We start from the raw sequence: 72,089 nt of genomic DNA, 5'->3' as shown, positions 1-72,089 counted from the left end.
TGGGCCAGCTATCTAAGAAGGAAAACCAGAGCTTAACAATTCCAGCTTCATTCTGCCCTTGCTCCCCGCTTATGACTAATAAGACTGACCAAACGAGCTTTCTTCAGATGCCCAAAGAAGTCACTTGGGGTTGCCTCAGTTGAGTGACAAGGAATGTGTGCATTTGGAAGTGGCTGAACACATTTGCCAAGATGCTTGTCCTCTGACCCCATGAGGCTTGACTGAGGTAATGGGAGAGCTAAGTTGGCTATATTTAAACAGCCAAAAAATCTGAAGAGATGGAATTTGTCTGGACATCACTGGAAAGTAAACTGAGCTTGTTGTGAAATCTCCAAAGATGTGTTTTCTCTTTATCTGAGAGGAGGGGTGAGGGTTATGAGCAAGTTCCACTGGGACGGAACAAAAAGTGCACGGAGTCTGGAGCTCAGCCAGACTCCAGCTCTGCCACTCATGGTGGTGCCACGTCGGACCCTGTCCGCCCTCACTGTGAAGCAGGATGTTGGTGACTGCCTTGCAAGGCACGTGCAGAGGGCCTAGTGTGCTGCCCAGCACTTGGTAGGTGTCAGCCATTGTCCGTTCTACCTCCCTTCACCCGCATGTTCTGGGGTTGTCCACAAAGTCTAAAGACTCCAACCACCAGGGATTTTAAGAGAGTGGATTGGCTAATGTAAATATTTAGAAGTGTTAATCTTTCAAAGTTTCTCTGTAGCAAGCCTGATATTGAATACTGCTCTTTCATTTGAAAGTGTTTTTTGAGCACCTACTGTGGCCCAGTCACTGGAGATTCAACAATGAGTGAGAAAGCCCCTCTTGTCTAACTGGAAACCAGAAGATAACCTGTAAAGGCCCAGGGACAGGACTGTCTGGTTGCCACGAGGGCAGGGTAGGTTATGCAGGTGGTCTCAGTGATGAGGGGCATCCCTAGTGTTGGGCATCCCCAACACTCTTCACCTCCTTGTATCTTGGAAGTTATCTGCCTAACCAGTGGGACATGGTAGAAATGATGGTCTATGACTTCTGAGGCTTTGTTATAAAAGACAGCCTCACATTTCTGTCTCACTTGTTCTAGGGGAGACTGCTGCCACATCTTAAGGACACTCAAGCAGCTTTAGGAATTTCTCATGGAGGGGAACTGAGATCTCTTGCCAAGAACCAGCATCAGCTCACCAGCTAAGTCACCTTGAGAGTGGGTCCTCCAGCCCTGGCCAAGCCTTCAGATGAGTCCTGCTGACATCCTGACTGCTGTCTTATTAGAGACCTTAAGTCAGAGTGACACAGTTGTGCTGCTCCTGGATTCCTGGATAAGACATTCTGAGAATAATAAAAGTTTATTGTTGTTTTAAGCTGCTAAGTTTTGGGGAATCTGTTCCACATCAGTAGATAATGAATACATCAGCCATCTATACCTATTCAAGGATCTGATTAGCCAGTCTATTAGCAGGAATATAGAAAGGCATATTTTTTAATGGAGGAAAAGGTTCTTGGGGAGAAGGAAGGAAACAATATTTATTGAATACCTACAACGTGGTAGGTATTGTTAACCTATGTTATCTTATTTAACCTTTATATCAACCCTGTAGAATTGTGCAGAGGGTACTTGCTTACCAGCTTGGAGGTAGTCTGCTGCAAAAATATAATGACAGGACCTATAAAAAAGATTTGTTTGCCTCACACTTTTGCAGGAAATTTGTTTCCTATCAATTGAGCCTCACAGGGCAGAAATTTCTTCTGGGGAAAAATATTGACTGGGAATCAGCTGTGAAATACAATCAACCCACTAATTGAGAAATGTATATATCCAGCCCTGTGGCTCATTCTGTAGGGACATACCTGAGAAGTACTAACCAATATTACCTTCAGGGAGGCAGAGACAACACTGAGTAGAATCAGAAAGCAAAATGAGAAAGTACTGACACAGTTCAAGTGCTCCATTATATGATTATTTGGCTTTCCTTAACAAGAGCCTCTCATTTGTCAGGTTGTACCCACGAAGAACATGAAATATATGATTTCTGTTCTCTGGGAACTAAGGGATGGTTAGATATGCAAAAATGATGTAGGTTGCATTATTTGGAAAACTCCCATGATGGGGTGGAACCTGTAGCTTGGCTTGCCCAGTCTTCCTTCTAGGGTACCTTACTTTACCCAATAGCCTGAAAAGTTAAAATAAAAATTTTCAGCTTCCCTTGCAGCTAGGCTCTAGAAGAAAACCAGGTTTTTTTTCAGTTAGAGGTATTTAGGAAAAATTTTGGAGAAGGCAATGGCACCCCACTCCAGTACTCTTGCCTGGAAAATCCCATGGACGCAGGAGCCTGGTAGGCTGCAGTCCATGGGGTCGCTAAGAGTCGGACACAACTGAGCGACTTAACTTTCACTTTTCACTTTCATGCATCGGAGAAGGAAATGGCAACCCACTCCAGTGTTCTTGCCTGGAGAATCCCAGGGACGGGAGAGCCTGGTGGGCTTCCGTCTATGGGGTTACACAGAGTTGGACACGACTGAAGCGACTTAGCAATTTAGCAGCAGGAAAAATTTAGAATGTAGGAGTGTAGCAGTCTTTAACTGTTTTCTGATGAAAGTTAGGTCATGAACATATGATGTTTTCTGCCACTCAGGGAGTTCAGCCGCCAGCTTTGTGGGGTTTGAGAAGCAGTAGGTGTAGGTGTAGTGACTCTGTGATTCTGGCATCCTGATTTTTGGAATACAGTGGTGGGTTCTTGAATTCAAGTTTCAGTGGTGGTCTCAGAGGTAAATCAGTTTTGTAGTGTCCAGGAATAATTTCTGGCCCAACCTAGAGAGCTTCCTCCTACAACTCTGCCTCAAATTTTGTAAGCCCTAAATAAATACATATGTTAAATCCCTTTTTGCTTACAATGACTATAGGGTTTTCTGTTTCATGTAGTGAACCCTGACTGATAAATGCTGTAAGAAAAAACTCAGTGTTCAGAGTTAGAGCAGGGGATAGAAGGGAAGGGGAAATAAGAAAGGAATTTTTGGAAGAGGTAATTTTTTTAGCATAAAGAAATAAGGATTTCAGACAGGCCAGAGGAGAGATGAGGGCACCCGGGTGGAAGTGAGTAAAAGAGCCCATTTCTCCTTCTGTCAAGCTTGTACCTATCACTTTCCACCCTTCAGCAGGGTGGGTTATGTTTTTCAGTAAGGCCTAGGTTTGAATGGGAGAAGGAAATGGCAACCCACTCCAGTGTTCTTGCCTGGAGAAGCCTGTGGACGGAGGCTGGAAGGCTGTTGTCCATGGGGTCGCACAGAATTGGACATGACTGAAGCGACTTAGCGGCGGCAGCAGCAGGTTTGAATGAACAGTTTCTTGGAGTTTCTGTTTGCTATCACTGGAAAGTGTGTTGTTTCAATATAGGATTTAATTCCCGAAACACAGACTCTCATGGAGCCCCCTCATGGATCCTGTAAAGACAAATACATCTGGAGAAGGTAATGCTTTTCCTTTCCTGCTGCCTTCCTTCATCACCCCCCTGGAAACTGCAGGCTGCTGTCCGGGCTAAGCTCCCAATCACCAGCTTCCCCCAGGGAGGATAAAACGGAGGGACCAGGTGTTCTCTGACATGGCAAATCAGAAGAAAAATCACTGTACTGGGAGCGAGGAGACCTGGGATCTAAATTTAGCTCTGCTGCTTACTGGATGTTTAACCTTGGGCAGGTTTAATTAATAACCATATCTTTACTATCTTGTGAATCTGCCCACTTCATTCCATTTAAAAGGCTGCAACTTTATCACTTCTCCTGTTACACCTCCTGATATCTGTGCCTGCTCCTCAATCCATTCTCCTAGATTCATCCAGCATGATCTTGTAAGAATGTAAATAGGGTCATATCCTCTTCTGACTCTTCGATGCTTCCCAGTGCCCCCAGGTTGCCAAAACTCCTGGGAAGGACCTTAAGTCTGGTTTGGTCTCAGTGACCCTCTTTACCCTTCTCTCCAGAAAAGGCTGTATTTTGAGATGAACTAGAGCCAGTGGTTCCTAAACGGGGGTATTCATACTGAGGGGTACATAAGACAGGCCACTGGGATGTGGCTAGAAAATACTAGAACTTCTATGTGTTTTTTTTTAAGGATTTACACAAAATAGACAGTTAATTAATGACACCTGCACAGAGACTTCAGTTTATAAAGAAAGATTGAATAAGATAAGCCCACATAAATTCCAAGAAAGGGATGGGACTATTGTTTCCTCAGTTCTGATTATAAACTCATTATCAGCCACATTAGGAAGTAAAGGCAATAGCAACCTAATTAGCCAAGATGAGAATTAGGCCAAAAAAGGGTCAAAATTATGAAGTTGACTTTATAAAGGATTTACATTCACTGTCATTAAAAATTACCCTCACCTAAGTGTGTTTGGTGCCTTGACATATTGGCTGCTATAAGTGAATGAATATAAATTATAATTAAACAACCATATTGGGGTGCCTGCTCAAAAATATTTTCTGGTATAATTGCATAGTAAAGAAATTCAGAGACCACTGAGTTACACATAAACTTAGGTCTAGATGCTCTAAGAATCTGCCCTAGATCCAATAAATGAACTCTGGCTTAATGAAATAATGTGAACTTCTTGATTATTGGTGATTTTATTGCATTTATAAAGTGGAGTTGTTACTGTGCAGTATATTCTCAGTGTATGCTAAAAAAGTAGACTTGAAAATTTGGAATATTTTATCTGCGAAATCATTTGATCTGGATATTGTCTGATACTCAAATTTAAAAAAAGGTAGACAGTATGTACTATTCAAAATTATGTCCCTGATAGGATGGGTTACGGTACCCTGCCCCCTGTGATGGTGGATTGCTTCCTGACATTAGGACCAATTGGATCTCACACACCTGTCCATCATTTAGAACCCAGCAAGCAATGCCCTTTTTGAACCACAGCCATTGTTGAAGTAATTTGTTTACCCCAGCCATCAGAAAACAGTCAATAAACTGCAGGGACTGACAAAGTGGCACTGTATAGGCAGCACAGGAAAATTGGAAAAGTGAATTGTAGGTGGTATGTGACCAGCAATAAATAATCAGCTTATTCCCATTGCAGCAATGTCTACAACCAGGAGAAAAATCTGACTAGTGGAAAATTTGAATCAGACCAAAGTGGGTCATTTAATTCTGTATGAATATCTTTGAGAGTGAATATGCTCTAATTCTCTAAGCAAGATGTCTCTCTACAATACCTGGTTTTGTTAAAACCATGTCTGCTGACACCTGGACTCTGAAATTACAGTTGGCTCTCCATACCGTGGCATCTGCATCCACAGATACAGAGAGCAGACTGCACTATTGCATTCTACATAAAGGACTTGAGCATCTGCAGATTTTGGTATCTATCCACTGGGGTCCAAAAACCAATCCCCTGCTTGTATGGAGGGACCACTGTATGTCATTAGTAATTTACTCTTCTGAGCTAAACATAGACCTCTTCAGGACCTTCTGTTGAAAAACAGGCAGCTCTGGAAAGAGCACAGTGAGCCAAACATACCTCAGTGTGACTTGGTCTAGTAAATGGTCCCCCCTCTGGGGACAGCCCTCAGACAGTATTAGAGCCCCGAGGACCCTGGGACGGGACCTAGGAGGAGGTGGGGGAGCTGCTAGGGAGGTTAGAGCCCCGAGGACCCTGGGACGGGATCTAGGAGGAGGTGGGGAGCTGCTAGGGAGGGAGGGGAGTAAAGGCAGAGAAGCAGAGTGCCAAAGGCCAGCTTTAAAGGTTTTGTTTGTAACCAAGAAAGAACCTGATTTTAACCCTTTAGTATTCTTGCCTGGAGAATTCCATGGATAGGCGAGGCAGGTGGGCTACAGTCATGGGATCACCAAGAGTTGGACGTGACTGAGCGACTAACGCTTTTACTTTTCACTTTTTCAGGTCAAAAATTGACTATTTCCAACACTGAGTTTATCATAATCCTCTGGACTTGGGTAGGAATCACTTCTTTCAGAATTAATTCAGTGTGATAGAACATGCAAGGAGGCCCAGTAAATTCTAACTTCTAGTTTTCAGTGCACTTGCCATTGGCTTGTTTGTTGATGGGCAATCCAGGCACATTCAGACTCTAGGCAATCACCCCATTTTCTTATCAATTATGGACAAATGAGAGACAGGAAGGGGAATTTCTAGGGAGAATGGAAAAATGGTCTTCAACACAAAATTGTTGTGTGATTAGGGGTTATCTGTCGAACTTCTTGCAGGATCCCATTTCTCATCGTTATTGTGGATGATTGAGCATGATATTGTGGCCATTCTGATGGCATCTTTCAGAAGATTTCATTTCTGATGTTCACTTGCCTGCTTGTTCAGCAAGCTGACATATCTGTTCAATACTGCACCCCCTCCCTGCAACACACACAACTGATGGATTTTAGTAGATGTAGTAGATTAGTAGTGAAAAAAATCAAAGTAGTTTGACAAAAATGTCCTCTTTTGATAGAATTTATTAGTCATTTGCTAACTAAATCGATCAGCTATTTTTATCTTGATTTTTCTTGTTTTTGTTTTTAGACATAACAAGTTCAGCTAACTAAAAAGACCAGGTGTCTAATCGACTTGGCTGGTTGTGCTGACAGTTATTTGATATGACATCAATTGACTCAACTGACGGGAATTTGAATGAGTTCAGTCAAAATGTTTGAATCCATCAGCGGGGAGTGTCAACCGATTTTTGCTCTGGAGAAAGCATTCAGAGTCTGCCTTTTTCAAGGAAGAAGTACAGGCTGTTTGGCCTCAAGAAACAAAAAATCAAGAGGAGAACTCTTTGAAAGACCCTGAGTGATTTTTTTTTTTTTTTTTAATGTCTTCTGATCTGTGTAAGGACCTGAGTTTCTCCAGGGAACAGAAATCTATGTGCCCCATTAGAGTTCCATGTTTTAAGTCTCTGGGGAGGCTGGTGGCAGCAGAAATGAATCTCCAGGGTAGATGCTTTCTATGTTACAGCAGAGACCTCACACTAACTCTGTCCTTAGGGTGTCCAGAGCCAGACCGTGGAGAAGCCACGTCTACTGTTAAAATGAGTGTTCAGTTTCCATGATCTGTTCTCCTCAGCCTGCCTCAAACTTCTTTTTCCACCCTCCTACTTCCTTTATCAGAGTGTCTAATGCCCTCATGCTGTCCCTCTCTAGGGCAAATAATAGCCTCTAATACCCCTCAGGAAAGAAAGTGAAGTCACTCAGTCATGTCCAACTCTTTGTGACCCCATGGACAGTAGCCTGCACCAGGCTCCTCCGTCTGTGGGATTTTCTAGGCAAGAGTACTGGAGTGGCTTGCCATTTCCTACTCCAGGGAATCTTCCCGACCCAAGGATCGAACCCAGGTATCCTGCATTGTATACAGATGCTTTACCGTTTAAGCCACCAGGGAAGTCCATACCCCTCAGGAAGGAGTGGCAAATCATTTCGGTCACTAACCCTCCCCGAGACAGATTACATTCCCTTCAGAGACTGGCACTTCAGTAGGACTGTGAGCCAGGCCTGTGCCAAGCACTTCACACGTGCTGCCTCGTTTCACGGTCCCAACAACCCCTGACTGTCACAGGCCTCATCCGTAGCTTTGCAGAGTTTATGAATTAAACGTCCTTGGCTGAAGTTTGGAGCTGAAGTTCTGGCAATTTTCTGGATGTGTTTGGCTTGCTCTAGGCAGTGAACTGACACTCCTGGAACAGGCCCCCGGATCCCAGAATGACGGAGACCCTTGGGCATCTTGTACGGCCACGCACACCCTCACCTAGAAAGAGTTGCTGCAGTGGCCAGTGACAAAGCTCTGACGATTCAGATCCTTCAGACAGCCCTACCAAAGTAGCAGCTTCTTTGATAAGACCAAAGGAAATGCCCCCGACTATGTCTGAGGAAGCACATGTCACGCACTTTAGTTCAGCAGGAAAGACTCAAGAGCTTGAGGGTCACCAACGCTGTGTCTCATCGAATTGAGACAGCCTGGGCCCTTTGCTGCAGTGCTGCAATTCTTGCACCTGGACAAATGTCTCCTTGAGCAACAAAATGCAAAGAAACTATATGGGACTAAAAATAACTGCATGCTTGTGCATTTGGGGCAAATTCTGGGCCAAAAGATACAAAAAAGACCAAAACAACAAGCCTTCCACTTCCGAAGAGCTGGGAGCAAAAACTGGGTGTCAGGAACAAAACCAGGTACTAAGCACACCCCCAGCACCATATACCACAAAGGGGTGGGCAAACCACTGAAGCCACCCCTGTAGCCCGACACGTGGACACACCCTTACCTTCACCCCATATAAAGAAGTTTGCCCACTCCCTCGGGAAGCCCACAAACAAGGGAACCTGTTACTTCCTCTTGCTCCCTGTTGCTGCAGCAGGGGCCCAAATGAAGCCTTGCCTGGATTTCTTGTGTGACCGCTAGTCAATTTCTATTGATTGAGGAAGGCCAAAAACCCTGGCTGATATCAATATTACAGATTTGGTGTTTGTTCCCCAAGCAGTGCTTACTAATGGGTCAGTCTGATCAATGCATTTGAGGGAAAACATCATGCAGACTTTTCCTCCAATGGCATTCATTCAGCAAACATCTGCTCAGTGGCACAGATGTCAGCCGGACTGGGGGCATCCTCTGGATCACTAGCCCATCGCACTAAGTACAGAAGAAAACTCTGCTGGAATTAACCAATGAGATCAAAGCATTTGTACCCAGACTCAGAAAACATTACTAAAGTGATCTGAGTGGTGAATTGGTCCAGGCTTGTCCCTTTCTGTGTGGCCACTGAGCAGTTCAAAGCATTACAAAATTTGCACACTGTCCTCTCTGGAGATTCAAGGTTGGGGTCAGTTGCCTGGCAAGGGGTTGGGGAAAGTCTCGTAAAGGAGGTGATGGTTCTGGTCAGTTTCTCTCGCCTGTCTTCTCTATTTTAGGTGACCCCGATGCTTCTATACAATGGACTTTGATGACTCCATGTTTTTTCCCACAACACCCACGTGTGGCATGTTAGGCCGACAGAGACTAAGGGTCTGTCCATTGTCACACAGCCAGCGAATGCCTGGTTCTGTACGATGGTGTGTGTTGGGGTGTACTCTCTCTTTTGCCTGTTCTATAAGATGACGTAGCAAGGTGCTGATACCCCTGGGCAGGACCAGCCAAATTTGTTGGAATAAAGGACAGCATAGTGATGAGGTGAAGAATGAGGCTTTGGAGCCAGATGACTGAGTTTGAATCTCAGCGTTCACCCCCTCTTCCCAGCATCATGACTTTGGCCATGAGTTCTCTCATGTGCAAAATGAAGGTTGTGGTTAATATTGGCCTGGAGTCAGCTTCATAGGCACACGACCAATGCGAGGGTATGTGCTTTTGAGCTTAAGAGGGCCTGGGCTTGAGGTTTGATGCTCTATAATTGCCATCTTGAAACTCTTCATAACTCACATACCTTAAGTTATTAAAAATCTTAAATTTGTGCTTTGTGAGTGAAGTCTGATAGGAGAGTGGGTCACGAGGTGGGGAGGCTTGGATCCTCAGCTCACACTCGGTGCTACCTCCCGCTGCCTCCTCTGGTCTCTCCTCACTGCTCCCCTGTCTCTGGGTGCCCATGGCCCTGCCCAGCTTCTCCCTCTTTGCCCCTCATCTGGGGACGGCTGCTGCCTTCTCTGCACAGGTGTGTCTAGGTGCCCAGATCCAGGGGTGGGAGGTCAGAGCTGGGTGGTGCCCCCAAGGCATCTTGGCCAAGTGAATCCTGGCCCAGAGGTGGCCATTGCCTTGAAGGGTCACTGTTCACAAAAGGCTGGGGTCGAGAGCTTGGCTCAACTCTGGGGCAGGTGTGTGCATCTGAGGGTTGGGGGATGGGAATCTGGTAGCCAGTGGGCCTTTATTTGTGTGCTGAGTGGCAGGGTGCGATCCCTGGTGTCTGGGAGAGTCTGCATTCACCTGGCTGGTGCAACATTATAGTATCAGATAAAAACACCATGACAGGCCAAGAAGGTGAGACAGCGAGAAAACCACTCCAAGGAAGAGCGGAAAAACTTTTATATTTGAGTAACTTTCATTTTAGATTTCTCCCGCTTTTTGGACAAGGGCCCCATAGTTTCATTTTGCATGAAGCCCCACAGGCTCTGTATCTGACCCTGCATCGCCCTGGGGCTGTGGGCAGGGTTTTGGATGAGCAAGCACCTGAAAGCTGGGCCAGTGGGGGCCAGTGGGGGCCAGTGGGGGCGTGCTCAGTGAGATCTTGTCCATTTCCAGCTGGAGGTGCTGACCAACACTCAGGTTCTGCTCCTTTGGAGCAGCAGGGCTGCAGTCAAGTTCCCCAGGGGCGACCTTCCACCCATCAAGCTCACAACAAAATAGAGAATGGTCTGCTCTCTTCCGAACTCCAGACATGCTTCTTTAAATCGGGCCAGGTATTGACAGGTAACTAGCTATGTTTGTAATAGACAGGGCAGGGCAGGGCAGGGCCAGGGCTGTGGCAGGCATCTCACTGAATCCAACTGGAAGGAGAGCAAGGGGATCGTCCTATGGTCACATCCACTGTGATTCAGCTCATTTCCATCATGATAATGAATTCAAGAACGAGCTTTTGAAATGAACTGTCGATCAGAAGGGAGGCAGTAATTGCATTGGTTATTAGCGATTACTCCTGGATGGGGGTTAGGGGTGTGAGCAATAGAATTAAATGAATTTCCTTTGAAAGTTCTGCTGTGCAAAGTAAGAGATATAAATGCTACATTATGTGTTTAAAATACCTCCAGGGTTTGGTTTATAGACTTGTTTATATTTATATATTTATTTGAATGTTTATGGCTTTCTCTGTGTCATTTTCACATTGGTATCTCCATACTCATTATGGTTTTATGACCGCTTTTTGGAAATCAGTGGCTGAACACACCAGCACATGATTTGATGAGAGAAGGAGATCCAGAAAACAAAAACAAGTTTAATATTGTAGTTGAGGGGAAGAGCCCTCCCTTGGGGTCAGAAAGTTAAAAATGAAGCTCGAGGTCTGTGCACGTTAGTTAGAATCTTGGAAAGTTACTGCTTAGTAGGCAGCTGTCCATGCTCAGTCACTTCAGTTGTGTCCAACTCTTTGCAGCCCTATGGACCATTGCAACCCTATGGAGCCCACCAGGCTCCTCTGTTCATGAGATTTATCAGGCAAGAATACTGGATTGGGTTGCCATGCCCTCCTTCAAGGGGCCTTCCCGACTCAGGGATCAAACCCAAGTCTTCTGCCTTACAGGTGGATTCTTTACTGCTGAGCCACTGAGGAAGCCCAGTAGACAGCCTAGAGATAGTCAAATTCCAGCCCTCCAAAAGTTGGGGAGACAGAGGCCTTGAGAGGTTGAGGGACTGATCAGGGCTCTTGAAGCTCATTGTCCAGAAATCAGGATGAGGGCCTGGCTCTTCTGATGTCCAGAGCTCCTCCAGACCCACCCTCCTTCCCTTCCTGTACACAGAGTGACTTTCCCATTGGGCATAGCAGGCACAGCCCACAATACTTTTAAGGGTCCACAAAAATGCTTTAATTTCTTTAAAAATCATAAGTAAAAGTGCATATAATTCAGCCAGGATTATATTTATCTCAGTACCAGTTCAGTTCAGTTCAGTTGCTCATCTCAGTACCAACGCAGTCACAAAATACAATTTTTAATTTTTTTTATGGAAGAAGGGACTTATGAAAGTCAAGTGCCTAGGGCCCCCCACAAGTCATCATTTTGCCCTGCTGATACAAACCAACCAAGACAGCCATAGGAGAAATTCAGGGTGGGGGACCCAGTCTTCCACTTTGGCCCCTCCTCATGGTGATGAGGCTCTGCTCCCTCCCCATCATGCTCCTTTTAAGTAAGCCCTTTTGTCTCAAATGTCTTTTTGCCTCTCTGCAGAAAGGTCATTTCAAACAGGGAAGAGAGGCTCTGAATTACACATTAGGATGGGCAACGAGTGATAGAAATAAGCTACATGGGCAAATCTACATGCGTGTGCCGTCAGTTGCTCGGCCATGTCTGACTCTTTGTGACTCCCATGGATTTTAACCTGCTAGGCTCCTCTGTCCGTGGAATTCTCCAAGTGAGAATACCGGAGCGGGTATTCTCATTTCCTGGGCTTCCCAGGTGGCGCTAGTGTTAAGGAACCCACCTGCCAATGGAAGAGACATAAGGGGTGCAGGTTCTATCCCTGGGAAGGGAAGATCCCTTGGAGGAGGGCATGGCAACCCACTCCAGTATTCTTGTCTGGAGAATCCCATGGACAGAGGAGCCTGGTGTGTTACAGTCCATAGGGTCACAAAGAGTTGGATGTGACTGAAGTGACTCAGCCCATACGTATGCCATTTGCTACCCCATCTTCCTGATCCAGGGATGGAACCCACATCTCTTGTGTCTCCTGCACTGGCAGGTGGATTCTTTACCACTCTGCCAGCTGGAAAGCCTGGGCAAATCCACACTGAGCAGCAAACCTCTGCTGACTCAGTTCTGACCAGAAGACCTTAAAGGTCTCTATGGTATGTTTGAGTCACAGCTGCTGTGTGAATGCATGGGTGCCCATATATAGAAGGTTCCACGTCGTAAAATGCAAGGTGTGTTGCATATCTTTGGGTGGGTGTGCATTGGTTGGCCTGCACCTCCTCAAACCTGACCAACCTTCAAGGTTCTCCCATCTCAGTAAGATAGACAGTCACTCACAGCAGTAGACTGAGTCTTTATGTCACCCCTAAATTAATGTTTTGAAACCTCACCCACAATGTGATGGAATTGAGAAGTGGGGCTTTGGGAGGTGATTCGGCCTCAAGGGTGGAGCCCTCATGTATGGGGTTAGTGCCCTTATCACTAACCTCAGAGGGTTCCCTAATCCCTTCTTCCATATGAGGACACACTGCAATGACTCTCTAGGAACCAGGAAGCCAGGTCTCACCACATCTCAAATCTACTGGCTCCTTCATCTTTGACTTTTAATGTCCAAAACTGTGAGGAATAGGGGCTTCCCTGGTAGCTCAGATGATGAAGTGTCTGCATGCAATGTGGGAGACCTGGGTTCGATCCCTGAGTCAGGAAGATCCCCTGGAGAAGGAAATGGCAATCCACTCCAGTACTCTTGCCTGGAAAATTCCATGAGGAGCCTGGTAGGCTACAGTCCATGGGATCTCAAAGAGTTGGACATGACTGGGCAACATATAGACCACCCAGTCTATGGCATTTTGTTATGGTGGCCCAAACAGACTGGGCCCAGAGGGACTCAGGTTCCACATTCTCTCATACTCCACACCCAGATGGACCATTATTCCTATTAGCGTCTCCTAAAAATCACATGTGCAATCAGCTTTTCTCATCACCTCATTGCTAGGTGGCCAAGCCTAGGGCATCATCATGTCCCTCCCGTGTTATGTGAACAGCCATCTGACCAGGACCTGTCTCTCTGCCTTCTACTTCAGTCCAGCCTGAGTCAGTCCAGTTGGTGGTCCTTCGGATATGTAGCTGGAAACCTACTCTTGCTCAAAATCCCCTGCGGACTGATCAGCTCACTCAGATACAAGTCAGAGGTATTTGCCTTCTAGGACTTGGACTCTGGCTACTTCTCTGACATCATCTTCTTCCTGTTGCCTCCTTCTTTGCCTTGAACACGTCAAACTCACGCCTACTCCAGGACACTTGCATGTGCCATTCCATCTGCTTAGAATACCCTTCCCTGGTTAGCCATGGCTCCTCAGAGATGCATCCTCCAGCCCCCTCTTTACTATAGCAGCCCCAGCAAAACTTTCCTCCACACGCTCACCACCTCCCACCACTCTAGTAACCCTCATTTTTTTTTTTTTTTTTGCTGTTTGTCCCTCCCACTGGGATGAAGTACTCCCCTCCCCAGGAAGGAACCATGTCTTTCTCATTATTGTATCTCTAGACTTATAAGAAATCACATTTCAAATAATACTTGTTGAATGAACGGAGCAAAGATTGGGACTGCAAAGTAATTTACTCTGTGAAAATGCCTGAACACCTGCTTGTATGGGCAGGTTTTCTATTTTTCATCCCAGATTTTGAACCAGGAATTTTGCTGCTTTTCCTGGTCTCAAGGGTGCCCCTGCCTAGTTTCATCCCTCACCCTTTTCAAATGCTGGGTAGCTGGCTTCCCTGTCCATCCTCTGTGGAGAGCATTTCTAAAATATAACTAGAGCCCGTACCTCCCCTGTGAGAAACCTTCCAAGGCTCCTGGCAGCCTCCAAGGGAATGGCGTGTCAGACCAGCATCCAGCCTCCTTGCCCACCACACCCATCTCACCCTCTTGGCTGAAGCCCTCCTGTGCTTTTTCAGTTCTTGAAACTGGCCCCAGTTTCAGGCCATAACTTTTTTACGCCATAAATTATCATGACACTATTATTGCTCAAAACAGTTCTTAAATTGACAGGGAAGGGAGAGGGAAAAGAAAAATATCATTTCCCCACCCCAATAAATTTCAGCTGGAACTATGGGGAGAGGAAGAAAGTGAGGAGCGCTGCTAGACGAGCTGATGGTGAAACAGAGGGGCAACGGGTAATTTTACCGACAAACATCTTGTTCACTAATTCAGCGGATAATGATGAAACACACTTTGTGAGCCAGACAGATGCTGGGGCCTGTGCTGGGTTGGGGCTGGGGGCAGAGGTGAGATGCTCATTTGATTGTGGAGGGGCAGATGGCAGGTAGGGAGTCATGCTACAGACAGATGAGTGCCTGGTGCAGGGAAGCAGGGATGCTGAGGGAGTCTAGAAAAGGGGCTTCCCACACCCGAGAACGGTGTGCTCTGAGCTAGTCTTCAATGGGGAGGAAGAGGTGGTAAGGCAAAGACATGGGCGATGGTCAGAGGGCAGCATAGGTTTCATCAGGATTGAGCGCTGAGTGGGTTCGGTCCAGAAACCCTGAAAGCACAGGGTGGTCGCAGCACAGGGTGGTCGCAACACAGATGGTTAGGTGGGCAGGGGAGAATTACAGGATCACCGGGAGCTGTGGGAGCTCTAAAGGGGTTTAGCACAGAAAGGGCTGGCCTTATACATAGCTTAGAAGTTCATGGAAACATGGACTTGGAGGCAAGGAGATGAGCCACGAGATAGTTCAGCAACTCACTTGAGAAACGAGGCACAGAAAGAAATCATGCAGGCAGCCACCTTGGAGATCTGTTTGAGGTTCAGGTGGGGTTGGTTGGCAGACAGCTTAAAGGCCATTCCTGGGGGACAGGGACACCAGGAGCTACTTGAGGAGGGCAGACTTCAGGAGGGGGTCGAGGGTCTGACCATAGAGGAGCTGGGCTGCCTGGCGAGGAGGGCAGGCGGCTGTGGTGGTTAGTTTAGTGCATCGGCTTGTCTGGGCTCCAGTCCCCAGTTACTCAATCAAACACTTATCGGGTGTTGGTGTGAAGGTGCTTTGTAGGTGCATTTAAGGTCCATAATCAGCTGATTATGTTGTTGTCATAATCTAATAACGACATAATATAAGTCATAATCAACTGACTTTAAGTATGATCTGGGTGGGCCTGATTCAAAAAGCCTTACAAGCTGAAGTTTTTCTGGGGAAAAAGAACCATTACCTGTGGATAGCAGCTTCACTGCAGGCTTGAGAGTCCCGTGCAGATTTTGGACTTGCCAAGTAGCCCTCACAATCCCATAGCAATAAGCCAGTTCCTTGCAATAAGTCTGTCCCTATCTATCTATCTAAGCTCCCCCGGGTTCTATTTTTCTGGCTGACCCAACTGATAACAGCTATGAGGGAACCAAACCCAGCATCTTGCCTGTAGAAGACCTCTTGTTCCCCTGCAGTCTTGTCACTCCCTAGGGAAGGTGCCTCTTCCTCTTCCTCCTTCATCAGGAGCCCCATGGAGAAGCCAGTAGCAAAGATGAGTCTGTCTGGGGAAGGGGAGTGCATCTCTATCCACCAATGTATGTGCCAAAGTACATGTCCCTACAATGCGAGGACTGATTCTTGCCTCTCAAGAGACCCAAATCAACCTAGCCCAGAGCATCTCACTTTATAAGTACTCCCTCTCTCTAGTTATGGAGAAGAAAATGGCAACCCACTCCAGTATTCTTGCCTGGAGAATCCCAGGGACGGGGGAGTCTTATGGGCTGCCGTCTATGGGGTCTCACAGAGTCCGACATGACTGAATCAACTTAGCAGCAGCCCCAGCTCTCTCGTTAACTTTTGGGCAATTCTCTGTGGGTTTATCACATCATGGGAGAATCCCCATCCTTGCTATCTTTTCCATAGCTTTTAATTCTCACAACTCTCTGTTTCCCTATAAGGGCTTGAAATATATCCACCAAATTTCTAATGAAGATCCTGCTCTATCTGCATATGTATCAATTAACCAAACTCAATCTCAGGAATCCTGGGGGTGAGATCAATTTTGTTCCAGATAGCTGTGCCAATTTCGACTGCTTCCAGTAGTATTTCAAACTCACTGAGAGCGCTTGGCAAGCCAAACATTTCCACATGGTTTACCCACATTAATTAATTTAGCCTCATGCTGCCATGAAGGGATAGGAGAGGGCAACTGGGTGCACAGGTGGAGTTTAAGGGAGGGCTGATAGGGGGAGGGTCCTTGTGAGCTGAGGAGGCCTCCTCCCCCCAACACCCCTTCCCTTCTACCCAACCCCGCACCTCCACCCATGATGATGTGTGGCTTTCTTTTTCTTGGATGTAATCTACACGGCTCAGCAAGAGGGCTTCCATGAAGCATGAGCAACGTGGGCCCCATGATCCCATTTCTGCACTGTCTTAAGGGTTGTCAGGGTGGCAAAGATCTTCTTAATGCATCTGCTAGGGGCAGCGGGCTCAGTATGATGCTGGCTCCCAAGGACTGAGTCAGGCAACTTGAAAAATGATGATGCCTGCAATGCCACCTGAGTGTGTGGGAGGGAGAGGGAAGGGCTGGGAGGGAGAGAAGACGCTGGAGGCTGCCATTGAGCACTTAGGTCCATCCAGGAAACGCCTGAGAATCTTCTTAGTTCTCATCCTCATAGTGACCCTGCTGGGTACTTACTACTATTTTCTTCTTGAAGAAGGGGAAACTGAGGCTTTGTTGTTAAAGCCTTTGCTGTTTTCTATATCTATGATGTCTCTCACATGGAGGGACGAATCCAATTGCAAAGCTTGAAAGAGCCTGTGAACTTGGTGGAAATTACCTGGTTTCTGGCATCAACATATGACTTCAGGTAATCACTCAATGCCTAGGTCCCTCAGTTTAGTTACTGGTTAAGGGAAAGATAGCGTAGAATGGAGGAAAAACTGTGGGGTGTGAAGTCAGCCTACTTTACATTCTAGGACCTTCTATGCCACAGCTTTTTAAAACTCTATAAAATGGGAATATAAATAACCTACCTTATAGGATTCCTGATTAACTGACATATTGCATATAAAGTGCTTAGTGCAGGGTCAGCCACATTGTTAAATGCTAAATAAGTGAAGTATCACTAATTTTTCACACAGACATTGTGGAGATCAGTTTTTAGCTCATTTTAAATTAGCTCCTGCTTTTTGTATAACATATGTTTGGTACTTCCACAGATATGCAAACACATTGAAAGGGTGTAAAGAATACTATTATTTTTATAATGCAAGGAAATAGCTTAAAAAGGTGGTTGAGGAAGTAGGTAAAATTATGGAAGGGATGGTTGAATACACGAGATGATCAGATTTTGGAGTGATTAATGCAGAAAAGTTTCATGGAAGAATAAATGTCTGGACAAGTTCTGGAAAGAGGAAAGGGTTATGTCTGGAAGAAAGGAGCATTTGTTTCTGGAGGGGTTAAAGGCTGACAGAGATGGGAGGACACTGTGTGTGTATGTGTGGATCTCTGTGTAGGTGTGTGTGTATGTGTGTGCATCTTTGTATAAAGAGTGTGTGTGTATGTGTGGATCTCTGTGTAGGTGTGTGTAGGTGTGTGTGTGTGTGTGTGTGTGTGTATGTGTGGCCTGGGGAAGGATGGCAGGTGGACACCTGGAAGGAGCCTGTTCTGACAGGTGTGACCGCTGCCAAGGGCAGTGGAGTCAGGGTGGTGGTGAGCCATGAAATCCATGTGCAGGAGTCTCACTTTGGTAGCAAGACTTGGGCTATAGAATTCTTGGCTTGTTTCCTGGAGTTCCAGAATTTAGAACTAGAAGACATCTGGTTCAGCCTCCAGCCTATCAGGCTAGTAAATATTAACTCACATTTTTACAAGGAAGAGACTCATAAGGTGCCAAGAGTTATGAGGGGCCTGGTGTCACAGACCCCACTCTCCCCGGTTCACCCATCTGTCCTGACTTCTTCTCTTGGCAGAAGTAATAACCCATCCAGGAGACAGAAGAGAGGAGGAGGGGAGGAATGGTATGGCAAGCGGGCCCTTGCAATCCTCACGATAAAATGAGGACCGAAGAAAGCTAGGTGGGCCCACCATGAAGCTGGTGCGGGAGACCCGAAGTACTGCTGTCCGATTGGAGGAGGACATGGGCTGTTTAAACGCTGCTTTCCCTTCACCCCAGGATCCCTTGAGTCTCATAGCTAATGCCCAACATTCTATGATATACCTTATATTTCAATCCCTCATTGCTATAGCAACACCCCTAAAGCTCTGCATCATTGAGTCCTCTAGCCCAGTACCCTGTGCTGGAGTCTGTACCATGGTGCTTCTCAAATCTCTGCTTACTCTGGTAGCAAATAATCTATGCCATCCTTCTGGCCCCACTGCCCTGACTGTTCTAAACCCTGTAGCCCTGCAGTCTATCCTACCAGCTTCCTCTGCTCTGGTATTCAAGGTCCTTCTTTAAATCACATTTTAAAAAAGTAAACAACACTGAGCATTCATCAGTTGAGGAGCTCCTGCGGTGCTTTTTTTTTGTCTTCTCCATTGGTCAGTCATAGTTCAGAAGATTTTTTATTGAAGGAGCTTAGGGGCGACAGTCTGGCTGGGAAGGGGCGGTGTTAAAATCCTCAAGTAGCATGTGCAGAACAAGCCCAGCATTCTTTAGCTCGAATACTAGAGAACAATAAAAATAGCAAACTTTTCTAAAACTTTTCTAAAACTCCTTTTGCCTAAGATTGAAGAAATGCCTGTGTGCTAAGTTGCTTCAGTCATGTCCGACTCTTTGCCACCCTACCAGGCTCCTCTGTCCGTAGGATTCTCCAGGCAACAATACTGGAGTGGGGATCTTCCTGACCCAGGGATTGAACCCACACCCCTTATGTCTCCTGCATTGCCAGGCAGATTCTTTACCACCAGGGCCACCTGGGAAGCCCTGAGGAAATGCCTAGTCACTGTATTTAAGAACATTATTCTTAGGGCTTTATTGTTAGTAATAGGATTATTATTTGGACTGGCTGAGGGGGTGGTGTAGGAGATGATGGAGAAGCTAAATGCTACGCACTGCCACCACACTGGCAGGGTGCCAACCAGTTCTTCCGTATCCACCCTGTTTGGTAAGTCATCACTGCCCACACATGCTTATTGAGCACTTGAAATATGGCTAGTCCAAATTGAGATATGTTGTAAATGTAAAATGTATACTGAATCTCAAAGACTTTGTACATAAGAATGTGATATTTTTCATTAATAATTTTTAATGTTGATTACATGTTGAAATGATACTACTTTAGATATATTAGGCTAAATTAAAATATGTTATTAAAATTAGAACTATTACTTTAAAAGATGTAATACACTAAAATTTTTAAAACTTTTTTTAGTAAAAAATTTTAAATGATGTATGTGACACACTCATTGGAAAGACTGATGCTGAAGCTGAAGCTCCAATAGTTTGGCCCCCTGATGCAAAGAACTGACATTGGAAAAGACCCTGATGCTGGGAAAGACTGAAGGCAGGAGGTGAAGCAGACAACAGAGGATGAGATGGTTGGATAGCATCACTGACGTGAGGGACATGAGTTTGAGCAAGCTCCGGGAGTTGGTGATGGACGGGGAAGCCTGGCGTGCTGCAGTCCATGGGGTTGCAAAGAGTCAGACACAACTGAGAGACTGAACTGACTGAATGTGACATACATCAGTGGCTCATGATTTGTTTCTATGGAACAATGCTGATTTAGAACCCTGGGTCTTTTATCGTTTGATGATACTGGTTCCAGAGGTACCCTTGGACTCTATCAGTTTGAAGAACGGATCTGGGAAGTATCTGATTTATTACCAACAGTCACTTGAAGGAAGGAATAGCTTCACCTTATTGCCTCCCTACTCTGTGCCTGTGTGTTGCCCCAGGAATGACACTCACAGGGATGCTAACGACCACAGAGGTTGAGATCTGGGGGTGCGAGGATCCAAGCCCAGCTCTGCTGGACCAGCCATCCACTGGGCCCCCTGCCCCTTACCAGTCCACGATGCTCTGTCTCCCTTTGTCAGAGAGAGCCGGATGGAGGAGGCCAGGGGTCAAGTGCTGCCCCCTTTCTGCTCTAAAATGCCTGTTTCTCTTGGCTGAGGGAGGCCTTCAGAGCTCTCAGGCACAATACTGCGCGTTTGGGCTGTAAAGCAGAGCCCTGGGGACTAGGTTCCACCTTCCAGTCTCTGGCCCAGGCTTGGTGGCTGTGGGAATCAACCTCCTGCATCTGCTTCTCAAAATGTGGCGTGGGGTGGGGTGCCCAGGTTCACGGGGAGCTGTGTTTATGGCGTTCTGCCTCCAGATGGAAAGGAAACTGGTTCCATTTGATATCCTGATGTGTGGTGTAGGCGACAGGACATCAGAATATTTAGACATGCAGACAGTTGGCTGAGTTTTTGTTTACTGTACAGGCATTTAGAGACAGATTGAGATGAGAAGGAGAGGAAAGATTGAAAGAGTATCTGGTGTGATCCTCTCATTTTACATGTCAAATAAATGGAAGCAGAAATGCTAAAGGTCTGTCCAACCTCGCCAGCAAGAAGGTGGAAACTGCCACACTGGGCCAGTGTCCCTTGGCCAGCAGCTTCCTTTCAAGATGTGGGAGAGGCATTGGTGCTGACCGTTCCTGACCCCAGTGATTCCACATACTCAATCACTGCCCCTGCCGGGGATGTAGAGACTCTGGAATCTGTTCCTGCAGGTCCCTGGCTGTTGCCAGCTGCTGCAAAGATTTCAGTCAGAGGCTTCTCATGGCCCCAAAGACTCTGCACCTTCCCCAGGTGTCCCAGGGCCTGAGACTGGAAGCTTGGGAATCTGTTGGCTCTCCCGACAGGCGGCAGGAGGACTAGTCTGGGTCACAGCTGTGAAGTCAGTGAAATGGCTTTGGCCCTCCCAGCTGCCTCCTGTGCGCGTGCCTTTTGGGGGATGTCTCCGTTGGTGGAGGGAAGCAGTCAGGTGAATAGCCTGCAGCCTTACTGCTCAAGTGCCTCCATGGCCCAGCAGCAGCACCTGTGAGCCTGTTAGAACTGTGGACCCCCAGCTCCTCTACAAACATGCTGAAGAACCAGCATTTCAGCAAGACTGCTGGGGAATTTGTATGCTCAGGACAGTTTGTGAAGCCCAGGCTTAGACTCTTAGTGACTTAATTCATTGCCGCACTCAGAGGGTACTTACATAACAAAAGGGTAAGGCGAGAGTGAACTGTTTGTTTCAAAAAGTATACCTCCATCGGTAGGTGAGAAGGGGGGAAGTAAAGACCTTAGTGTCATTGGTAATTAGGTCTGCACTTTTGTATAGGGAAGGTGGGGTGGGTTGGGGTGGTGTGGGGAGGGTAGAGGGTCATTTGAGAGCTTAGGCTCTGGAGCCTGATTGCTGAGGTTCAAATACTGACTCAGTGACTGTGTCAGCTAAGTGATCTTAGTCCCTAATGAGACCTTGGGCAATTTGCTCCAGTTTTCTCATCTGCAAAATGGGGATGATAGTATTACTATATTATCTATTCATTAGGAGGAAATGATTTAACTCTTGCAAGCCCTTAGAGCAGTACTTTAGCACACTGTACATGCTTGCTGTGCCGTGCTCAGTCGCTTCAGTTGTATCCGACTCTGCAACTCCATGGACTACAGCCCACCAGGCTCCTCTGTCCATGGAATTTTCCAGGCAAGAATACTGGAGTGGGTTGCCACCTCCTACTCCAGGGGATCTTCCCAACCCAGGGATCGAACCCGTGTCTCCTGCATTGGCAGGCGGATTCTTACCAGTGAGCACCTAGGAAGCCACCAAACGTGCTTAATTAAAGTCAATTTTTATTCTGATCATTTCCATGCCTGAAGCCAACCCTGACAGCTGGGTCAGAGATGTTCTGCCCACCAAGTATGACATTCCTATTTTAGGGACAACTGCTTGGATGACAAGTGAGTCATGATGTTCTGTACCCTTCCATTCTACAGGTCTGGACTTCAGGTCCCTGGGGTGCCAAGGCCTGGGGAAGAAGGGCCCCACTTGGCTTTCTGCAAGACAAACTCCACACACACACACACACACACACACGTGAACTGCCATTGCCATGTCCTGGGGCAGTTGCCAGAAAACAAAACCAAGTCACCTCCAGGGAGTCCTCACCCTGTTTTGTTTGAAAATAAACATGTAATAGTTTATGATGTGAATTATAGTTCAATAGGAAATGAACTAAGAGTGTCCAATTCCTTTAGGATGGGTCATTTCATAGCTGAGGGGAGTCTGGGCCTGTGAGTTCTTGCAAAAAACCATGTCAGCAGCTCTGATCGGAGGCAGAGAGAGCTGGGGCTCAAGGCAAACTTCTCTGCCTCTGGTCTGTGCTGGGAGGTGGAGAGAACTCAGGAGCCCTGGGGTTTTAATTTGCCAAACCTCAGGCAAATCCTTCTCTCTCCCTCTATCCTGGGCCCTTCAGCTGTAAAACAAGGGAATGGAACCTAACAGTATCCCCTGGTTTAGCTGAAGTTTCCTGTGCTCTAAAAAAAGTCATCTTACTGGCTCACTGGTGACAGTGGGGTGGTCAGCAACCTGACAGGTAGGGGAGTCAGGGTGACACCCCTCTTGAGAGGAGTCAAACCTTTCCAAAGTTGGGTGCTGCTGGGGTCTGGAGGAGCTCCCACGACCTCTACACCCGCCAAGTGTGCAGCCTCTTTAGAATTCCCAGCACTGCTATGCTTTCCTCAACAGAGCCTCTGGGCCCCCACCCTGCCCCAGTCTTGCCACTTCCCCCTTCTTCAGCAAGTTAACCAAATTCTCTCTTCATGGACAGTTCAATGGAAAGTTAGTCTGAAACGACAGTATATCATATTTCATGAATTTAATAGGGTTTTCATGATTTTACAAAGTGCCTCCACCAGACACTCGCAGCTGGAGGCGGCTCAGCGGGAGGCTGAAGCCCTGCATCTGGGTTTTTCAACTCTTGCCAAAATCCATTGAATTTGATCCGGAATGACTATGAATCTTTGGAATGTACAGTCCCTTTTCTCTTGCCTTATCCAAATAAAAAGGGGGAGGGGGAGGGTGGTGCTGAGAACTATCCTAAGAGAATTCCATATGGAAACACTAAACGTGCATTATAAAGGATTTCCTATAAACAAAATCACGGTCCGAGATGTTGAACCCTCCCCATGTTTAAAACAAAGGGCTCTTGTGTGTGTGTTTGTGTGCACTTTCTAACATACATACGTATTCATGGGGTACCCTGGCCGTCCCCCTTTCTCCCTAGCTAACTCTCTTCTTTTCCATCTCCCCTGCCCCCAGACTAGCCCCAAACTCCTAACAAGAACAAACTTTAATCGTTCTGTGCAGTAAATCCCCTACAAATAAATATCCAGGGCAACTTCAAACGCGCTTAATTGGAAGCACATGGGAAGAACTCCCCAGTCCTGGCCAAGGCTGCAGGGCTGTAATTTAATGTTATGATCTGCCAGAAATATGCGCCATAATGAGCAGAGTTTGGGTTTCCTTTCTCTGTATCAGAAAACTGCAGGTTTGAGTTTTTTCACGTTCTTTTTTTCTCATTTGCTCTGCTTTTGTTCAGTCATCAAACTTCACGTTTAACATCCCCCCATCAACCCCAAACGAAAAAAGACAACCGCAATCTAAACAAGCCTTCCTCTCCCTTTAACCTCTCCCCGCAACTCCCTTGCTTCAAACTGTGCATGACTGTTCTGTCTTTCCCTCTGCTGTAAAAGAATTATGGCTTAGGGTTTATGGGATTTAAAAAAAAATGTGTTCAATCACCAGGATGGGAGAAATGAGGCTAAACCACCTCTGGACCCTCTAATGGTTTTATCATAGAATTATAGCTGGAATGGGCTGGCAGGAACTTTGAGAGGTCGGGCAGTCCATCCCCCGGGCTCCACACTGCTTTATCTCCAACATTGAGGTCCGTGGGTAGCCGCCTCTCCTCAGGGATCACCCAGAGAGGAGTTTGTGTAACACTCCCCGGAAACTGAGCCACATCCCTAAGCTTACAGTATAGGAAGTGTTTCACAGGTCCTATGAAAGTCACATGACCTAAGGCCCTTTCTTCATCGCATCCTTAGGAAGTGGAAGACTTTTCCATGTCATTTTTGGGAAGACTTCATTTGGGAGAATGCCTCCAGCCAAGAGGGTAGGAGCAACTCCTTCGGGTTTCAAAGAGAGGAAACCCAATGCCAAGTTCCCTTTGCACAGAACTGCTGAATATCAGGCTTCAAAGGAAACTCAGGGGCCATCCCGTCCAACTGTGCCTGAAGATCTGGGGTCTTCTTAGTGGTGCCCAGGCCCTTCTAGCAACTGGAAGCCCACTGTCCCCTCAGCCAGTTTCTTCTCCTTTGTGAGAGTTCTCATGATCAGATAGCTGTCTCTCCTATTGAGCCCAGATTCATATTTTCATTCTTTGCCTTTGCTGGGCTTCATTCTGTTCTCTGAAGCTACATGGAAGAATTCAAATTCCTCTGAATGACAGTCATATTCCTATCATATCATTATCATATTCATATCATGTCATTACCATATTCATATTATATTATTATCATATTTACATCATAACATATTCATCCCAACTTTTCCCTTTCCAAGAACTAAGAAAGAACCAACTCAGCTTTTTCAGTTACTCTGCCCCCCTCCCACCTCCCCAATTTAATATATAGTCTATACCACTCAGCAGAATCTCGGTCTTTGTTTATTCTACCTACAAAATCGGGATAATTCTGTCATTTGTTCCTACTGCCTAGAATGGCTGTGACGATTGCCTTGAGATGGAATATTGTTTCTGTTGCACTTTTCTTCAGCGCTAACACAGTTGGCTGGTGAGAGTGAGCCATTTTCTCCTCACCATTTTCAGTTGTCTTTCCTAGCTGTGTGGCTCTGGGCCAGCCACTCTACCTCTCTGGGGGTTAGTTTCTTCCTCTGGAAAATCAAAGAGCTGGATTAAATGACTTCCAAGATTCCTTTTGGTTCAACAGGCTCACAAGGGCAGGTGTTGACACCAATTGGAGCCAATGCCCTAGAAGCTTTTGCATCTTTGATCCTACTGCCTTCTGCTCATCTATCAACTGGTGAGTGAATGAGGAGTACTAAACCAAGTTAAAGAAGATATGGCTCTTGTCTGCTGGGAACCTACCTTCTGGTTCATGAGACAAGAGATACACAGAGGACAGAACCAGAGGACAGGGCAAGACATCTTATAACCAGGTGGGTGCCAGAAAGAGTATCCTGGAAGGGGGTTCCCATTCCCAGGGCTGACACATTGGTAAAAGCAGCTGGTTGTGTGGTGGTATGCTACAGGCCCAGTGTTCTCAGTAACAGTTAAGGGCCTGTGTTTGTGAGTGTATAATTAAAAATAAAGCAGAATAAGAATATTTTTCTATACCATTACTCTCAGTCATGCACAATCTATGACAGGCTCTTAAAGCAGTAGATAAAGGGGCACAATTATAGCTGGCATTTAATCTCTACTGCTTTCCATAACCTGAACCGTGCCCCACCAATCCCTGCCTGGGGGCCCCACCCATTACCTGGGAATCTGTGGTCTGTGGGAGCCCCGTTTATTTCACAGGGCATGGTAGCCAATGCTTGCTAACCACTGACACGTGATTGAAGGACAGAGGGAAAAGACCTGTGGGTCTGAAGACAAAGCAAATCCTCAAAGGATGGACTCAAAGCTTGCACCAGGCTGGGGTAGGGGTGGGGAGTGCAGCCAGCCAGGGCCTGGTCCAAGCCCCCATCATGCCTTTGGACTATTGCCATTTTGCTTCCACTCTTGTTCCCTTACAGAATATGCTCCATGCGGCAGCCAGAAGAAACATTTGAAAACAAATTAGATCATGCTGCTTCTCTGCTCTGGATCTTTCAATCACTTTCCAAAGTACTGGGAACGAGATCCTAACCCACGTTTATGCCTCTCAGGTTTATGAGAACCAGCTTCCCACTATCTTTCCTGCCTAACTTCCCACCTCCTCTCCTTCTGTGCTCCGCTCCTTAACCACACAGCATTCTCCATCCTGCCTACACCAGCCAGGCACACTCCTGCCTCAGGGCCTTTGTATAGGCTGTTCCCAGATACGTGACTCACTCCTTGTTTTCTCAAGGTCTTTACAAGGTGGGCTTCCCTGATCACTGCATCTAGGGCAGCATTCCCTGCCATTCTCTCCCTAACTCACACCACCTTTTTCCATAGTATTATTACTACCTAACAGCCTTCCAGGCTCCTCCGTCCATGGGATTTTCCAGGCAAGAGTACTGGAGTGGGGTGCCATTGCCTTCTCCACCTAATAGTGTACTATCATCATATTTGTCTATTGTCTCTCTCTGTCACAAGAGGGAAGGGAACTTTGTCTTGTTTGTGTCACTAGAGGGGCCCTTTCATTCTAGTGCTAAGGGAAATGTCCAGAGAGGTAAAAGGACTCGTCCACAGCGTGTTTCTGAGGGACCCAAGAGAAGAGCTCAAGCCATCCAGTCTCCAACCTGTGCATCTCTTATTAAGGCCTGCTGATTTTGATCTGAATATTTCAGCATTTAACGTTTTCCAGAGCATTTCCCACAAACATCATTTTGCCCTATACGCAGAAACCTGCTGCCAGATTCTCAGTGTCAGCTTACAGAAGCGTAAAGCGAACTTGAGAGATGAAGGGATTTTCTGAAAGTCACACGGAGCTAGGGCTGGAACCCAGCGCCCACAGCGTCCGCCGGCCAGGGCTTCAGAGCTGCAGAACTCGCCTTTCAAAGAAGGAGGCCTGGCATTGTCATTGTCCCCGTGTTCCCCAACCCCGCACCGCGGTAACCCGCCGCCCCCTTGCTAGTCGACAGGTGCATTTCTGAGCACTTCCATTCACATCTGGCTTCTGAGAAATCCAGCCCCCTCCCCCAGGATCCGCACTCTGCAGTAGAAGCAGCCCGGGCCGGGGGGTGGGGAGAGAAGAGGGCAGAGGGGTTGGGGAGGGGGGCTGACGGGTGGGGAGGGGGAGGGCCATTTCTGATGCTAAATTGGCCCGCGGAGCGGAGGAGGGTGCAGCTGGGTTCATTAGCTGCCTTCAGTCTCGCGCATTGAAAGCTGGAAGGAATGTGTGGTGATTAATAAGCACTCGGGCTCCCAAGGGAGCAGTCCTGTGGGTGAGAGGAGGCAGTGAGGTCCTGTTAAGGTGCAGCAGATCTGGCTCCCTCTGAAATTAATCCAGCCCGCGGGACAAGCACCGTTTCTGCCCGAGTTGTAAAAGGACAACGCCATTTTAAAAATCATCCCCATCGAAAAGTCCTAAAATGGCAGGATGTCCCCGTCACCCTGTCTCTGTGTCGCTTTGACTCCGATTTGAGACGGGCGCTGTCAGCGCCGGTGGTGGACGGTCACGTGCAAGGTCCGAGGGGAGGTGTCCTGCAGTATAAAATAACGCTGGCATTCTGCAGGCTCCGTGTGAAACCCAGAAGGTAAAATATCTTAGTAATGATCTTTTATAAGCATTGGATGTTGAAGTAATATTTTGGATATATTGAGTTAAAAATATTAAGGTTAATTTTGGCTGTTTCTTTTTAACAATTTTCATGGGACTACTAGAAAATTTTAAAACGACATACGTGGCTTGCATTCATTCAGCCGTCCCCGGAACTGGCTCATGCCAGCTCGGGAGAATCAACTGTGAGCCTTTCCTCCCAAGTCTGTGTTTAGTGAGGTCCGGTTAGTGTCTTGAAATTAGTATGGGTGGGATTTTTAACACTGCAATTGGCAAGTGCTAGAAATTAGGATTTTTTAAGAGCTGGTTTATCAACACACCACTCCTCACATTATATTTCCCTGTTAGTTCTATTCTGGGTGTTTGGTTTAAGATTTCCATTCTGGGTTTGCAGGTTGCGTGTGGGAGTTCTGTGTGCTTTCCTCTGTCTCTTTTCCCTAGTGCCTATATTCTTGTTTTTATTTATTTATTCATTCATCCACAATCGTTGAATAAGCACTGTGCATAAGGTACTGTTTTAGACCATAGAGATTTATGATGAATAAGTCACAGCCCTGCTCCAGGGAGCACTCAGGATCTAGTGGGAATGAGAACAGAAGTTGGGGCAAACTGCTGTGGCGGTGCTGCTGCTGTTGAGTTGCTAAGTTCTGTCCAACTCTTTTCTGACCCCGTGGACCGTAGCCCATCAGGCTCCTCTGTCCATAGGATTTCAGCAGTGGTGAAGGTGAGGTCAAATGAACAGGACAACCTGCAGAGCATGGGCAAGGGTGAGACACAGGGGCAGGCAAGGCTTCAGAGAGGAAGGGTTATTTGAGCAGGGTCTTCAAGGATGAATAGGAGTTTGTCAGGAGAGAATCTGGGAAAGATCATTCCACCTTGGGATCACCACAGCATGGGAGACAGGACAGAGGAGTGATGTTAGATAAGACTGGAAGAGAATTTTGGAACACAAAGAAGAAGCCTTTGTGAAACATGCAAAAAAACCTCAGATAGATTTTCTCTTTTCCTTCCTTCTTCCCTTCCCCAATGTCTCTTTCTAATAATGGAAAATTGGAATGTAGAGCATTTATCCTTTCAAGCCCCTTCTCCCAGGGGTCAGGGATTCCATGAAGGAGATAAGGCTTTTCATGCCAAACCCTGGGCGGAGTGATGAGGAGATCAGACTGGACCCCTCATAGGGCAGTGGATTCAGAGACTCTGTGTGCAGAGTTTGGGGTGCTCCATGTCATTATTTGGAGTGTTCCTAAGGAGGTGGATGCCTTTGGAACCAAAGGATGTGTCACTGAGATGAAGAGTGAACATGAAATAAGCTCGCTGCCTATTGGTGCCCGTGGTAGAGTGATGTTACAGCAAAGGGTGCTAAAGAGTGTGGCCAGAGGCTTGATGTTTGTAGTAGGAAAATCATCCCCTCATTTTGACCTCAATTTTCTCATCTCTAAAATGTTTAAGTCATATTCAATTCTGTGTTTCAACACTTATCATAGTTGTTGATTATTTTGTCTCTTCTTCGTGAGTTTTAAGAATATTTTCTATTTCCCATAAATAAACCCTAGTTTATTTTTTATTGATGCATAAGTAGTAGTGCATAAGGAAAAAAAGCTTTCTCCTCTCTGGTCCAATATCGTTTCCTTCCTCGCTTGTCAGGGGTTGTCTCAGTCTATTCTTAGATCAGGGGCTATTTAGATGCTAGAGGCAGAGATTCGGCTACCTAGACCAGGTGCCCAGCGTGAGCCCTTCTTTTCATCATCTCTCTGTGACTGAGGGTTCGTGAAACTTCAGAAACCAGTGGGCCAAGAGCAAAGGTTTTCTGAACTGGACGGGGTGGTGCATGTTCTGTCTGACCATTTCTTTTTTGCATCTGTAGCTCACTCATCACCACTCTGCCCACTTCCATCAGAAGGTACCCCTTCATGACGGATTTGTCTCGCTTTTTTCTCCCTGCTCTAGAGCCATCATGGATCCTTGGGGAGTCAGAGGACAGAGTTCCACTGGATGAGGGAGGCTCCGTTCTTCCAGCATGGCTCTCCTCTCGCCACCTGTCAGATGGCTCCCAAGAGCCCTCCTTCTCCTCATCCTGATGGCATGATCACTTGCCCCAGCCCCCAGCTCCAGAAACACCTCCTGTTTCCTCTCTGACTCAATCCCTTCAAGTTCTCTTTGTGAAATCTCCCTAGTCTCGAGCCTGTACCCCCCCCCCCCCCCTTCGCTGATCACCTATAGACATTTGATGTGGGTCCTTGCCTGCTCCTTCAGGTCTGCATCTTGTCCTCCAAAGCACACATAGGTCTGGGAGTATGGGGACCCTGTAGAGAGAGGGGCAGGAGGAGATGCCTGCCGGCTGGCAAATAAACCCCAGGACAAGTTTCCAGCTCATTGGCACCTTACCTGCTTTGTCTGTAAGATGGGAATAATATTCCCTGTCCTCCTTCACAAAGAATTTTTTGGAGGATCAAAGTGGACAGTAGAAAACAGGATTTGGAGGGCTTAATAAGTGACCAGGAAGTAGGTGGAACTGAGGTGCCCCTTCCAGGCCTTGATCTCTGAACCCTCAGTGATGGATCGATTACATGTCATGACAGTAGTTCTGGTGATGTTTCCCTAAAGCTATTTCTCTGATAAACACACAAACAGGAAAACTTGGCCATCGGTCTGTCTGGAACCGAGCATGAGTAGTTAAAATAGAAGGGAAGACTCAGGGTGGTGGCAGTTACAGAAGCTGTTTTCAAACATGTCAGGGGCTGTCTGGTGGTAGATGCTGGCTTAATGGAGTTGGAAGGTGGGAGGAGTCTGTAGACACCCAGAAGCGGGCAGACATCTCAGGGAGGAAGAAGTTTCTAAGTAGAGCTGTCCCATGGGTCCTGGGCTGTGGGTGCCAGAGGACCCCTCAGAAATGCTTGTGAAGGGGTTGCTTATTCCCCAGACAGATGTGAAAATGAGGGCAGCTTCTCTGGAGTACAAGAGCAGCTCAGACCATGGTTCTCTTTGTGCTACTCAGACCTTAGACTGGATAACTGTCCCGGAGGCTAAGGCAGGATGCAGAGGCCCACACTGACTGCTTTGGTGCTGAGCCCTTCTCCGCCACTCTGTTAGTGGAACTGAGTCTAAGAGAAGATGTACCACCTGCCCCAGGTGTACGGCAGAGCCAGAGTTCAAACTTGGTCTCTGTGACTCAGAGCAGGTGCTGGTGTGGCTTCTGGCCACCACCAGGAAAGTGAATGTGAAAGTTGCTCCATCGTGTCCAACTCTTTGCAACCCCATAGCCTATTCAGTCCGTGGAATTCTCTAGGCCAGATTACTGGAATGGGTAGCCTTTCCCTTCTCCAGGGGATCTTCCTAACCCAGGTCTCCCACATTGCAGGCGGATTCTTTACCAGCTGAGCCATGAGTGGCGTGCTAATTCTCTCTTCTCCTTCAGTCCTTGGCTCTCCTTCCTCTTGTGAAGCCTACCTCTTACAAGTGCTGCTTCTCAGCTCCCTCTCTTAGCTCCTTGCTGCCCGGGGCTCTGCGCTATGGCCTCTCTACTTAGCTTGGATCCTGAGCTGGCTCATCCCAGGGTGTCTCTCCTGAGAACCCTGGACCCCTTGCTCCCCTGTCAGCCCATGCCTGTCCTTCAGCCCTGCAGCCCTGTCTTGCGGTGCGGGGCTCTTTGGGGATGTTGGCACACTCATGGCCCGTGCCTATCAGGTGGCTGATCCTCTGGGTCCCTAGCCCTCCTGCCCTCTGTTCTCAGCTCCCTTCCTTATTCCCAGAGTGCCCATTCAAACAGTCGCTGTTCTTTTCATTGCCCCCATACCCAGCTCTACCCTCCCTGCCCAGGGCAGAAGGATGACCCTTCATGAACACTTTATCCCCTCCTGGCTCTGCTGCTCTGGCTCATGTCGTCTGGTTTCCTTCATGACTGAACGCCTCCCTGTTGCCAGCAGACATCTTCCAGGTCTGATCTCATGGCTCTGCCTAAAGATTGAGGTATTGTGACCTCTTCATACTCCACCACAATCTATTCCCCAGCATCAATATCCCAACATGCTGTCTTACACATCACACACTCTGGTTTCGGGACACACCTCAGGGCTCCACAAACTCACCATCTCTTTTCACAGTTCCATACTTCTGTACATGCTCCTCCCTCCATCAGCCCTCCACGTAGTCCACATGCTCTCTCTCTGGCACCGTTTCCTTTTGCTACAAAGATTTTCCTGGTTCCCCCCAAGCAAAATTAGCTGCTCCTTTTTACATTTCCTACAGGCTTCAGTTTATACCTCCAGGACTTTGCACTGTGTTTCCCCCACTAATCCATAAGCACCTTGAGGGCAGGGGTGGGTCTTTCTTGTCCTTGTAGCTCTGGTGCCTGTGGCAGGCCTGGTGCCGAGTTAGTGCCTGGCCCATGCCTAGTAAATGAATGGGTAAGTCACTTGCTTCCACGCTGCTGACGTGGAAGCGGCAGGCATGGCAATGACATATACTGAGCAGCAGCAAACCCACAACCATGAAAGCTGGTTTCCCCCCTTTCTTTTTGAAGGAGACATAATTTTAAAACATTTGAAAATAACCATAACTGAGAAAACCATTTATGGAGGGGGAAGTAATTTCCCTACTGTGTAAAGATCCCTGTCAATGTGAACACCAGAATGTGGCTTAGATCATCACTACCATGCCAACCCATTGATAAGAAAAAGGAAACTCCCATGAATATGTTTATCCCTTGCATAAAGTTGTATATTTTTTCAAAAATCTCCGTATGTGTGATCTCACTTGATCTTCATAACCTCCATGAGGTTGATTGCAAAAATGGCTCTGATTTTCCATCTCTCTCTGGACATGTGCCCTCTATAAAGAGCCTTTGCAGCTCTTCCTACAGCGGCAGAATCCACTTCCTTATCCCAGGGATCTGTGTTGGCCTCGAGACTTGCTTTGGCCAGTAGGACTTTTGGAAGTGACATCATGCTAAATATGAGTTTAGGCCACCAAATGCCTTGCAGCTTCTTCTCGCTCTGTTGGACTCCTGTGACTATCATAGGATAAGTGTAGGCTGGTCTTCTAGAGATTAAGAGGTTGCATGAAGCAGAACTGAGCCACCTGATTCATCCTAGTGAAGACCCCTGCCACAAGAACAAGCCCACCAAAGCCAACTCTCCACATGCTAGCAGGCCCATGAGCAGGGCCTTCCTAGACCCAAGGCAATCTTCAGTTTGTGAGCTAAACTGTTCTTTTATGCCTGTAAGTTTGGGGTAGTTTATTATGTAGCACTAGCTAGTTGATAACACTCCCTGTGAGAGAAGTAGGGCAGGAATGGCAGTTATAGGTGGGAAGGCTTGATGATCCAAAACTCCAGTTCCTAATTCAGTGCTGTTTCCACAATGGTTTTCAATAATTGGTTGATCACAGAGTCCTTCCTTCAAGTAAAATTGTATGGAGTCCCAATATGGAAAACTAGTCAATAGAACACTCTTTCTAGTGAAGCTGGTCCAGGGCCCTAAATATACTGTTTATTTACATTGTGGCCCAGTGTAATATATATAAGGTACTTAGACTTGGCTTTGAGACAGTTGGTGGCATTCAGGGCAAGCAGAATATGCAATTTATGGTTGGCAATAACCTCAATCTAGTGGGAGGAAAACAGATCAAGCCTGAAATGGTGATGAACAGTATTAAAATAGTGACACGTACATGTTGAGCTTAGTGGTAGAAGTTCTGGATCCTCAGAGTGCAGCAGCTGTGATAGTGGTTGGCTGAGGGTGTTTCATGGAAAAGGTGGATTGAAAAGCAGGATGAGATGTTAATGAGTGAAGGAGAGAAAGAGCCTTTTTAGGGTGGAAAACGATATAGCTCCAGGGAGGGAAGGAGCCTTATTTTCTGTGGGACAGATCAGGAGGTTTGGTTCACAGAGTTAAAGGGGCTGCTGGGCCTTGGAAGGGAGTGAGTTAACCCTGGAAGTGGCACAGTGTCAAAGAAGTCCTTTAAGACCCATGTCCATGAAACCCTCAAAGACTAGTTTATCTTATATCTGAACTTCATGTCCTGCAATAAGTGTTTCATGACTTTTCTCCTACTCTCGAGTGCATGTTCCTGAAGGGCAGAGCCGGCTTCCTCTTTTCTTGCTATCATCCTTACAGTTGACTATCTACTGGGAGAGTTGATACTTGTACACTGAGCACCTGATGAACTTCACTGCGTCAGGTCCCTATAACTCACAGCATTGGGATCACAATTCCTCTCCTGGACTCCTGCTTAAGGAAGTCCTGAAGATTATTCTAATCACAACAGTCGGCCTAGCTCTGTGGTTGGGGAAATGTGATGCTAACAGAGAGGGAGAATTGGATTTCATAGCTTTTAAGTCTCTGACTTCTGGATTGTATGGAATGGGGGAAAGGACCTATTAGCCATTAATACTATGGAGACTATTGTGGGAGATACGCTAGTTTTAAACAAGTTCACCAGTTCTTCGGCAATCCTTCCATCAAAAGTAGCTCTTGTTTGCAAATATTTTCTTCCAGTCTATAGGTTGTCTTTTTGTTTTATTTATGGTTTCCTTTGCTATGCAAAAGGCTTTAAGTTTGATTAAGTCTCAGTTGTTTATTTTTGCTTTTATTCTATTGCTTTGGGAAACTGACCTAAGAAAATGGTATGATTTATGTCAGAGAATGTTTTGCCAACATTCTCTTCTAGGAATTTTATGGTGTCATGCCTTACATTTAAGTCTTTGGTCATTAAGCATTATTTACAATAGCCAAGACGTGGAAGCAACCTAAATGTCCGTTGACAGATGGGTGGGTAAAGGAGACATAGTATATGTAAATATGCATATACATATACGTGTGTGTGTGTGTATACATACACACATACATGTACCATGTCTATATATGAATATTACTCAGCCATAAAAAGGAATGAATAAGGCCATTTGTAGCAACATGAATGAGTCCAGAGAATATTATACAAAGTGAAAAAAGTCAAAAAGAGAAAGACAAACACCATATAATACCATTCATATGTGGAATCTAAACTGTGATACAGATGAATTTATTTATGAAACAAGAACAGACTCAACAGACTCAACAAACAACCAGACTTGTGGTTGCCAAGGGGAGGGGAGGTGGAGGAGGGCTGGATTGGGAGTGTGAGATTAGCAGAGGCAAACCATTGTATAGAGAGTGAATACACAACAAGGTCCTACTGTTTAGCACAGGGAACTGTATTCAGTAGCCTGTAATACACCACAATAGGAAAGAAAACAAAGTGATTCAGGTATATATACACATGTATGTACACCAGAAATTAACACAACATTGCAAACAAACTATATTTCAATAAAAAATGAATTTTAAAAATGGTGATGCCTTATGGGCTGGCCTTTGTGACTTGCTTCTTATACATAGAAAGTGACAAGTGATACTGACTTTTGAAGCCAGCTCAGAAAAGGCAGTAGAGCTTCTGCCCAGCTCTCTGTAGCTTTGGACTTGCATGTTTGGAGCCCTGAGCCACCATGTGTTATCACCCCTATTTTTTATTTTCTGTATTTTAATGCTTTGCTAACACCAAAGGGACTGTCCCTCCAAAATTAGCTAATTCCTAGAGAGAGCAAGGACCTCACCTGGGAGCACATCCTTCTTATGCAAACTAGTTGATACAAATAGAGTCCACGTCCCCAGTCACCTCCTATATTGGACTTTCACATTCTGGGCCATTATTCATCTGCTCTGATCATCTCAGGGCCAGATACCAGACAACTAGGGATAGCTCACATGCCCATGAGCCTGACGAGATTATTTAAACTAGCCAGTCTTAAGCCTGCTTCCTCTGCTCCACCATTTCCTCCCATAGAAATGCAATAAAGGTTCTCACCTACATTCCACCCTACCCCACCCCCTAACTGACCCTGGTGCTTCCCCGTGTGGCTCTCTGTGGTGTAGTATGCCTCTTTCTCTTGGGATCTGTGAATTTACTAAACTGTCTTTTCAGTGAAAAGTGTCTCCTGATCCCACTATACCTCAATAACTATAAAACCTAGATTTTAAAAGACCATGCAATAAGTCTGGGTATACTGAAGCCACCATACCAGAGGGACCACATGTAGAGATGACACAGAGGAGGAAGGAGCTGCTCAAGGAGCCCCAGGTGATGTTGGAGCCTTTTTTAACCCCAGTGCTGGATATGTGTGGGATCCTGTGAGAAGACCCCTGCTCCAGCCATCTTCTGATTGCAACCTCATAGAAGACATCTAGCAAGAACTGCCACTGAATCCCTAGAACTGTGAGAGATAATTCTAATGAGTGACTTACTACTTTGTATCACTAAGTTTGGATAGTTTGTTACAGAGTCAAAGGTATCTGAAACAGGAGGGATGACCAAAGTCATGGTTCTGTTGATTTCATTTCTGTTCCCTCTGGCTGTCGAATCACTGTTCATACTTTTTAGAATCATTTAATTCCTGAAGTTTGAAATGCCTCTAATTCTAGCAAGGTTCTGTAGACTGACCCTACCCGCCACCCCAGGGCAGTTAGTAATAGCCCTCTTGTATCGCTTGGTGCAATGCCTTAAAGAAAACATCTAAAATTATTTAGAAATATTTGTAGGGGCACCAGGATGAAATTCAGAGCTCAGCATGGCCAATCAGAAAAAAAGAAGAGGGGAGAAAATAAAAACGAGACAAACCAGGCTTTCAAAGAAAATTGAGGATCTGGAGAGCCTTCAAGTCTTTTGATTTATATTTAAACATTTCTCAAGATTGAAGTCTTGATTAGCCTAGTCCTCTTAAGTTCTGCCCCAGCCCTGATTTATGGGAAGGCCAAGCCGAAGCAAAATGAAAGCAAAATGAGATATTCTTTAAAATTACCTTGGAGCACTTGAAGGAGGGCACAAGTGCTAACGTGGAGATTAAAAAGGAAGTGATCAGATGGGCTTCTGAAACCCTTGATCTGCAGATGTCTGGAGTGTAGGGAGGGGGGCTTATGAGTGATGGGCTACAATCACTGCAGGTGAGACCCTTGCAGGATGCTTTGTTTGGTTTGGCTCCCCGTAGACTGAGCTCTCTCCATCAAAGAGTGGCTCTGAGAGCCCAGGCTGGCATTATGATTTGGTGACCCTTCCTTCATTAGCTGGAAGGGAGAAACTTCTAGCACAGAGAGAATGACAGATGTGCGAAGGGAGGAGATGGATTGGCTGTGGAATGTTAACAGTAGAAATCAAACCCACAGCAGCTCAGAGGCTGAATCACCTTTAGACCCAGGCAAGAGGAGGCTTTGATCCAGGCTCCCTACTCTACCCCTCTCCCAGCCACCTTCCACCTGGGCAAGAAACCTAGGGACCACAAAGACATGCTCACAGTAGCTGACTGTCTAGACTTCACCCTGGGTATCTAGGATCTGTAATTTCCTGACTAAATGGTTCCAAGCCCACTGCCAGGGGCTGCATGGGCTTCCTCTTTGGTTCATTCTTCTGAAAACAGACCAGGTGCTGTGTGTACCCCAAGACTTGAGGGTTGGACTGGTGGTGGCTATTTATAGGAGGAGGAGCTGGGACACATGGTCTGGCAAGTTCACATGCACGTGCACAAGGACCTTAAAATGTGGACAAAGCCCAGGGTGGAAAGAAGAAAGTGGTGTTGGCTAGACCCTGGACCCTATACCTTCCCAGGCTCTGGTACAGAAAACTGAGTATTCTAAATTCAAACTTGGTTTTCCAGGTTGATATAAAGATATATTTGGATGGAGGAGGAGGGGATACATTTAATTTGCACTTGTTATCTTGATTTATCACTCTTGCCTATGTAGCCATCTGGCATACATGGGCCTTCGTATGCACTCTTGCCCCAGCCTGCAAATGTTAGGAGAGGTCATGAGCAAAGGGCAGAGACAGAGCATGACTTTGGTCTGTTGCGTTGACCCCAGTGAGCTCGGCCTTTGACTAGCCTTCTTCCTTGAGGGTAGGATGGTATTTGTGTGATAGTATTGCTTTCAACTTTAATCTCTCTCACATGTCTTCTCAGCTCAAGAGTCAGCCATGGCTCCTCTCCTTTATGGGAAGAGCCCTGAAGATCTGTGGAACATTCTGGATTTAGTCTGCTGTCTTAAACCTACCTTCTACAACTATCCTTTTTGCCTCCATGGACCTTCTGTGTGCTAGTAAAAACTTAACTACTTCTCCCTACTCTCCTCTACCACACACACACACACACACAGGTGAGCAGGTTCCTTGCTCTCAGTTTACTCACAACACCTTCTTTCTCAAATACCATTCCTCTTGTTCTTCATCCATTCAAATCCTACCCATTTTTAAAGATCTTGTTCAAGTTGAACTTCTTAAACTTTGTTTATCCATTAATTCCTTCATTTAATGACTCATCAGTAAGACCCTGGCATTTCTACATGCTCTTCAAAGTTTCTTAGTTATAGATTTTGTATCTGAAGCTGCATAGCATATTTCTCATGAGTGGGAACTCTCTGTTGGGTCACTTTCACATTCCACTCATTGGTCAGCAGAGGATAATGATAAAGAGTTGATATGTGGCAAAGATCTATTGATTAAGTAATAAGCAGATTGATGGAGCAATCAGTTGGTTAGCCACAAACCTCCCTCCCACATAAAGGAATTTGCAAAGAGCTTGGATAGTCTGGCTTCCATTCTCTCCTTGCCATTTTTTTTTTTTTTTATCATTCTACTAGCTTATTTCTATTCCATTATGTATCTATCATAGATAGATCTATCCACTATGTATCTATCATGCTGGGATTTATTTCAACCTTTTGAACATATTGATATTTTGACTTGAAGTCTTAATGAGAATGATTCTTTATTACAAATTTGAGTTTTTATTTGCAATTTATAACAAATTACTCTCATAGACAAGCATATGTTGAAATAAATAGGCTCAGTAATTTATTATTTCTTATTATTTCCACATGACTTTGGTTTATATTTCTAACAGAATCCCTATTTCTATCTTTTTTTTTCTTTTAGGAAATATCTTATATAAAAACAGTTGTTCTTGAAAGGGTGACCCCTGGACCAGTACCATCATTATCACCTAGATCTTCTATTTGAGCAAGCCCTTCAGGTGATTTTTATGTATGCTAAAGTTTGAGAACCACTTTATTAGTTGACCCCTTCATGGATTACTTCCTTGTCATGGTGAAGGGACTTGCATAACTCAATGAAGCTCGGGCCATGCCTGGTAGGGCCACCCAAGATGGATGGGTCATAGTGGAGAGTTCTGATAAAATGTGGTCCAGTGGAGGAGGGAATGGCTATCCAATATTCTTCCCATGAGAACCCCATGAGCCGTATAAAAAGGCAAAAAGATATCACACTGAAAAATGAGCCCCCCCCCACTCCCAGGTCAGAAGGTGTTCAGTATGCCACAGAAGAAGGGTGGAGGAAAATTACTAATAGCTCCAGAAAGAATGAAGTGGAAACAACACTCAGTTGTGGATATATCTGGTGATGAAAGTAAAATCCAATGCTGTAAAGAACACTTTTGCATAGGAACCTGGAATGTTAGGTCCATAAATCAAGGTAAATTGGACTTGGTCAAGCAGGAGATGGCAAGAGTAAACATCAACATCTTAGGAATCAATGGACTAAAGGTGAATTTAATTCAGATGATCATTATATATACTACTGTGGACAAGAATCCCTTAGAAGAAATGGATACCACTCTAATGGCAGAAAGCAAAGAGGAACTAAATAGCCTCTTGACAAGGGGGAAAGAAGAAAGTGAAAAAGCTGGCTTAAAACTCAATATTAAAAAACTAAAGTCATGGCATCTGGTCCCATCACATCATGGCAAATAGAGGGGTAAAAGTTGGAAGCAATGACATATTTCCTCTTTGTGGGCTCTAAAATTGCTGCAGATGGTGACTGCAGCCATGAAATTAGAAGACAATTGCTTCTTGGAAGGAAAGCTATGGCAAATCTAGGCCGTGTATTGAAAAGCAAAAACATCACTTTGCTGACCAAGGTCTGTAGAGTCAAAGCTATGGTTTTTCCAGTAGTCATGTACAGATGTGAGAGTTGGACCATAAAGAAGGCAGAATGATAAAGAATTGATGCATTCAAAATGTGGTGCTGGAGAAGACTCTTGAGAATCCCTTGAACAGCAAGGAGATCAAACCAGTTGATCTTAAAGGAAATCAATCCTGAATACTCATTGGAAGGACTGATGCTAAAGCTGAAGCTCCAATATTTTGGCCACTTGATGTGAACAGCCAACTCATTGGAAAAAAACCCTGATGCTGGGAAGGATTGAAGGCAGAAAGAAAAGAGGGTGACAAAGGATGAGATGGCTGAATGGCATCACCAATTCAGTGAGCGTGAAGTTGGCAAACTCTGGGAGATGGTGAGGGATAGGGAGGCCTGACGTGCTGCAGTCCATGGGATCGCAAAGAGTTGGACACAACTTGGCGACTAGTTGAAAAAAAGCACTGAGCTGGCAGTGGAGACTCTGAATTTTGGCTCTGCCTCTTTTATTAAAAGCCTGTGTGACTCACTCTAAGTCTTAATTTCCTCATGCCAGCTTTTCTGTCTGTCTTAGTGTCTTTGGGGATAAAGATGGACTATTCTCATTTTAGTTTTTTGTACTGGCAACATGGTGAAAATAACAATGATATTTACTTCACAGGATTTTTAAAGATCAAATAGTTCATTGCATGCACACTCTTGCAGGATTCTTTCTAAAATCCCTAGAATTATCAAGGGAGCCCAGATTCTCAATATTCTACACTGGATTGCACAATCAAGGAACCTTGGTTTCTACCATATGTAGGTGTTACAGCCCACTGGGGAGTGCACACTCACTTGGCTGTATTGTGTATTTGAGGTGTTGGAATAAATGGTACATGTGATGGATAATAAGCTTAAAAGAGGAAGCAGCTTCTGAAAGTTGGCATGGTCACACAGAATGCTGCATATAAAATATGGGTTTTGAGTTGGGTCTTAAAGATAAGCTGTGGAGAGACAGATAATGGAGAAGGGCACTTTTGATTAGTCTGGTGCATGAATGCCAGGATTAAATATGCAAACTAAAATGGGGGGTGGAGATGGGGTCATCTACCAGTGATTGGGTCGATGTTGAGGGATGTTGTGGAAAAAAGTTTGAAAAAGATGTTGAGGCCAAGTATTGAGGGTCTTGATGATGGGAAAGGAATCTGGAAACTCTGAGTGAGAAAACTGGCAGAATAGGTCACTGGTCATATTTTAGATTTTTCTAGGATCAGTGGGATATTTGGTTGGTGATATATTGGGGACATCTTATCACATACTTTCAGGGAAGAAGACAGAGTCTGAGGACTGAACCCTTGAAGCTTGTCGTGGGAACTGCCTTGGCTAGCTCCATGGAATTGGCCTAAATACACATGTTAATTAATTCCCAATAGTTTTAAAGACTAGCCTAACCACAGTTTCAGACACCCCAGAGGAAAGGGAGCAGGTTCTCAATCTTGGCTACATATTGGAATCACATGGGGGCTTTAAAAAAATCCATATCCAGACCGTATACCAGGGGAATTCCCTGATAGCCTATTGGTTTTGTTTCTGGGTTTTCATTGCTTTGGTCTGGTTGGGGAACTGAGATCCCGCAAGCCATGTGGCACAGCCAAAAAAAAGCACATGGATTCTACCTCAGAGATTTTGAGTTAACTTGTCCAGCTTGGGCCCATGCACTGTTATGTTTTAAAAGCTCCCCAAGTGGTTCTATTACAGATAGTATTCAACCACCCCAACAATTTGTGATATATTCTGCTCAACAAGGAAGTGTTTCTGTTGTTTCAGACATCAGTTGTCTCTGAGTTTTGGTGGCTCTTCAAATAATGGAGCAGATTGCCATGGTCTTGGCAGGCTGAGGAGTGTGGCAGACATGAGTGATCTTGGCTGGCATATTAAAAAATATGGACCCAGGAAAGAAAACAGAAGGTGCAGTGGAGCAGTGGAGAGGACTCTGAGTATAGGCATCTGACGACCTCCACATAATGCCCAACAAGGAGTCAGAAGCTACAGATCAGAACTGTAATTGTAAAAGTGTTGTCTAATTTCTCAGACTTTATATCTCTCACATGTTTACTTGTTTGTCCTCCTCTCTGTAGTCCCATAGAAACTGCCAGTAAATCTTTGGAATTGAAAATGGATGGCATGCCTGTTTTTAGGACTTGTAAGGAAAAATGGGAGACTTTGTGACATAACATCTTGAAGGAAGGAACCCCCAGCCCAGGCCTGGATATTGACAACTGTTAAAAAAGAACAGGGCTGCCAGGAAGAAAGCCAGTTGGGAGCAGAAGTCCTTTGTGGCTTCCTTGTGTTTAAAAGTGCAGCATACCCAATTCTCAGCACACAGAATTTATGAAGTAAATGACTGTCAAGTTGATATGTGTTCTAGTCCTGGCTTCTGTTCCTTCTGGATTGTGTATCCTTGAGTATGTTTTTCGTTCATAGGGCTCTGCTTCCTCCTCTGTAAAGAGGGGGTAGATCATATCCTAACACCCAGTCTTCAGGGCAAATGAACTAATGAACTTCAAGGAGTCTACGGTTGGAGCTTAAGGTGCTGTGTCTTTAATGACACCATTTCCCCAAGTCTCAAGTTTTAGCTTAAAATGTCATATACAATGTGCCTTCATTCATTCATCAAAATTTTATTGAGCACCTACTGTATGCATGGCCCTACTGTAGCACTTAGGACTCAGCAAAGAACAACAACAATAAAAAGACCCTGGTCTCCTGTTGTTTCTACTCTAGTGGAGAGACGCACGACAAACTCCTTAATTTATCTGTGTTTATTTAATATAGAAACAAGGAAACATTATTATCTGAGGTCACACAGTGCTCTAGGAGACCCAGGCCCCTGGTCTTCCATGGAATACACCAAAGGTTTCAGGAGAGTCTCCTGAGGATCGAGTGAAATGACGCAGTCACACTGTTTGCAGACTTCAACACCATGTAAATATGGCTACTTTTTTAAAAGTGTTTACTTACTTATTTGGATGTGCCGGGTCTTAGCTGCAGCAGGCAAACTCTTTGGTCTGGCATGTGGGATCTAGTTAACTAACCAGGGAATGAACTCAGAAGGGTGATTACTTTTTACAATAATTTTATTATTCCAAGTTACTAATGTACTGTGTGCTAGAAAACAGCAGATTCAGTGTTTGAAAGGTATGAATTCTCTAAACTGCTCTCTTAATCTCCTGTGACTCTCAGACCCCAGTATTTGGGGACATGCAGGCATGAATGGGGCTTCCTTGATGGCTCAATTAAAAAATCTGCCTGCCAGTACAGGAGATGCAGGTTTGATTCCTGGGTCAGGAAGATCTGGAAAAGGACATGGCAACCACTCCAGTATTCTTGGGCAGAAGAGCCTGGCATGCAGACTATAGTCCGTGGGGTCACAAAAGAATCAGATATGACTTGGCAAGTAAGCACCTACAACAGGGCATGGGTGGTCTGAGAGTAGGAAGTGGTCCAGGCGATCTGGTTTGAGAGATGAGAGGAAGAACCTCTGCCATGGTGCTTTAAGGTCCACTATTTAGGTTAGGGGTTAACTACATATTCCAAGAAAAACTTCATTTCAAGGTGAGGGTGAAGTGAGAGTCTGGGGAGATTGCAGATGGGTTTTCAAGAACATGTAAGATGTTATGGAATTTTCGAGCCAAAAGGCAGCCCAGAGTGGTTAAGTGACAAGTTCAAGATCATACAGCCAACAGAGGTGTTGCTGGGACAAGAACAGAGTGCCGAGCTCTATGTAGACTTCCTCGCTATTAAGAGGTGCTAACCACATACCAGCCTAGATCAGTCGCTCACCAGCTGGTTCCCCTCAATGGCACACACTTGCTATACGTTGAAAAGTATTTTGTTCCTGCATATCTGGAACAAATTGATAGAGTGCCAATTCTTTCTTCATTCTTGACACCACTATAATTTAGCACAGAAAAAAAGATGAGAAAGAATCCAATAGTGTTGCAGTTTTAAAGGCCAATGCATGGCTTTTAGTCCAACTCTTTTGATTAAGAGGAGAGGTGGGTGGGCTTCAAACTGAAGCCTGAGGAAGGCACATGAAGCTCAAGGTCACACAGCTGGCCAGCTGGTGGCTGGGATGGGAACCCAGGGTTCCTGACTGCCTCTCCAGGGCTCTTTCTCCCACTGTCACTGAGAGCGGATAAGTGCGTTGGAGCAGTACTCTTGGCAGACATTATTTAATGAGCCAAATTATTTTACCATAATGGCATGAGCATTTCACAGTAAATCAGGTCTATTGTCATTACCGCATACCTAATTACCCACATTTAGCCAGCCAAGGTAAACTTTCCTCTTGAAATCCCTATTTCATAAAATATTGATTTCCCAGATATATTGTGATGTGGCTAACACTGGCCAGGGATGAGATATGAAGTCTAGAATAAATATACTTTGAATTGCTTTTTAGAGCATTTGATTCCTAAATCTTGAATTTGAGTTTGTAAGGAAGAAGCTCAAAGTGGATTCTGAAGGGATAGGGAAGTATAGAATTAGTATATTAATCATTGAGACTAGAGCAGAGGTTGGTTCAAGGCTTAGAGGTGATGTTTATTTCAAACTGAGAGGCATTTGAGAGCATTTGCTGGCTACTGGCAAGGAACAAGTGGAGAGGGAGGTATACACACAGGAGAAGAGAAGGGTGGATCATTGGGAGTAGGGCCCTTGAGCACTGGGGGGTGAACTGGAGAGGGACAGGAGAAGGGTACCACATTTTCTCAGACTGGAGGTAAGAGTGTGTGAAGATAGAAGACTGAAAATGTGTGTTGAGAGACAGTCGGGATGGGGACAGGGGGTCATGAGGGATGCATTTGAAGCCTGATGCCCTCCTGACTAATGAAATGTTGGAAGTGCATTTAGGTTAGAATAAGTGCCTAAGTTTTATGGGAACTGGGGGAGGTGAACATTTCTTCCCACTCCCATCAACCTAATTAAAATCCTACTCAAACTCCTGGAAGTGCCCCAGACCACGCCAACTTATGATAATTCTTCACTGCATCTGGCATTTACCACCATTTCTATAACATTTAGAATATGACCATGCCCAGCCCTTTATTACTCTCCTCTCATCCAAGACCTCCGCTTCACGTGTCTCTGTACCAGTCAGGGTGGGTTAGGCCATGATGCAGTGACAGCCCCCAAGTCTCTGGGGATTAAAACAACCAGGCTTATTTCTTCCTCATGTTAAATGTCTGATGTGGTCTATGTGGGGTGAGGGGGTGGGCTCTGCTTAACATTGTTCTTCAGAGACTCAGGGTGCTAAAGGAGCTGACTTCTTGAAGTAGCTGGTCCTCATGCCAAAGATGAGAGAGTTTTTGAGATCTTGCCTCAGCAGCTAGATGTTCTGGCTTGGAAGTGACATGACACTTTTGCTCACAACTCAGTGGCTGGAGCTCTACCCTCCACAGTGAGCAGGAAGTATAATCCTACACCTTGATGGGACAGGACCATGAATATTTAACCAGCAGTTCTAACAGCCACCCTATTCCTCCAGCCACATAGCATGCTCTCTGAAGGCAAAGCCATGCTGGGCTCCTGCCGTGTTGGGCAGCCACAGCACCAGGCACGAGACAGTGGTATGCCAGCTGCACCCACAGAACTCACCACCCACACAGTCCCACAGCCACAGGCCACAAAAAGCAGGAGACAGACAAATTAGGAATGGGTGGGGCATGGCCCTGTTGGGAGTGCGGATGCAAGGGAAGGAACTTGGGGATGTGAGGAACAAGCAGTAAGAGAAAAGAGGCTGCCCTTCGGTACCAATTCTGCCTTTGTGAGAGGTCTCGTCACCACTGCCTTTCAGGAGCAGGAGCCGGGCATTGCCTGAGGGTCTGACTGAGGGGATGAGGACAGCTGCTTAACTGCAGTAATTGAGCGTCAAGATACTGGAAGGACCAGTCTGGGGCAAGCCCTGTGATTTTGAGGGGCAGGTTTTGAGAAAGCATAGCTGCCCTTCTGCACGTCCTCACTGTTCTCTCCTAAAGACCCTGGTGTGTGTTTGTTATTCATGAATTATTTGTGCTTGCCTAGTTTATTTATTTATTTTTTTATTATTAACATTTTTTTTTTTAAACAGATCTCCTCTTGAAGTAACTGGCCACTTTGACTTTGAACCCAGCAACTCTCCAATGAAATGGCTGGCAAAGGCGGAGGCCCAGAAGGTGGGCAGCTTGCTCAGGGTAGGGCAGCGAAAGCCCAGGGGTCCCGCCTCCCCGCATGCCCTGTGTCTGCACAATTGCCCAGCAAAACCCAAGACAGCTCAGGTTTTTTAAAAGTAGAGTGGAAATAAGCTCAAGTTTCTGGATGTAAGGGACACTCTGACCCCTGCCCAAGTTTTCAGGCATCCTAGGTTTTGAATAAAACAGAGAAGCTGCCCTCTACTCAAGGACAACCCTTCAAAACCAGCAGAGAGATCTGGGCGCTCCAGCCAGCTTGCTCTCTGTCAGTCAGGGTCCCTTTAAGATGCAAGAACTTGGAGGTAGGGAGGTCAAATGCAGGCCAGTGGAAGTTTCCACACTCCGTGTGTCCCAGCCAGCTTCTCTGTCTATCTCTGCTGGGAAGGGTGGGCCCTGTTCCCACAGGCCTGAGATTTATGACTTCAGTCTGGGAGGGGGCGTTGGTCTTTACTTCTTGGCGTGAACAATGGTAAACAGAGTTATGAAGAAAGTTTGGAACTGGTATCCTTCAGCCTGTGTCAGGCTAATTCTCTGGTTCTTTCTCTCCTTGTGAGTTGTGTGCACACACACATGGTGTGCACATATGCCAGCTGTAAAGTGAGATAGAGCAATAGTGTAGTTGGCCTCTAGATCTTGTCAAATATGCACCCCAAGCTAATCACCAGACTTCCATCGACCACTAAAGGCTGCAACTTTAGTGTCACTTGAAAATGCCTTGGAAGTACACACACACACACACATTCTGAAAACCTTTCACCTTGCTCCTTTGCCCTCTCCAGCACCTCTCATAAGCCTGACCTGTGCAAAGCTGGAGGTATTCTCAGCCTGCCTAGTCCTGCAGTTATCTGATGATGGAGATACAATTTCCTGTCCCTGAGATTTTTCCTTTAATACACTGAAATATTATGATGCAAAAGCTACAAGTATTGAAGGTTCATGTGGGGATTAAACAAGAGTAAGAAGTCAGTACCTGACTGGCTAGAGCCTTAATTGTTGGGGCAGGGACAGTCACGGGAAGGACCTCTGGCCAAGTCAGGGAGGCAGTGATGTGGACCTGTGTTGTGTGTGCGAGAAAGATGACAGCAGAGAGAAGGCTGCCATCAGATTTCTATTTAGACAGGTTTTATATAGTCTCAGGTTTTACAAGATTTGGTCAAGGTTCTGAGCTTACAAGAGCACTATCCCACTCTTATCCATTATAGGTAGTAGATCATAGTGGTGAAGACACAGGCTCTGAAAGCAGACTCTCTGAATTGCAGTCCTGGCCCTGCCACTTCTACCTGTGTGGCTTAGGCAAATGTCTTCATTCTCTAAGCCTCAGTTTCCTTGCCTATGAAACGAGCATGATGAGAAAATTGTCATTATAGAACTGAGACAGCTGAATGCCTAGCACAGGGCTGGCAATCTGAAGTTACTATTAGTTCCTGATTTTCAACCTGAACTGATATTGGAGTTATTCCACATTCTCATTTCCTCACCTGAAAGCATACATAAACCACCTAGAGTTCTTCCTTCTGAGACAGAAATGACCCCTGTCTCCTTTGTTTCCTTAAGGAAGCAGTGTGCAAGCACCACTACTCTGCCCCTGAAGCAAGAGGCACATCCCCCTGCACTGACCTCCCCACCTGCACCCAGCGTCTGTAGAGTAAGAGGGCAGAGCGGCCGTGACCCGCACGAGAAGGCAGGAGGTCAGCAGACTCGCCTGCATCTTTCTGTGGGGGGATGGCTGCTCTCCGTGGAGAAGCAGGTCAGGGTACACTGGTCCAGCCCTGGAGAGGAGCCAGGCTGGTGTGTGGTGTGGAGGAAAGCATCTTGGACGTGGTTTTTAAAGGCCTGAAGTGGCTCTGTGTCCTACCTCTGACCAACTGCGGAGGCAGGGCCTGGCTGTCTCAGGGCCTCAGGGCCCCCTCATGTGACAGACGGAGGTCCACCATCACACCAGGCCGATCTCCCTGCAGACTTCATGCTTGTCCCTTACCACCCTCCTTGCACATGCTCTAAATGGGCACATGATGTGAGCCCAAGCATACAAGATCACAGAGGCACATGGTACACACACACACACACACACACACACACACACACCTACACTCCTCTTCAGCGTCTGACTCATACTCAGGTTAAGTTTCACCTCCTGCCTTCCTGGGCTCCCGCCACACCCACACCCTGACCACTTGCTGGTCTGTATCTCAGTGACAGCCCTGCATAAAGTCCCTTAAGTTTCCTTGTCCTGTCTGGGTTGTGTGAAGTCCTGTGCTGTTTTTACATCTCCAGATGCATAGTTAATTCAAGGTCCTCTCCCCAGATCTGCCATAGTGGGCAGAAGTAAATTTCTGTGGGGCTAATAACACTTAAACCTCTGGCCCTCCATCAGCACAGTGTGTTCACATGGTCATACATTTTCATAAAGTTGTAATCCGTTAATACCACTGTTTCTTTCCCCTCTGATTTGCCCGTCATACGGTACTATCCTCATTTTGGAGGCATCAGAGTGGCCCCTTTGGACACTAGCTAAGGGACAGCTGAATTGGGGGTGTGTTGGTTTGGGTTTACTGGGACATATTTACATGGTGTTTAGTCGATTTTCTTGTAAATCACATGTTGCTAGCTGTCACCGTCGGGAGAAGGCTTCTAGGAACACCCTGCTGGTCTGTGCAGCAGACTCTGTGTGGGGCCACAAAGGGGCACCTGAGTGAGTGTGCCCTCGGGTGCCGGGTCCTAGAAATGCACGCGGAATGGGCCAGTGTGATTCGTGCAAAGCCCGAAGCTGGTGGGTGGGGGTCCTCCAGTCGTCAGGTCTTGGAGCAGAGGATTCTCTTCCCATCACCGCCTCCTCAGAATGAAAGCTCTCTTTTGTCAGGATTATATTCAATCATGCAAAGTAATACAATCATAAATGCACTACTCATTTTGTTTCTTTTTGATGGGAATTACTGACATGGAATTTATCAGACTCCTCGTGTTTAAATGCCTTGCTGATTTGACAGGAAATACTGACATTGACGGAGATAACATAAAACTCATTATGCGCCACTACAATGAGGACATCGATGACAATCTGGTTACTAAGTTTCATAAATTCACAGAATATTTTAGATTTGTTGCTAAAAAAGAGAAGTTGAAATGCCCTGAAATCTCGTAGCTCATGTATGAAAGACACTTGACAGCGGTTTTCCCAAAGTTGATAACCATTCTGGAGATTCACAGGGCATTACCAGTGACAAATTGTGAGACGGAAAGAAACCTTTTTAAACTGTGAATAATAAAATGCAAAATCGGATCAACTCGTTAGAGGAGAGATTGAATTACCTTTGTATTCCTCTATAAAAATGAGATGGAAAAATGATGCTCATTTAAAGAGACGATCAAAGAGTTTGTCGCTAAAAAAAATGTAGCAAGAAACGTATTACAGATGAGGGTCGGCTCTTTTAGATTCTGTGATGCCTGTAGAATTTGTCAGCTTTTACAAGTTTTTAATTTGTTGTGATAGCCCTTCTCCTTATAAATATAATTTCACTTTCAAGCAGAATTTGTATTTGGAATTTTGAATTCTTTTTCCTCAAGCTGTTCCCCAAATTGTAAACCCTGCTGGCCCCACCTCGCTGGGTCTGTCCTGCGTACCCCTAGGCCCTGGCTAGGAGCTGCCTCTGGCAGCTGTTCCCAGGCCGGTGGCTGCCAGCAGGGGGTCTGGACGTGAGACAGAGTCTGGGTGGCTCTGACCAGGGCACCCACTGTGAGCCAGCGGGGAACCCGAGCCTGGCTGACATCACACATCCTTGGAGACCACCTAACTCTAGTTCTAAAAGGGGCAAAAGTGGTGTCATGCCGTCTGTGAGGGCCCAAACCTTTCCACCGACAGTCTCGTCAGGGCCTGCCTGGGCCCTGCCAGCCCCCCCTGCGTTTCCTTTTAATAAAATTTAATGTTTTCATTTTCAAAGACCTAGAAAATCCAAACACTTTTTAAAAGCCCCAAGGAACTATAAAAATTAATAGCACAGGGATAATTTCTTTTTCAGTGGCGACTCAATTAAACCTGCCAAAGTCAGACAGTGTGATTTAAACGCACCACTTGCAGAGGGACCCGCGCGGAGCAGGCAAACATGGAATGAAACAATAATATTTACCAATTACTCTTCTGGATGTTTCCCACCCGGCCCCTTCCCTCCGGGGAGAATTTTTTCCTTCCCTCCCTCCTCTCGAGGGCCCAGAGGTCAGCATCCCTAATTGTTTTCTCCTTGAATGGTCACATTGCTATCAACAAGTGACTGAACTTCTTCCCTGCTCAGAGTAATGGAAAAATACCACCCGGGCTGGCTGCCCAGGGCAACAGGCCACGTGGACTCCATCTCGCAAGTGGGCCTGAGTTCAGCGCTGAAAATGAAAGAACGGCTCCCCGCTCATCTCCATCAGGCGCTCCAGCCAGACCAGACATCTCACATTCCACACTTAGTCCTGCCCCAGGGCACTTGCTCCGACAGTTCCCTTGCCAGGAATGCCCTCTCCTGTTCATGAACACTTTACCCCTGAGAACTTCCATCTTATGTTTTCTTTGAGGCCCTGATCAAGTTCTTTTAAGAAAGTTTTCCTGAGAAAATCCATATCTGTAGATTTTCCCCTTAATCTCACTGCCTTCAGTTCCTCTGTATTGAGTCAACTGCACATTCTCTCTTAATTGCATATGGGCTGCCTGGGCCCATCCTAGAGTTTTTAACACACAGGCTCTAACAGGCTTATCCCTGCTTGCAGACTGTAAGCCCCTCCAAGGCAGGAACTCGTCTGCATGCACCCTTTGTGTTACGCATTGTATTTAGTTTGGTGTTCTTTGTGGGACAGAGGCTTTATAATCACATTTGGACTGGAATCGTCTCAGGGTTTTCTCTACAACAGGATAATGAACTGTGTGCCTCTGGAAATAGGATTTCAATGCAGCTTTGTTTGAATAGAAAAAATAAAAAATGTAATAATAAATAACAAAAAAATCTAAGCAAAATATTCATTAATGGAGTATGGGTAAGAATATGGAATATGATGACATGCTTAAGAGCAGTTAATGAAAATGGAGTTGAATGATCAATATGTATAGATTCCCAGAAGAGAAATGTTGAGTGAAACAGGCAAACTGTAAGACAATATGTTGGTTAAGATATAACTTATATAGATTCAATGCCACATAAGCCAATATTACATAGCATTTTATGGATCCACGTGAATATATCCATGTGTGAACATAGCAATGAGAAAGAAATACATACAAATCTTGCCATTGCTTGCCTCTGAAGAGGGAGAGGAGAGAACGGGGAATGAGATCCCAGACTTTAATTCCTTCTAGGTAATTTTTCTTCTCATGATGATAATCTGAAGCAAATAAGAAAATGTTGCTGCTGCTGCTGCTGCTAAGTCACTTCAGTGGTGTCCGACTCTGTGCGACCCCAGAGACGGCAGCCCACCAGCCTCCTCTGTCCCTGGGATTCTCCAGGCAAGAACACTGGAGTGGGTTGCCATTTCCTTCTCCAAAGCATGAAAGCGAAAAGTGAAAGTGAAGTTGCTCAGTCGTGTCTGACTTTTAGCGACCCCATGGACTGCAGCCCACCAGGCTCCTCCGTCCATGGGATTCTCCAGGCAAGAGTACTGGAGTGGGGTGCCATTGCCTTCTCCGAAGAAAATGTTAACACTTGCTAATTTGGCTTGGTGAATACATGACTGTGAGGTAGAGACTGGAAAGATGTTCCCTCTGTGGGCCGCTCTTCATCCCCACCCAGACCTGGACCCTGTTTCCCAGCCTCCTTGGCAGTGAGTGGTAGCCACATGACCTCTGTCTGGCCCGAGCACGTGGGCTGCGGCGACAGACACCACTTCTTGTCCTGGCCCCTGGAGCACCTGGGCTGGGTCAGCAGCAAACTGGTCATTGACTTTGCTGTGATCTCCCTAAGGGTCTTCTCCAAACCCTGCTGGGCTGCAGGGAACAAGAGGGTAGGGGGGGAAGACGATCACTGAGCCAAGTCTGGGGTCTTCTGTGGCTTGCAAGAGGAGTGTGATCTCTGATTGCTGGCTGGGCTTCCAAACAGGCGGTCTACCCTTTGTTTCATCTTGCCTGGCCTCTTCACTGTCCCCAAAATGCACCTCAGTCATTCCTGACCTGCTCTGCATCCAGATTTCCCCTACGGTGCTCTGAACCTTAAATGCCTTCTGCCTCGCCCGGGCCCTGTTTGTGATTCATGTGTCCCCTTCCCTTGCCCCTCCGGTCCGAGAACTCCTAGCCGTACTGCCTGTTTGGCTGGACTGCAAACTGCCCTGTGCTGTTGCTTCTGTCTTAGTGACCAGAAGGATGTCTTATCTTTGTATAGCTCTGTTAGGGAAGGACCTCGGTGGACTGGATCTGAGCTGAGCAAGGAGACGAGAATCCCGGGGCCTCATCTGGTGTCTTCTGCAAGTCTCATGGGCCTATGTCACGTTGTTCAGAATTTCCAGGGTTGGTGTAAAAGAGTTCCTTCCCCGAGAAGGGTAGGGACAAGCAGGACTTGAGGAAGAGAGAGCAAAGCATGCAGCTGGGCCAGGACTCTGAACCTGGAGGCTGAGGTTCACTTGCATTTCAGAGAAGATCAAGGCTAACTCCAGCCCGGGTTTCCTAACACTGGCTCCTCTGCAGGGACCTTGGATCAGATCCCATAGAATGCAAGGGTATTGTTTCAGAGGCAGCCAGGAAGGTGAGGAGACACCCACATCCTAGTCCTCAGCCAGTCCTAGGAGAGGAAAAGGTCCAGGAAGGAGCAAGGGAGCCGGTGTCTGGGAAGGAGAGGCAACTGGGGTAAGCCCTGAGGTTTACCGGGAAAGGCAGGAGGGGTGGGGGAGCCCAGGCTAGAGAGGAGGTCTGGGTAGAGGGCATGGGGTCATCGTCTGTGGGGTGGCAATGGCAAGTCAGTTGTTTTTTTTTTTTTACCTTTTATTTTTTGGACAAAACATTTAACTTTCCTGAGTCTCGGAATCCTTACTTTTAGAAAAAGGATGACATGACTCTGCTGGCTGCTGAGATGTAAACAAGTGAAATATGTGAAAGTGTTTATCAACCCCAAGTGCCATACAAATAAGTGCCATCAGTGTGGCAACGTGACGGATGCCAGACCAACACGGGCCAGTCTGAATGGACAGGCAAATGACAAGTGAGCAAGTGAACTGAGAGGGGCATGGCTCACAGGTGGCCCAGAGACCCAGGGTGTGGACACGTGGGCAGAGGCAGTATCTAGGCACCGATGGTTCAAGCACCCCCATCAGAGTCCAGGATTGAGTCACTCCGCAGAGGACATGGGAAACAGAGCAGCCCCTCCGATGTTAGTAATCTGATCAAATGGCACAGAGCACCAAAACCACATGTTTGGAAGACAGTGAGCAAACATAAAGCTAACTTGGGAAGACCCTGAATCAAATCTGGGATGGAAATGCTTGGAGGAGAACGTAAGGTCCAGACACGTTTGTACCATAGAGCTTTGTCTTTCTGGGATGCCCAACTTCCTACTTGCCTGGGAAATAAAATCTGAACATCCGGATCGGACCCTGGGGCCTTCCACAAACTAGCCAGAAGATCTTTCTGGTGTTCCTCCCACTTTGGCTGCCTTGCACAGACCTCCTCTCTGCTGAGTGGAGCTAAGCACACCAACCCACTTTAATATGCTAATTTCTCTCTTTCTAGTCTGCTCTGTCTCATCATCAGCGCCCCCCTCCCCCTTCACCGACCCCCTGCATCCTATCTTCTTCTCCTGCACCTTTTGCTCTGCATCACTTTCCCATTCCTAACCTTTGGAATGCTCACTGCCTTCACCTCCACCTGACTCAACAGTCCTTGTCTTGCATCGTGGCTGAGTATCTCATCTCATCTTTTATGTTGTCTGTTCTCTGAAGGCGTTGATTACTTTAGGTTATAATTTCATGCCTTTTCATCTACCTAGTACAGTGCTGGGCACATAGTGAAACCAAAAAGATTTGATGACTGGTTGGGAAGATAGAATCCTTAGTGGCCAAATAATCCCATGTCCCTTGGTGTCTGTGACCAAATGGACACTTGTCAGGAATTAGGATTTTTATTCTCTCCAAGGTGCAAGCATAAACAGGTGACCATTACCTGGCTTCAGCTCCCACCTCCATGTCCCTGCTCCCCCCACCCCAGTGAGGCTAGACCCATTACTGGTCCCCACATAACATGTGTGACCCTGCCGTGGGGATACTGCCATTGTGGTTTGTTCTCTACTCCTCACCTCTCAATTCCTAAGCACCTTCTGCTCCTAAGAAGCAAGCTCACGGCCCAGGGTGGTTGCCCTGCGGCTGTCTTCCTTAGCATCGTTCCTTTTTCATTTCCACCTTCTCTGCATTGTACCTGATATTGGAGTTCCTGCAGTTCCACTGACGTGGGGTGGGGTAAGCCAGATTCACAGATTAATACCATCCTAGGAAGTGGCTGGAAAGGACAGTAAGAGATGGGGCAGAAAGGTAGAATGTGGGCCAGGAGTGAGAATTGTCCATATTGACAAAGTATTCATACCCGAAGTGTTTCTGGCCCACCACCTTGTGCTGGGCCAGGGACAGTCAGATTGGCTTATGCCTGCGTCACTCTCGGAAATAGCCAAATCCTCAGATGCAAGGTGAATATACTCTTTTACAGATGACTAAGGGTTGTGGGGAGGGCATCCTCATGGGTATAGCCATGTGAGTCTAGGGATGGTCTCATCTATATGTCTTATCTGCTTCAGAAGTGTAAATAGTCATTCAGTTGTGTCCAACTCTCTGCAACTCCATGGACTGTAGCCTACCAGGCTTCTCTGTCCATGGGATTTTCCAGGCAAGAGTACTGGAGTGGGTTTCCATTTCCTTCTCCAGGGGATCTTCCCAACCCAGGGATCGAACCCAGGTCTCCTGCATTGCAGGCAGACACTTTATCCTCTGAACCACCGGGGAAGCCCTGAATAGTCTCTGCTGCTGCCTGAATAGTCTCTAGGCAAGAGTAATTCAGTGGGCAAGAAACGATGCCTAGGCTCCTGGTGCTTCAAAGAGAGGAAGCTCACCAGAAAAAACAGGCAAAAGTAGGAGAGGAAGCCACACTGAGGGGATGCTTACCCACAGACCTCAGGGCCAATACTTGGAGCCTTTGACATGTCTTATGGAGGCAAGAACTTCTCATCGCTATAATTCAAGCCCATAGAAGCTGGGAATTGAGGCCTTGCAAGAAACTGTGTTGGGAACATTTTGGTGGGAAGATAGGAGAGTGTGAGTCAAACCCAGCTGCTCCAGGCTATTTCCAAATACCTGTTCCTTAGGAAGTTCAGGTGTGCATAGCTTTAGTACTGGAACTGACGGCATGAGAGGGCTGGCAGGAAAGTAGATGCAAACTCAGACGTGTAAACAAGGCTCAGCAGCTTGCCTGACTGTGCACCCCCTTTTTAAGAGACACTGGCACAGGGAGCATCCAGGTCAGGGTGGCAGGAACTATTAGGGAAGGGAAATGGGAAGCATGGGGATATGATGACAGAGGGTGAGAGGGGTGGAGGGCACAGTATGTCTGACATGTCACGGATGTGATGTGACATGTGATATGTCACAGATGTGATGAACTGTCGTCTGGGTGAGGGGTTCACCTTTTGTGGGTAGTACTTCTGCTAGGGCAGAACTGGGAATTTAGAGGATGTGGGTTTTTCAACAGGAGCTGAACTCGAGGGAAAGTCCTGCCTGCACCAGGAGTGCCTGCTCTTTTCGGAACACTTATTATGCACAGGGCCTGATGCTATATTTCTTATAGCAGAAAACTGGCTGCCCTCAGGTCTGCAGCCGGACATTATTTGGGGGTTTATTTGGAACATATGGGGAATGATTTCTTTGATAAAAGTATTTTAAAGAATTCTCATATGCTTAAAATTTTATACTTAATATTGGCAAAAAGCATGTAGGAATGCATGCTTTGAGGACTGCGAAAGTGATGCAAACATCACCCTCTACGGGTGCTAAATGTGAGTGGTTGACTCAAGCAAAAATAACTGCCTATGTCATTTTTGACCTGTGCATTCATCTCATTCTGATTGTGACCACACACAGTTTGCCTATAAGCTCACAAGTAAATAAATATAAGTTGTATTGCATAAATTAGAGAAGGAAATGGCAACCTACTCCAATATTCTTCCTGGGAGAATCCCATGGACAGAGGAGCCTGGTGGTCTACAGTCCACAGAGTCACAAAGAATGGGACACGACTGAAGCACCTTAGCATGCATGCGTTGCATAAATAGAAATATAACATTCCAAATAGCAAGAAAACAACACATATTATCTCATTTATTCCCCACATTAATCCCATGAAGGAGGTACTGTTATCTTCATTTTACAGGAAAGGAAACCAAGACATAGAAAGATTAAGTAAAGTGGTCAAGGTCACTTTGCTGGTAGATGGCTGAGGCAGCACTTGGGCTGTGGTTGCTGGAGGCATCTGATCAGGAGGTGTAGGGTGACTTAGGGACAATAAGGGGAGTTTCTGACTTAGGGGTAGAGACGAATAGGTTTTCTTTCACCTCTCCAGGTCTATAGTCTGACCTCTGGGGTTTTTAGGCAAACGCTGAAACAGATGCTAAGTTGGGCCATGCCCTTCCACATGCCTGCACAAGGCCAAAGATGCAACATTGAGCAGGCAGGGAAACAGGCACCAAGATCAGGAAGGTTAAGTTTGTTTCTATCTCCCTGACTCCTGTTTTATCTGCAATATGTCCTACTTTAGTTCCTGGGAACCTGAGCGGCTGATCTGTCTTAACGAAGGAACATGCAACAGCCCAATGGAGAAGATGGGAGTTGGGGGCCTCAAATCCCCCTACTCAGAGTTTCTCAACCTTTTTTGATCCTCAATAAAATAAACCCCCCTCTTTCTCTGGAAGATCTAGAGATGCTCTGATTTCTGGTGGGATGGTAAGTGCCCATTTGAATTCTAAGGTCAGTTTATGAATCCTCACCAGCCAGGAAGATTCAGTTGAGCTTTTATTTCTGTGAATTATATTAAAGAAGTCTCTTGTATTAGGAGCAGACTCTTTAGTTTTCCAAAAATAAAACTATATTTTACAATTGAATGTTTTTTTCTCAACCACAAATGTTACCTTCTTCCCTCTCCATAGGATTTGTTGTACCCCTTGGAAGGACCTTTTGTCCTCTCCTCCTGCCCTCACGTGGAAAATCACTGGTCTAGGGTAACCCTTAGAGCTGAAGGTCATAGTCACAAAATTTTGTGGTCATAGTCACAAATGTCTTATTCAACCCATTCGTTCGGTTATAGTCAACAAATATTTATTGAGCAACTACTATGTGCCTGAGATCTGAAAGGCACAAGGTACACCTGCATTTTCAAACACGTCTCAGGAAAGGGAACCCCTTGACCAAAGGACTGAATGTTTAGTGGTAGAATTTGGTACTGGTGGAATTTTCCAGATGCCAGTAAGATCTCATACCATAGGCAAATGTCTGCTCAGTCAATGCAGAGGGGGCCAGTCCTGTGTGGATACCCAGCTTAGAAGTTGAAAAAAATGAGGAGGACTAGAGACTGCACCCTAAACTCACAGTGCCTCCCTGCCTCCCCTTCTTGTCAACACCCTCTTCTCCTTGGATTCGGTCTTATACCCTGCCTGCTGTTTTCTTTGTTGTCTTTTCATCCTCACCAAGTTGGGGAGAAGGGCACCCCCTCCCCCTTATTTCCTCCCATCACCCCCACCCCATCCTTCCCAGCACAAGGTTCCATTCTTCATTAATGCTCTTTTAAAGCTAGCACGGAGCTGTTTTCCAGATGTGGCCATGCGCAGACAGTAATTGTGCTCTGTGATCCCTTCCAGCTGCTCCCATTGCTTGCCAATACACCGCCCCACCCCCGCCTTGCAGCCCCAGGAGTCCAAGTTTGGGGGCTGCAAATTAGGGCAAACATTGTAAAATGATCATGTGCTACACACGGCCTTCCTCGCAAGAGTTATGGACTTTATAACGGAGCTAATTGGCATTAGGTCTTGCCTGAAAGGTCAACAGAGTGGCAGAGAAACAGGATCTTTGTAAATTGATCCGCTGGTCCCCGCCTCCACCGCCCCCCCCCAACTCCTTTCCCGTTTTGAAATATGGCCTACCTGCCCTGTGGAATTGCTGACTCTTGTAAATTACTGCTTTGACTGTACAGGACTGTGACACATTGTTTCACATCACGTGGAAGGCAGTGGGGATGTTGAAGGGGTGCATAATTATACCCTGCAAATTCTTCTGCCAAACCGCAAGCTTCAGCTTTCATGCACCTTGGTGAAGCAGGCTATTGTAACGCTCTTGACCTTCAAATCAAGCATAATTTATCCAAAGGTAGAGTACAGGCTTTGGATGGATTATTTATTTATTTATTGCTCCAAATACTTGAGTTCCTTCTGAATGATCACGCCTTTCTGTTCTCAGATTGGAACACTCGTATGGCCTTTTTTCATCTCACACATTCTTATTAAGCATGTTACAGGCATAGTTCAAGGCTGACTTTAGGAGGGAAAGAAAACTTATCTTTCTGGAATCAGAGATATTACATCTTTATCTACAGATTGTGTGGATCTTTCTGGATATGGCTTCAGAATGTCTGCCCACCCCTATCGGGTACTCACGTTTTGTGAATAAGCATTGAAAGTCTCTGTTAAAACATACATAGTATCTGGGAAGAATGACCAGTTTACCGTGTGGTTCTTACCCCGCCCCCTTCTTTTTCTTAGTAAAGGACTATTCAGAAGTGAATGGAAGCTGACCACAAATTGTACACACTCACATATATATTGCCTACAATTTTGGCCTCTTTTTCGTTCTTTCGAATTCCAACGGTGGATCAATTCCAAGTCATGAATTCCTGCTCAGTTATCATCATTGACGTTGCCACCCCGGCCCCCATGAGCCTGTTGGAGCCTTTCGGCAGTGAGGCCTGAGGAAGCAGACCTTAGGCAGGCCAACACAATGGGAGAGGTGAGGGTGTGGAGTTTCAGTGCCCTATTTTGGGGCCACAATGGTGGTGGAGGAGGAGGTCTGAAATCACCTACTCATTGAACAGTCTGCAGACCTAATAATGCAACTTGCAGGCACCCAGGTAGGACTCTTTCAAAATGTATGTAAATGCTGCTGCAATAGGAACATTCATTTGGAAATGTGGACACCATTTGCCCATTCAGCAGACACCTCCCCCTCCAGGTTGCTGCTCAGGAGTCAACCCTCATGCAGCCGCCTCCCCTTGCACTGCAGCTAACAGAGCTCCCGCTGCCACCAGCACTCCTGAGCCCTCTTCCCAGCCCACTTTCCCTACAGCATTCAACGCCTCCTGACTTCACATTTATTTGTGTTTGATCCTATCCCCCCATCAGAATGGACTTCCTGAGCGGTGGTAGTGGGAAAGAACCCACCTGCCAATGCAAGAGGCATAGAGATGTGGGTAGGATCCCTGGGTCAGGAAGATCTCCTGGGGGAGGGCATGGCAACCCACTCCAGTATCCTTGCCTGGAGAATTCCATGGACAGAGGATCCTGGAGGGCTATCATGCATAGGATCGCAAAGAATCGGACATGAATGAAGCGACTTAGCATGCACGTACTGCATCAGAATACCAGCTCCTAGAGAACAAGACTTTTGTCTGGGGTGTCTGCTGATGAATCTGTAGTGTGTGAGGGACAAACCATGTGTACTCAGGTGATACATCCACTCTGAGTGAGGTCCCAGCCCCAGGACGCTGGGGGACTAAGAAAGGAAGAGAAAGGAACCATGCATATGCAGGGAGGAGGGAGCCTGGGAAAGCCCACCCTGCTTGGTCCCCCTTCTGTGGTAAAGGCACTGGGAGTCACTCATGGTCTGTAGCACAGAGAGGCTGCCTGTGTCTCCCATCTGACAAACTTTGCCAAGTGTGCTAGGGTCCATTTCACTCTCCTCTGTCTGCTGTATCTTACAAGCCCAAGCAAGGGCTGAGCTAATGATGAAGGCCATATATGGACCAAAGCCTGCTACTGGGATCCCAATATGGGTCATGGATCTGCCACTAATGAATTATTTCACTTTTCTGGGCCTTGTTTTTTTTTTTTAAATATACAAGATGAAAGAATTTGTCTAGAAGAATTTCAACATCTGTTTGATTTTATTATGAAAAGGGCTGTGAGATGCAAATTAGCTCCAAGCCCTTCTAAGAATGCTGCTGCTGCTAAGTCGCTTCAGTCGTGTCCAACTCTGTGCGACCCCATAGACGGCAGCCCACCAGGCTCCCCCATCCCTGGGATTCTCCAGGCAAGAACCCTGGAGTGGGTTGCCATTTCCTTCTCCAATGCATGGAAGTGAAAAGTGAAAGTGAAGTCATTCAGTTGTGTCCAACTCTTCGCAACCCCATGGACTGCAGCTGACCAGGCTCCTCTGTCCATGGGATTTTTCAGGCAAGAGTACTGGAGTGGGGTGCTAGGCGGTGATATTGCACTGTCAGGGGCCCTTGAGAAAAATCCCAGATCTGTGACTGTGCCCCCTTTTCCCTACCTGTTGAAGACCCTCCTTTGTGCACAGGCCACATAAGGGGCTGCTTCCCCTGCAGAACCTGACTGGGAGCCCCAGCCTCTACCCCCTCAAGGGTCCTTGACTCCCAGGTGGGGCAGCTTCAGCGCTGCCCATCCTGACTCAGCCTCAGGGGTGGCCAACTGACAAGGCACATTACCTTCACTTACCCGATGGCCTCCGCTGTCCCCAGTATCCTGTCTAGCTGCCATTTAGGGGCAGAAGGCACAGCCACCTGTTGGTGGTTGACCCTGACCGTGGGAGAATCAGGGAAAGAGGCATTGTCTAGTGTTGTCTTGTGGAGAGAAGGAATAAATGAGATTGACACGGGGCAGAGGGTGTCACATGAACTCTCTTGAGGGCATTCAGCCCACTTGGACATGACACAAGGCTGCTGGGAGCAAGAGAAGGGAAGATTTGGATCTCATGGTTGATGAGAGCGAGCTGGACACAGAGCCTGGCTGTTCAGAAGTTGGCGTGGTGGACATAACCTTTATGCCAGAACCCCAGCCTCCTTCCTCTCATCACACATCAACACAAGAAGGCTTTTGAGTCTCTTTCTGAACAGAAAGCAGCAGTGTCCTTTGTTAAAATTTGTTTATCTTGACCTCTAAGGTGTGGCATGTGAAGAAAGGCACATTCTCATTTTCCTTGGGCTAGAATTGGGCCCTGAGGCCCAGTCCAGTCTAAGCTAGATCCCATCACTTGCTTCTCCTTGGAGCTGGTCCTGACCCTGGAGTCCCTTGAATCCACCTGGAGAGACCTTCCTGTTGTATTGGTCACTGAGAGTCTTTGCTGCCTATGAACGCATGGCCTTGCCTTCCTCATCCTCCCACTGTTAAAAGTAGGGAGGCCAACACAGATGGAGCACAAGTAAATAATTCCTTTCTAGAACTCAGTGTCCCCTGATGTCACAGTATGTCCCCAGCCTTTCTGTTATGCTGTGACTTGTGTCCTTCTCTGGCTAATGTGCCCCTAGCATACTGCCCAGCCAAATCTGTATTGTCCAGGAAACCATGGCACACATCATGAATGAATGTGGCCCCTAATCATCAGGACTCATTATATAGGGCAGAAGGGACTGTCCCCATTTAAGGTCAGAGGTCTCCTTGCTGTCTCCTGCCTGTACCTTTGACCTTCTGGACCTTGGAGCAGAGACCAGCTAGTCAGGAACTTCTGTTAACCACTCCTGTTCTACATGATTCCTCTGGAGTTTAATCTCCTGGGGGCTGTAGACCCATGCCCATCCTGGTTTTTACCCACTTGTTCCTTGCACTGGATCCCTAGAATGCCCACTTCATCATGCCCTGGTGGCCTGGCTGACTCCTGTGGTCAGCTCTTTCCTGTAGCCTATACAGCAGAGGTGACAAAAAAATCTGTGTTCCTGCAGGTAGAAGTCACATGGACAAAGTGAGCTTCCACCTAGGGCTCCTGTTCTATCTCTAGGGTGAAATGCAGATGACAGTAAATGTGGGGAAATCCAGCCTGCCCCAGGAAAGCCAGTCTGGCAAACTCCACAGCCATCAGACACCCAGAGATATCAACTTTCTAAGTCACCACCCTGCCCTCCTCTGGGGCCACCTTCCCTACAATGGGCACACTCACCACTAAACCCTTCAGATAGTTTCTGCTTCCTGATGTCTTCATCACACCTAACTCTCAAGTTGACTCATCCCCCTTCCCACTTTCCCAAGATAGGGAAGAAATGCCAGAGTACTTTCATCAGGCTGGGCTAATGTTGAGGGTCAGCCCTGGCCGTCTGTGAGCAAGAAGCCTCCCCAAATGGTCTGGGGGTTACTGCTCCAGCACAGGTAGGTCTCTTCTTGTTGGGAAACTCTAAGCCTCAGACTCCGTCTGCTGTGACTCTGAACTTTTCCTGAAGAGGTTTTCACAAGTTCAGGAAAGTCCTGGGTATTGGGAAGTTGAATTATTTTTACTCATGTGCAGCTGAAATAGCCATCTGCCATCTCGCCACCCAATTCCCCACTGTGTTTAAAATCCATCTGGAGTTTTAGTTTTTTTCTTTAATTCTTCATGTGAAAAAAAGAAATTAATGTTTGGATGTGAATAGAGGTTTCAAATCTTTGTCTTTTCTGCCTGCAGTGAAATCTGTCCCATGGTAGAGGATAGATTTAGAACTATGCATTGCTTATTTTGAGCCATACTGATAAATTATCAGGTCAAGGCTCATAGTCATCCCGTATTCTAGGACTGCCTATCTATCTTCCTTATCTAAATAGAATCCAAAACCCAGCTCATGTCACCTCTTCCATGGAGCCTTCCCGATTACTCTAGCTTGCCCTCCTCTGATCACTCCTTGGCAGGACTGGGCAGCTCCTTAGCAACAGTCCTTCATTTTCTTCTTTTGCTACAGCTGTGTTGTCTTTGTATGTCTCAGCTTGGTGACAACTGGGCTTTGCCTCATGTTGATCTTACAGCAGTCATAGAACCCACCCTGGAAGCCCCCTCAATGAAGTCTTAAGATGTCACATAATTCCTTTTCTTCCTTGAGGGCTCCTCAGATCCTACCTTGAACAGATCAGATTTTCACCACACTCAGACTCCTATGTCAGTTAGCTTACTTGAGTTCAGTATGGTGCAAATGTTCTTTCTGTTTTGTCAAAAGTCTTCATGAGCACTAGAGTGTGGAGGTAACATCTCACAGCCCATCACCTACATAATGACCAGCTCAGGGGAGCTGCTCAGTAAATGATTTTAGTTTAAATTAAGATGGTGATGATGATGGAAACATTCAATTAATAAACATCTGTCGGGATCCTAACAAGTGCCAGGTCCCTTGGCAAGTGCTGGGGGTTGAATAATGATTGAATCACTGTTCCTACCTTCAAAGAGCTCACTGTTAGTGGAGGAGATAGATGGGGGACATACCAGCATTCTAATGTGATTTCAGAGGAGGGAGCAATGAACTCATTATGGGGTTTAAGATGTTGAGGGGTTAGAACTTGAAATTTCAGGAAAAGGATTCAAGAAGTCACAGAAACGGGAAGAGTCCTGTGGATTTAAGGAGCAGCTGTGGTTCAGTGTGGCTGGAGCAGTGCTGAGAGGTTGGCCTGGAAAGGTAGGAAGGCCAGGACAAGGAGCCCTAACCTGTTCAGATAGAGACTCCCACTCCAGCTTTCCTTGGTCATTTCTTCCAGTTGCAATGTGTGCAGGTATCTATCTAAATTTCTCTTTGGTAACAAGATCTATTGACTTGTCCTCTATGAATTGGGACTTCTCTGGATTCACCTTAAGTTTTTCATTTCCATCTTGCTATGGCATTTGTTCTAACTGATCAAACTCCCCTTATTGCCACCAGCCTGGTGATGTGTTCTTAAAAAAAAAGACATATGGAAAAACATTTGCAAACTAGGTCTTCTGAGATATATCCATCTACCTCCTTCATGACTTTGAATAATTTCTTTAACTCCTCTGAGCCTGTCTTTTCACCTGAAATATAGGAAAAGTAACACTAAGACCCACCTACTTTATTGGATGGTTATGAAACTCAGTTATAACAATAGATGCAAAAAAGTCTTGAAATACATAAAACTCAGTGCAAACACAAAGGCTTATTACCCTGATGGAAGGAGACAGCCAAGTTTTTCTCTCGTGAAGATTTCTTTGCTAGGCTGTACAAATTACAGGGAGGTCCCATGGTCTCCCATAGCAACCCACCCCATCATCTCATTGGCATTTTTGCCTCCACATAAGGTGGCATTAACTCATTAGGCATAACAAATGACCCACACTCCACTGGGGTATAGATGGAGAGCTGTGAGGCAGAATAGATCTCTTCCCCTTTGCTTCCCTCCCTCTCCCTCTTCATGTTCACAAGTGTCTGCAGAACACAATTGTCTCCTGTCTGAGGAAGGCATAGCTAGGACTGCCCAGAGCTGGTGTGCGAGAGTCGGGAAGGCAGCTGACCCAGCCTTCCCAAATGCTTGCCACAGCTCAGCTGACTCTGTCTCCGCCCTGCTCTTGGCACATCTCAGTTCAATTCAGTCATCCAGTCATGCCCAACTCTCTGTGACCCCATGGACTTTAGCATGCCAGGCTTCCCTGTTCATCACCAACTCCTGGAGCCTGCTCAAACTCATGTCCATCGAGTCAGTGATGCCATCCAACCACCTCATCCTCTGTCATCCCTGTCTCCTCCTGCCTTCAACCTTTCCCAGCATCAGGGTCTTTTCCAATGAGTCAGTTCTTTGCATCAGGTGACCAAAGTACTACAGTTTTTGAATCTGCACAGACTCAGTGGCACATCTGAATATCAGCTATTTGTGTAAATTACAAGCCCAACACATCATAGCCCTTCGTTTGAGGCTCTGGAGTTTATTGGCTCTAGGTATCCCTTGGGGGAAGAGCATAAATGGATCAGAAGCCAAGTTCCTATTTCTCTACTTGCTCCAATCTAGAGGACATTACACGAGCCCTTTGTGGTCATATTTACAGCCTTTGGCCCATTTTACTTCCACTCAAGCTGAAACACATATCCCGAATACTGGCTGTGAAACATGGGGAATTGGCTGCGTAGGAAGAAAGATGAGGCAGAGCTCTGGCCCTATTACAGCACTGATCAAGAGTGCTGTTCTCTCCCCTCTCCCTAGGGTCCCTTTTCACCGTATTCTGGTGCCTAGGAATTTACAATTCCCACTGCAGATGCCCCAGTGTGCCATCTAGGCCTGTCCCTATAGCCCAAGGTCTAAGGCCCTAGCTCCATCTAGGTCATTGTCAAGGAGTCAAAAGGTCACCGTATGATGAGGCTGGAGACCTGCTTTTCCCTCCTAGGTTAAGTAACATCATCCATTTATGCTCCAGCTACTGCACAATGAAAGCCCTGGGTTGGGGTTAATTGATTCCATTTGGCGCTAACATTTGTGATCTCTTTATCTGTTCCCTCTGCTATTCTTCTTTCCACATCGAAAATCATCTTTCCTATGGTCACATTCCTCAGCACCTTGTCTTGTTGCTGAAGGAACTCTTGTTCATTCACTATTGGGAAAAGCTAACAGGGGTCACAAAGTGTCCTAGTGGCGTCCACAGCCCCACCCTCCCAGCCCGTCTCCAGCCCTGAACCCACAATGAGGGCAACCTCAGGCCCACTTCTTCCTTTCCGAGACCCTCCACGGGACTCCTGGCTCTGCATCCACTGCCTCTTCTGGATCATCTCTGGTTGTTTTGACTTTGACAATTCTGCCTCCCACAAACAGATTATAGAAATCCCTGATAGCTGTAATCAAGCTGGCACCAGGCTGAGCCCTTGGAAGTTTCTCAGTCATAATATTTTGAATGATTGATTAATCAGAAAAGGCTCCAATTTCTGGGTTACAAAGTCTTATTCGAATCTGTTTTCCTACCCTACCCTGTCCATTTTTCTGTCTTACTTTCCTCTGTCCACCCCAGGTCAATCTTTTTGTTCTTCCATCCCAACCAGGGCCTTCTGGCCCTTATAGATTTTCTCATTAGCCATCTGCTATGCACCCATTCTGGTATCTAAAGTCCTCTTCTACAAGAAGTCTTCCCAGGCCTGATCAATAAATATATAGTGGGCTTCAACTTCTTTTTTCCTTAATCAAAATCCTTCTTAGTTACACACATATTTTAACAGAGCACTTTCATAGAGGTCATCTTCGTTTTATCATCTCTCAGACATTATCACTCCTATTTTAGAAATGAATAGAATGAGGATCGAAGCTGTCACCAGGGGGCCCACAAGAGGCAGGGCAGGGACTCATGCAACTCCCAGTTTCCAAGCTAAGAGCTCTGTCAGGTGCAACAAAGGATGAGAAATTTAAATACTCATAGAGACTTGTGGCCATTCCCATTGGTGGGTTTAGTTTATCCTAGAGCTTCTTGCTTCTTTTTTCATAGCTCTCTGAAGTTGCCCAAGGATTCCGGGGAGAAACTACTGCAGGATGAGACAAACTATGAGGGGACTAGAGACGTGGGCATCTCAGGGACGCAAAGTCAGTCTCTAAATGTTCCTGAGAAAATTCTCCCCAAGAGTATGTTACAGGTGGGGATCTAGCCTCTAATGCTCAAAGCAATGGGTCACTAAACATGATGACAACAAGAAAGAAATCATTCTGCTTCTTAAGCCAAAATCAATAGTGATTGTTCTTTTTGCTTTCCTTTTGCTTAGCTCAGATGACTATAGTCTTGGTGTTGTTACTCAAAGAACTGCTTGTTCTGGTAGCTGCCTCTACCCAGGACCTCCTGGCCAGTATTCTGATCAGAAAGGGGTTGGAAAGTTCCTCCTGCCTAGGGTTGGTGCAAAAGGATCCAGGGACCATGATAAGGAAATAGATTAGTTCCTGGGTTAAGAAGGCTGGGAATGGATTGGTATGTCTTCCCCACATTTTCAACCAATAGCAAGCCTGTAGGAAGAATGGAAATCCAGGTGCATCTTGCTTTGAGAACATCCAGAAGCATCCAGAAGAACAAATAAAATTGATGGCAATCATTGGGAGCTTAAAATGCCAGGCACTGTACAAAGTATTCATATAGACTATGTCATTTTTGTCTTCATCGCAGCCTCATGAGATAGGTTCTATTATTGTTCCCATTATACAGATGAGGAAACTGAGTCACAGAAGTTTAAGTAACATTCCCAAAGTCACCCACTAGTCACAGGGGGATTTAAAATCTGTCTGGCTTCAAGGCCAGACTTAACTGTTAAGCTCTTTGGCTTTTCAGGGCTCAGAGAAGTTCTTTTGTAAAAAATATCTGTCCACAAGCTTCTTTTCTGAAGCAAGAGTTCTCCTGTTCCAAGGCTGTTGACTGCTGAGGCCAGAGCCTGTATCAGAGGTGGAGGCAACTTTAGGCAAAGGGCAGTAAAACATAGCCTTGTGCTTTTAGAGATTCAATTTGATTTGGATTTGCTTCATTGTGATTCAATTCAACTCAGTTCCCTTGTACTCCTAGTACAACTTCAGTGCTACTTGTGTGTCACGCAGTTTTCTCTGTCTTGGGGATTCTCAAATGAAGCTGAGTCAGTCCAGAAATAATTTTCAAAAGCTTAAAACTGGGGCTAATCTTACTCAGAAATTCTTTTTTTCTAGGAGCTTATTCTAAGAACGTAATCCTGAATGTATGGAATATTAGCTATGAAGAAGCTCCTCTTTGTTTATTAACAGTGAAAGGCAATATAAATGTCTCAGGGATAGCTGACAGACACTTGACGCAGCTAATACAGGCATTACAGGCTCTAGTGACTTAGTGACCATGTGGCTTGAGATCAGTCAGGCAGGAGTGAAACCAGACAACGCGTTATCTTTCATTCTGCAAGGATTATGCCAAAGATTCCCAAGCTTTGTCTCAGTGATATTTTTTTTTACAGCACCCCTAGACCAAAATAAATGCCTTACAGTTAGGTTTAAGTATGCAGGCACAAACAAACAAGTTAGTGTTTAAGTCCCATTACACAGAAATTGAAAGAAAAAATAATGTTTATATTTTATTGTTAAATAATCATAATTATTTACTCATAAGATGTATGCAGCTGTTGGGCATTGTTCAGTTACTCAAACCTTGGAATCAAGTTGGATACTGCCACCCATCACTCATCTAGAGCCAGACATCTTCAGTGTGAAGTCAAGTGGGCCATAGGGAACATTACTATGAACAAAGCTACTGGAGGTGACAGAATTCCAGCTGAACTATTTCAAGTCCTAAAGATGATGCTGTGAAAGTGCTGCACTCAATATGTCAGCAGATTTGGAAAACTCAGCAGAGGCCACAGGACTGGAATGAAATCAGTTTTCCTTCTAATCCCAAAGAGGAGTAATGCCAAAGAATGTTCAAGTTCAGTTCAGCTCAGGCACTCTGACTCTTTTTGATCCCATGGACTGCAGCATGCCAGGCCTCCCTGTCCATCACTAGCTCCCAGAGTTTGCCCAAACTCATGTCCATTGAATCAGTGATGCCATCCAACCATCTCATCCTCTGTTATACCCTTCTCCTGCCTTCAATCTTTCCCAGCATCAGGGTCTTTTCAAATGAGTCAGTTCTTTGCATCAGGTGGCCAAACTATTGGAATTTCAGCTTCAACATCAGTCCTTCCAATGAACACCCAGGACTGATGTCCTTTAGGATGGACTGGTTGGATCTCCTCACGGTCCAAGGGACTCTCAAGAGTCTTATCCAACACCACAGTTCAAAAGCATCAATTCTTCGGCGCTCAGCTTTCTTCATAGTCCAACTCTCACATCCATACATGACTACTGGAAAAACCATAGCCTTGACTAGATGGACCTTTGTTGACAAAGTAATGTCTCTGCTGTTTAATATGCTGTTCAAACTACCATACAATTGCACTCATTTCACATGCTAGCAAGATTATGCTCAAAATCCTTCAATCTAGGCTTCAACAGTACATGAGCTAAGAACTTCCAGATGTACAAGCTGGATTTAGAAAAAGCAGAGGAACCAGAGATCAAATTACCAACATTAAGTAGATCACGGAGAAAGCAAGGGAATTCCAGGAAAACACCCACTTCTGTTTCATTGACTATGTTTAAGGCTTTTATTGTGTGGATCACAGCAAACTGTGGAAAATTCTTAAAGAGATGAGAGTAAGAGACCACCTTACCTGTCTCCTGAGAAACCTGTATGCAGGTCAAGAAGCAACAGTTAGAACTGACTGGTTCAAAGTTGGAAAAGAAGTATGACAAGGCTGTATATTGTAATCTTGTTTATTTAACTTCTATGTTAAGGGCACCACACAAAATGCTGGGCTGGATGAATCACAAGCTGGAATCAAGATTGGTGGGAGAAATATCAACAACCTCAGGTATGCAGATGACACCATTCTAATGGCAGAAAGTGAAAAGGAACTAAAAAGCCTCTTGATGAAGGTGAAAGAGGAGAGGGAAAAAGCTCACTTGAAACACAACATTAAAAAAACAAAGATCATGGCATCCAATCCCATCATGGCAATCATGGCAAATAGAAGGGGAAAATGTGAAATCAGTGACAGATTTTATTTTCTTGGGCTCCAAACTCACTGCAGATGGTGATTATAGACATGAAATTAAAAGATGCTTGCTCCTTGGAAGGAAAGCTATGACAAACGTAGCATGTTAAAAAAGCAGAGACATCATTTTTTCGACCAAGGTGTGTATAGCCAAAGCTATGGTTTTTCCAGTAGTCATGTATGGATATGAGAGTTGGACCATAAAGAAGACTGAGTGCCTTTCAAACCGTGGTGTTGGAGAAGATTCTTGACAGTCCCTTGGACTACAAGGAGATCAACCTGTCAATGCTAAAGGAAATCAACCCTGGATTTTCATTGGTAGGACTGAAGGTGAAGCTGAAATTTGAATACTTTGGCCACCTGATGTGAAGAGCTGACCTATTGGAAAAGACCCAGATGCTGGGAAAGATTGAAGGTAAAAGGAGAAGGGGGTGGCAGAGAATGAAATAGTTTAGATAGTATTATTGATTCAATGGATATGAATATGAGAAAATTCTAGGAGATAGTGGAGGACAGAAGGGCCTGGTGAACTGCAGCCCACAGGGTCGCAAAGAGTCGGATAGGACTTAGTGACTGAACAACGACCACAGAGGTCAAGACTATGCTGCCCAAAACAAAGACATGTCTGTAGATGGTGATTTGCTTGAGAGTCACCAGTTTGGGACACATATATATTGGGACACAATGAGTTAATATGTAATTGTTAAAAATGGTATTATTAACAAACAAGTAATTGTAAGAACACATATTCATGATGTATTTACTAAGAAAAGACTAACAAAAATAATGATACCTTTCTTAGAAAAGCTCTTTATGGATATGTAACCAAGAGATTAAAATGGTTATTTATGGATAGGGAATCATGGATGATTTTAAATTTTTTCCCTTTTTTTTTTGAAATTATTTTTACAATAACAAATGCATCTAAATTTTTTATTTGATTTTGTTTTGTATTTTTTTTAAAAAAGAAACCTAGAACAATTACTATGAATAAGACCCTGTTAATCACAAATGCAAATACAAATCAAAGTTATAAAAGAAACAGTCCCTTGTTTCATAGGAGCTTATTAATGACTAGGACAGAGACATCAGGTATTACTAGTGATGTACTGTATTAATGGACAAAACAAGGGGGAGAGTTGTGTGATTCTATCTAAGTTGCTCAATGGGCTCAGAATAGGAAGAGAATTGGAGGGTGGAATGATCATGGAAAGAAGCTGTATGTGGGGTCCCCAAGACTACCTTCAAGTTCAGTGATTCAGGTTTCAGCGTTGCAATCAGGGCTAAGATTTATTATAGAAAAAGAATATAAACAAAAGCAGCAAAGGGAAAAGGCCTGTAGGCAAGGTCTGGAGGAAGTCAAGAGCGAGCTTCCAGAGTGCTCTCCCAGTGTGGTCACACAGGGCATGCTCAGTCCTCCAGCACGGAACTGTGACAACACACACAAAGTGTCACCTACCAGGAAAGCTCATCAGTGACGCAGAGATCAGGGTTTTCACTGGGGATGAGCACCGAGACATCCTCTGCCTAGCAAATACCAAAATTCTAGACCTCCAGAGGGAAGCAGGTGTTCATCATAAACTGCATTGTCTGCACACACATTTTAGTGCTTGCAGTTAGTCATGGTGGGAACATTCCGAAAATTCAAGTTCCCAGTTACCAGCCCAAAGGCTAAGCTTGCAAGTAGATCTTTCTAAAGATGGTAATCTCAGGCCTGCTAAGTTATCTCTTTTCTGTAGAGAAACCTTCACTGAGGAAGTGAAATTGAGCAGGACCATGATTTAGGAAAGGGGAGAGAAAAAGGGAAAGTGTTCCAGATATTCAAAAGATACGCATAAAACTAAACTTCTCAGAAATCATAGAAACTTAAACTTAAAAAAGATCATAAAAGTTAGCCATTTAGTCTAGTATTTTCCAAATGGCAAGCATATGTCACTAGTGGCATGCACAATGATTTTAGACTGTCTATAATAATATTTCATATTTTAACATTTATATATTTATTTTATATGCAATTATATAATATAAAGTTAATGATAATATTTTATAATATATTATAGATATCATGTATCTAGCTAGCTATCATCTTCTTAAAGCCCTACCAATATAGGTATTATTAGTACAAATCTAATTTTGAAAAGTAGGTCAATTTAAAGATAAATATTAAATAGTATTAAGTGAATAACAATGCAGAAGTCAGAGGCCACGTCTACTCCCTGTGGGCAGTACAGTGAGTAAGTATCTTTTACTCTTGAGACATGAGCTTTGCTGAGTCAGCCTGATGCTGTTTCCCCCTTGCCTGCAGGACAAGCAGTTGTTAGTGACAATATCTTGGCCCTGATCATCTATTCTGGGCTGTACTGGGACTTCCAAAGCCACTAACTGCAGTTCTCAGTCATGCCCTCTGGGAATTCTGAGCCCACAGAGATTAGAAAGTTATTATTAAGAAATACACCTTTGCAATAGTCCTAGAGGCTATTTCAGGCAAGAAAGCTGAAAACTTAAGCTAGGCTTTCTGACTGTTGATGCCCAGGGGACCCAAAACCGAAAGATCTTTTTCTCTTTCATCTAACAAGCCCTTAGGATAGATGCACCTCGTAACGTCTGTCAAAAAGGTGAGACTACTGTCAAGACGATGCCTCTGCGTTTCAATGCTACTGACTCACT

General features: G+C 45.8%; 1 long non-coding RNA gene across 1 annotated transcript; it reads left to right on the top strand.

The window, feature by feature from the left end:
- Positions 1-27,562: 27,562 nt before the first annotated feature.
- On the top strand, positions 27,563-49,429 carry LOC129636121 (uncharacterized). The gene is made up of 5 exons (XR_008706658.1): positions 27,563-27,717; positions 38,697-38,793; positions 42,513-42,662; positions 45,808-45,892; positions 47,462-49,429. It is a non-coding gene; the product is annotated as an uncharacterized LOC129636121 (long non-coding RNA).
- The last annotated feature ends 22,660 nt before the right edge of the window (positions 49,430-72,089 follow it).

The sequence above is a fragment of the Bubalus kerabau genome, chromosome 21 (genome assembly GCF_029407905.1).
Source record: "Bubalus kerabau isolate K-KA32 ecotype Philippines breed swamp buffalo chromosome 21, PCC_UOA_SB_1v2, whole genome shotgun sequence".
NCBI lineage: Eukaryota > Metazoa > Chordata > Mammalia > Artiodactyla > Bovidae > Bubalus > Bubalus kerabau.
Note: the sequence above shows the minus strand (reverse complement) of the source record. Positions and strands in the feature narration are given on the sequence as shown.